Below are 72,089 nucleotides of genomic sequence, written 5' to 3'. Positions count from 1 at the left end.
ATCAAGCAAATTAAGAGCTAAGCAAAAGATGCGTTTATGTGAAAGAGAGGTAACCATAAAAAACACAAGGGACAGCCATACTTTAATCATTTTTAACACGAGTCCTACAGCAACAAGTCTCATTCAAAGATCTGTTAGGCATACTGAATGCATTAGAATATTGTGGTAATAAAGCCACTATTCTGCTAACTCTGTGTGACTTGGATACAAGATCACATTTAAGCCTCCAAAAGATGTACCTGGGAGCTCACCATGGACAGGAAAAGTTGGGTCCTTTGAACAGACCCAATGATTAAGCGAGCTGCTGGAAGTGGTTGAGTATTTGACATCTTTTTATATAAACCTAAGACTATGATGTAAGCCAGGCATCATTTGAAAACAGACAATTTTTGATTCTTCGTCATCCAGCTTGGACTGTGATTATTATATTACTTTTAAGTCTCCTAGATAGTGTTGGCTTGTTATTGTAGTTTTTAAAATCCTACTGGGTCAGGCAACTATTGAGGAAATATCTTAAAAGTTGATAATCAAAGTATCAGCTTTGTACTGTTGCTTCAGCCTCTAAGGTCTTCATTAGGATTGGGAAACATTTTTAGGTTGGTGGTAAGTGGATGTGCATCTTGGCATGAATTAGCATTGTATGTGCACTTGCAACAGACTGTAAAAATACATGACCAGAGGGTGGTATAAGGCAATGTCCCATAGAACACTGTTTGATTACCAGCCTACGTGTGATTTGCAAGAAATTGGTCTCGCAGCTCTTCTGATTAGCTGCCAGCAACAAATCAGAATTGGCCTAACACAGCACCCTGTTGGGTGTGATTAAACGTTTCGACAATTAAATTGAGGAAACAACAGCAAACCCCATTGCCCCCTTTTCAACCAATCAGGACAGATGTTTTTTATAAGACCATTCTGATGGACACTTGACAACTATTCAGAATAGTTGTGAGTAACCAATGTATCACAGAACCACGTTTTGAGGTTCAGGGGTGTGCACGCAGCACAGCCGTGGGTGGATTTCTGTATTTGGGCTTTTAATTTTTCCTTTGCTGTATTTTGCCTGGCAGTTTTTTTTAACCAAGTTCTGCTCTACATAGACAGTAAAAAATGGGCGAGACTTGTAATTTTCACTCACATCAAACTGGTTTCTATGTGCACATTACTGGCATGTTGAAGCACAAAATAGAAATGAGATACTCTTACCCCCTTTTATCCCATAAGTGCATCTATTTAGTAAACTCTTATGAGGTAAAGCAGATTTAAGCTGATTGATTCTGGAAAGCTGCTAGTGGCCTTATTGTTCCTCTGCTCTGCTAACCTACTCTTTGCATAATGGTTGTCTGCTCTATGCCTCTCCGCAAACTGTCCCACTTTCAGTCAAGCAGGGTGCTAAGGATCCTATGGAAGTGAAACAGTATTGGATGTGTAACTCGGACAACTTACACAAAGTTCACAGGTTTCTTATAAAGAAGATTTGTCCAGTATCCAAATTTAAATACGTTTTCTATTCTACATTATTGATTGTAGTCGACATTTTTTAGTTTTGTATGCACATGGAAAATTAACATTTGCATGTGGTTATTTTGCAAAAAGGTTTAGCAGGGGCATTAGATTTCCCTGGTTTTTCACAAGTGTTTTGACTGTGTTGTTGGATTAGTTACATTTGGATGACCCTTTTGTTATCTGAAGTTGTACACTGGAATGCCTCATGGAGTATATACTGACAACCCATGGAGCCTTACGTTTATGCACTCTACAGCTCAACATAATGTTGACTTGGGAAACGTCTATTACAATGCAGGCATTACAACACAGTGCCTTTACAACGCAGTCAGTACCACGGCTGTGACGTTACCATGAGTTCCATTATAATGCAAGTCATTACAATGACTTGCTTTAGGGAATGCTGTGTTGGACTGTTGTTGAATTTTAAGTCCAACACCTTACCTGCGAATGCACTGACTGCAGTTGAAATAGTAATTTAAACTATTCCAAAGTCCAGCGCTTCCCTAAAGTAAGTTGTTGTAATGGAACTCGTGGTAACGACACAGCTGTGGTATTGACTGCGTTGTTAAGTCACACGTGGTATTTGCATGAGTGGTAACAAATGCTATTCTGCTGACTTTCTAGATTTAAAAATAAAAGTCATTAACCAGAGTCATTCAGTATCCTTGTATCAGAAGGAACCTGCTTCCAGCTCAGAAATTGATACTAACAATTAACATGTATAAAGCCCCTTTCCTTGTGTTGAGTTAGTTAGAGAAAACATGGAATTACACGGATGAGGCTCAATATTCGGAATTGGCTGATGAGATGATGGTGAGGTTTTAAGACCAGAAATAAAATGGTAGAAGCTAGAATGAAAGCACATTAGAATGATAGATCAACCTTAGGTCCAATAGTAAAGACTTGAGAGCTGAATGTTAGGTCTGGTACCAAGGTCAGATTGCTTGCAAGATATTCACATCAAAAGTGGGAACTTGTGCAATATTATAAATAAGCACTGTCATCTATTACAAGCTGACAAAACATTAAAAGACTGTACCTTTGAAGCTTGATATTACATTTTTGAGAGTGGAAGATATCAGGATATAGTGACTAATAGCCTTTCGATATCGAATGCATCCGGCAAAATATATTGGTTGACCAATTTTGGTTTCTATTGTAGCGATTGTGAGTTATCAATGGGCAAATGTAAAAATGGTAATGGTAACAATGGGAAAGAATTACGTATGAAATATTTTATTAAATGTATGACCACTTATGTGTATTTGATTGGTTGCCATTGTGGCATGCAATATGTAGGTAGCACGACCATCTAAGCAGTGAACAATGGAATATGTTTTGGCCATTAGGGAGAATGATGACAATTATGCTTTAGCTACACACTTTAAGGCACAACATAATCACAATGCTAAATACCATAAATATGTGAGTATATAACATCAGAATAAACACCTGGGGCTGGGCTTCGTGAGTTAAAACTATGCCAAATGGAATCAAGAAACACACCAAACTTTACTCTGAAAGTGTCCTTTTTATCATTTGGTGTAAATCTGTGCAGCCGTTTTTGAGAAATCAATTTAAAGAGAGGTTCGGGTTTGGCAATCTTCCTTTCTCAAGCAGCGGGGCAGCCCTTCTTGCAGCAGGGTAGTCCTTCCAGTAGCAGGGCAGCAAAGCAGACCTTCTTCTGAGCCTTCCACAGGTCCAGAAGAAGTGGCATAGCAAGGGGGGCGGGAAGCCCCCCTGCTTTTACATGTGCTCACCACGGGCGGCAAACACAGGGACTGCCACGAGCGGCCAAAGGTCTAGCTGTGCTGCTGTCCAGAAGTGATCTAATGAGTGGTCCAGGAGGTCCAATATGTATACCTGGTACCAGCTTTTGATGTGAAGGAACTCCCTATACTACCCCCATCTCTGGTTTGGAACATTTCTTCCTTCACCTGTTGAGGCTCCTAATAGTCTAAGGTGACAAAATACTGATGTCAAGTTCCTTTGTGTGTGTCCATGAAACAGCCCTTTGAAATGTAAGTGGGGTAGAGAACAATTCCCAGTCCCCCTTTGTCTCACTATTTGAGAGGAATAAAAAAGGCCTCCAGCTTAGCTAATCACATTCATATGACCCAGGTTACCGGGAGAAGGCACAAAGGGTTAGGAAATGAAAATGCCAACTTTGTAAAACTGGTTTTAAATTACAATTAATTTGAGTATAAACATAATTTTCCTATCTACTCCCAAACTTAAGTGATGACTTATTAAGTGTAATAAGGTAAGGCAATCTTACATATAAAATGAAATGTGCAAAATAGGTGTAGGCCAATAATACCATATTTTAGGGAGCGCTCACATGCACTTTAGCACTAGTTAACAGTGGTAAAAAGTAAACAAAAACAAATTCAGCAAAACAGGAGGGGTGAAGACAAAACTCAGCCATGGTTAGGTCCAACATTTTGGTATCCTGTTCCCTTCTTTTCAAGTGTTCCCCAAGTGTTATATGTAAAACCCCGAGACAAACATCTGGTAGGACAAAGTGGGGTCCTTGGGCAACCAGATAGTGGATAAAAATGTATCATCTTTGTATCCTATTATCTCCCTTTTAATGGTTACATGTGGCTAGGCAGACCTGCCAAGCAGTATTTGACAGTGTAATGTCAAAAAGGATGCTTCCAGCTCCCACCCTGCATATTCTGTAAGAGTCATCTCTGCCCATTCAGGTCAGCCTTTTATTTGCTTCTGGGAGGCATTTCACACCTTTTTCACACCTATTCAAATGCTAACTATTGGCTAGGAGAAGTTGGAGTGCAAATGCAAATGAGCTTCCAGGAACTTCAGGCAGGAAAAATGTAACCTACTAAAAGTTATTTTTCTTTAATATTTATTCAAAATTGAACCCCTTCATTGAATTGGATTTGTAATAACTATTGAAAACAGTTGTTTATTTTTTTTTTCTCCCCATTTCCATTCGTTATTAGTATTTTAATCTGCACTCTGGATTTCTCTATGGGTCAGCCTACCTACAGTGAAAATAGCTTTTGGGTGCTAGTCACTGTAAATACATGTTAACTTTAACACAAGGCCTACAGAGGTATGACTTATTATTATTTAAAATTATCGTTTTGATCTGTCACAGGGTTTATTTTGACAAATTGAGTTACAGTTTTTAGACTGCTATAGTCAGGGTACAATGGTAGGCCTGAAGCCATGTTTGCTTTGCCACTGTGGTGGATGGCACAGTGGGTGCTTCAGACCACCAGTGACATTCAATATACAGACCCTGGGTACACCTAGTACTATATACTAGGGGTCTAGAGGCAAGCTAAATATGTCAATTAGAAGTGTACAAATTCATCATGTTGAAAGGAGCAGCACAGGCTCTTTACTGAGCACAGAGTTATTCAACCAGCAAAAAATGGGTAAGGCAAAAAGTGGGGGTACTCCACACACAACATGGTAATTTCCTACACTGCCCATCTTTGAGGAAATCTTCTCAATTGCATAAGGGAATTTTTTTAATTTTTTTTTATTTCTTTTATTTGAGCAAGTTCAATTATATACAACAATAAAAAAAACATAGTTCAATTCATATGTATCAGACAACTTAAACAGTTAATAATACAGAATATATCTGAGTTTCTTAAATCATGATCTCCGATTATGAAGAAAAATAAGGCCTAGAAAAAATGAAGAAAAAGAAATAATAACAATGATCATATGCACAGTTATAATACATTTAGGAAAAATGATAATGATACAAATTAAGTGTTTCTTGTCCTAAGATTCCCTTTCATTCTCATACCAGAGGGTAATGGGTGCCTATATCTGGGCCCCGAGCAATCTAGATTTCTTCCCTCTTGTTTTATATATAACTGTTTCTTGTTTATAAGTCCCCAAAAACCGGCTTAGCCACATTTGAAAGGTAGGTGCCTCTAGATCTTTCCAGCGGGCAGCAAGTATGATTCGAAGGACAGCCATACCTAGAAATACGGACATTACTTCCTCCTTTTTATATCCCAAAAAATCGTCATAGCCAAATATGTATAGGGTCAATGAAGTTCTTAGGTTATGTCCAAAGATTTCTGCCCAATAATCAGAAATCATTTTTTTAATTAGATCTAATTTGGGACAGTCGGCAAACATGTGTACAAGGTTCGCTGGAGACAGTCCACACCTTGGACATTGATCGTTAAGTCTTTGGCCCCAAGTAAATAATTTGGCAGGTGTATAATAAAGGTCATATACAGTTCGATAGTGTTGTGCTTTTAAATTAGATGCCAAAAATAATTTAGAGGATAGCATCAATGACATATCCACATCTATGTTAGGATTATCTAGTTTTATTGCCCATCCTCTCTCAACTCGCTCTAAATCATCACGATGACTCTTAATTAAAAGATCATAGATATTGCCTATCCTAGTGGCCCGCCTAGCTATGATTTCAAAGAAAGGGATGGTCTCTGATTGTATATTGGGTAAGAGTTGTCGAATGATAGTGTGTACTTGTATATATTTTAGATAGTCAGTGGGAGGGATCGAGAATTTCTGTTGTATATCCCCAAATGATGCTATAGAGCCTTGTTTAAGAAAATCGCCCACCGTAGCAATCCCTAAATTCTCCCATTTTCGAGAAGTGGGATCAATAAGCCAAGATGGTAAGATCGAGCTATGCCAGAGAGGAGTATAATTGGTATATTTTGAGATTACTAGATGCTTCGATGCAGGTTTCCAGATCCTCCATGAGTCAGTAATAATTTTAAATTAAATTTTCTTAAAATATGAAGGCTCTATTTGCCTTAACAGCAGCCCTCTGGCTCTGTCCCCTAATGCCAATTCATATATTGATGGTATATTATGTTCTAATAGAGCAGCTGCTGTTGGCTTGATGTTAAATAGAGGGACCATTTGCTGAAGGAGAGTCGCCCATAGGTATAGAGTGAGAGTTGGTATGGCTAGCCCTCCCCTACATTGTGGTAAAGTCGGATATGGCATTGCCCTCCTGATTTTCCCATAGCTCCATACAAATTTAGACATACAAGAGTCCATGATTTTAATCATTTTGTCATCGACCATCAACGGGATTGCCCGAAATAGATATAATATTTTCGGAAAAACGTTCATTTTGAGGTAGTTCCCTCTACCTACGATTGAAAGATGGAGGTTGTTCACTCTTGAAAGATCTTTTTTAATTTTCTTTATCAGTGGGTCGTAGTTAAGTTGGTTAATATCTTTTACCTTAGGAGAAATACAAACACCGAGATAGGTGGCCTGATTCACTCTATATGGACTTTCAAAAGAGGTTTTATCTGTGCATAGAACCATTGTCTTGTCCCTATTGAGGGAGTATCCTGAGTAGGAGCCGAAAATCTGAGTAATTTGTTCTATCTCTTGGATTGCCTCAGTAGGGTTTGGTGTTAATACCGCCACATCATCGGCATAAGCCAGAATTTTGGTATGAAATATACCAACTGTAATGGGTTGAATTAGATTGGAGATAATGAGTTATGAAATTAGTGGGTTGATGTAAAGGGCGAATAGTATTGGGGAGCACGGACATCCCTGTCTCGTGTCTCTTTCAATATTAATAAACTCCGATTCGACGCCCTTTATGGCAAGCCTAGCCTTTGGATCAACATATAAAGCTTTGATGGATTTAATGAAGCATGGTCCAAAGTTGTTTGATTCCAAAACTTGCCATAGAAATTGGCAAGAGACTCGATCGAAAGCCTTCTCGGCGTCAAGCAGGATCATCGACATCTGGCCCCCCGATACTCCTATGATGTCAAAAAGGGAGATGGCTCTACGGGTGTGATCTGTGGTGCCTTTTCCAGGGACAAAGCCATGTTGCCACGGGGAGACCAGATGTTCGATAATCCTGCTGAGCCGGTTAGCGAGAATCTTGGCATAGAGTTTCGAATTGGAGTTTATAAGAGAAATAGGCCGATATGAGGATGGCAACTCAGGGGGTTTTCCTTTTTTTGGGAATATGGCTATATTTGTAAATTTCCATGATTCAGGTGGGTTGCCGTGCCATTGTACACCAAGAAACAAGTCTAGTAAATATGGCAGTATTTGCTTTCCAAGTATTTTATATAGGTCCAGGGGAATTCTATCTGGACCGGCGGCTTTGCCGTTAGCGAGCTCGGAGAGTGCTAATTCGAGCTCAGTAGATGAGATTTCTTTATCCAGATATTCCTTGGTTGATTCATCAATCATCTTTAGTGAGTCGGGATCACCTAGCCAGTCCCTTAGGAAATCTTTAATGGCTACTACTGCAGTTTGGTCCTCATTCTGATAAAGCCTTTGATAATAACATTAGAAAGCACCTGTAATATCTACAGGTGACGTATGTTTCTGCCCCTCGAAGTCAATAGACTGTATAGTACTATAAGATTGTTTTTGGCGTGTACGGAGGACCACCAGTCTAGGGGCACTGTATTGATTGTAGTCAAAAAATTCCTGTGCCCAAAGTGTTATGTATGTTGTGTACTCTTGATTTACCAAAAGCTTCCGGTCAAATGACCATTGAGAGTAGGGCCTCTTGTAATTGGTAATGTCAAGGGTAAGAGTAAGTGCGTTATGGTCTGACAGTGTTTTGGGGGATTTAGTTATGGCCGCAGTTATAGAGTTCCCTATAGATGTCATTATATAATCGATCCGGACATATTTATTATGGGGAAAGGAAAAGTAAGTATATCCGGGATCATATTTATTTTTCAAGTTCCAAAGATCGATTAGATTGTGACTATCCATAAGTTGCATTAATGCCCTATAGACTTTAGTCTTACGGCCCTTATAGGTCTGCTGTAAGGATGTATTCTGTGTTAGCCCAAGAGCTATATTAAAATCGCCACAAACCACTAATGATCCTGGCCAAGACGCGAGTTCTAACTCAAGATCATGGAATATCTGAGGATCGTCTTGGTTTGACCCATACAGTGAGCAGATGGTAATGCCCAGTTCCAATTGGGCTATTGCCGTGGGGATCAGCCAGTCTACGTCTGGGTTGACCCAAAGCGGTTTTTGCTAAGATAGCCACCCCTCGTGTCTTAGATGTTTGTGTTGTTAGAGTAAGAACGTTATAACCAGGTGTCTTCAACAGTTCTTTATCTCCTACAGAGATGTGGGTTTCCTGTAAACAAAGCACGTCATATGACCCTTGTTGAATTATCGATTGAATTGTGCTCTTTTACCCTTATCATTGAGGCCTGCAACGTTCCAACAATAAAGTTTTATCTTCCCCATCTTACATATTGAACAATAAGCCTATCAACTGCATCATATATTCTTATTTGTTTAAATAGAAAAAACATCGAACTCGACTTTTTATCATTCCTTAGGCAAAATTTTATGTTTTTTTTCAACGGTTTTAGTATGGTCTTTATGCATTTGAACTTGCTCTCTTTTTTATTTTTCTGTTGCATAAGGGAATTTCTGGTGAGTGAGCTATGGGTCTCAAATATATGTTTCCAAATTGACGTGTTGAGAATATGAGGCTTCTCTAACTTGCACTTCACTGACATTTTACTAACGTTATAGCCAAATCTATATGATTTAAGCCTTGAAGAAGTTAATGGTACTGTCAAGTGAAACGGGTTGCCCGAAATTTCTGTTTAACATTAGGAAAAAAAACATGAATCTCATGTATGACTTCTTGTTTTTGAAATATGCTCAATGAAAGACATACCAATATAGAGAAGTATAAAACTTCTTTTTCACCAAGTTGTTCACTAATTACTGGTGGGAATGTCTCTCCCATTGAGGTGCCGAGAATTCATGGCCACTGCTGATACTAATAAGGTGAGCAGTTCTAGAAACATGGCTGAATAAAGACCCACTTCTACCTATCAGTCAGCAAATGTTTGTAGCCTCCTTGCATGAAGTAGTGTAGGGGAAGTGGTCCAAGAGGCTTCTGGTGAGATCCAGATTCTTGTAAGAACGTTAGCTCAAGAGGCCCTTAATGAATGCCATGGGGCTTGGACTCCATTTCCCCACAAAGGCCCCCCATTAGCTTATTTATTTCAAACATCAGGCGGGAAAAAGATAAAAGAGATATTGGCTCAGACCAAATGTCAGTAACCAATAAGAAAGAAAGAAATACTAAATCCAACGCAGAAATTGCTTTTTAGCTTGCCTTTGGTGCCAAGCTCATTTACTCATCCTCAGGTGTAGTTGGTGTAGTTGGATGCCAACTGGTACATTATGCATACCCTCAGGGTAAAGGAAGGCAGGAAGACTGTTAAACTGCAGGGTCCCAGTGAGAAATGTCCCAAGACATATAACACCTAAAAAAGTATCAAACTTGACTTCAAATATGGTTTGTTTGTGATTGATCATAGCTTTCCTTTACAAAACCAGGTTTTTCTCACCAAATCATATCCCGTTGGCACATTAGTTAAATACATCCACCCTTACAGGCTCAGAACCCAAATGTTGAATACTACCACTCTGTTGCCCGGCTATAAGACCACATCATCCGTGGGGTCTTCAGATACCAATTTGCTGGGAAAGAGCTGGCAATGTAGTCTGGTTTTCTATCAACAATGTAGTTATGCCAAGTGGTCGCAAGCTAGTGCAATAAAAAACTTAGACATAAGGAAAAGTAAACTTAGGACCTTAAGCTTAAACAAACATTGAGAAAGCCAATAAATCTGGAATTGGCTGCCAGCCTTTTAGCTTGTTTTGTTTTGTCATAGGTTTTTAACATTTTATTGTTGAATAAGCTGGCAGGCTCTCTATAAATATAAAAATTGTATAAAAGCAAAACATTTTTTTGTCTCAAAAAGAACACTTTGTGTGTAGATTTGCTCCTTATGAAAGAGCAGAATGTTGTTGATCATAGTGAATTTAGCCAATGGTTGAAGTGGGCTTATCATTTGCCCCAAGCTATGTGCTGTAATGAGTGGAAAACAAATGTGAATGACACAACAACAGACCAGTGGATGAAAAGGGCTGGCTGAAATTCCTGGTAATTATATGTAATTTTAGTAAAATCGAAAACGTCTTAGCTAATGCCTGAACATGGAATATATGTGTGGGGTGTAGAGAAGTAGTGTGAAAAAATGGTGCTGAGGAAGTTTTCATTTATTAGAGCATATATGAAGTTTGATCTGACCAGCGTTTGCATAAATCAGTACCTCCTATGCAAAACAGCAGGTGCTTGACGAACCTTATTTGAGAATGGGCTGCGGAATCCAGAATCGCTCTTAGAAAAGAGATGCTGTGTAATAAACTGAGGGTGCAATCAATCAATCAATCAACTCAGATCTGTAGCACGCAGCTACTCATCTGCAAGGGTATCCAAGCGCTTGGTACATGCTGGAATCAATCGATAGCCAGGTCTTGAGTCCCTTTCTGAATTCCGGGAGCGAGGATGATATTTGGAGGTGGAGGAGACTTGTAGGAGAAGGAACGTCCTCCACTGTGGTTTTGTCGTATGCAAGAATTGTGTGCGAGGGCGAGGGAGGCAGAGCATGTGTCTGAGGGTTGGTGGAAATTCAGGCGGTGGTTGATGTATGCTGGTCCTTGGATGTAGAGGGCCTTGTAGGCGTGTGTCAGCATCTTGAATTGGCATCTTTTCTGGATGGGGAGCCAGTGGAGGTTTGTGAGTTGGGGACTGATGTGAGTCCATTTAGGTAGGTTGAGGATGAGTCTGGCAGCTGAGTTCTGTATAGTCAGGAGCAGGGTGGTGATTCATGTGTAATGTGCATTGCAGTAGTCCAGTCTACTGGTGACTAGGACTTGAGTGACGGTTTTTCTGGTGTTTATGGGGAGCCCTCTGAAGATCTTTAGGAGCATGCAGAGAATGTGGAAGCAGGCTGCGGAGACTGCATTTATTTGGCACTTAATGGCCAGTTTGATGTCCAAGATGATGCCGAGGTTTTGGGCACGGTCTGTGGGTCCGAGTTCGGAGGGCCACCAGATGTCGTTCCATGGGGAGGTGTTCCCAAAAATCTACACTTCCGTCTGTCTGTGTTTAGTTTCAGGCAGTTGGTCCTTAACCAGTTGGTGATGCTCGTCATGCAGTTGTGGAAGTTGATCTGGCAGTGGTGGGGTCTTCTGAGAGCAAGAGGAGGAGCTGGGTGTCGTCTGCGTAGGATATGACTTTGAGGTCGTGGGTTCTGATGATGTTGGTCTTGAGTGTCATGTAAGTGTTGAACAGAATGCGGCTGAGGGATGAACCTTGAGGTATACCACAGGTGATGCTCTTGGCTTCCGAGGTGAATGGTGGTAGGCGGATTCTCTGGGAACATCCTGAGAGGAAGGGGATGATGCATTTGAGGGTGTCTCTCTGGATCGCGATGTGGTGAAGTCTCTTGATAGGTGTGTGGTGGGAGACGGTGTCGAACTCTGCTGAGCGGTCGAGGAGGATTAGGGACGCTGTTTCCTCCTGGTCGAGGAGGGTTCTAATGTCATTGGTGTCAACAATCAGGTCGGTCTTGGTGCTGTGGTTGGCCCGGAACTCAGATTGGGATGTGTCCCACACATTGTTTCTCTCCAGGTGTTCAGTGAGTTAGCGGTTGATGGTCTTCTCGAGGACCTTGACTGGTGGGTGAGGGGCGGGGGCGGGGTTGTGAGGCCCGGCAGTTACAGGGATAATAAGCGTTGTTTGCAGGGATTCTTAAAATTATCAACATGTGGTATAATGACATATAGAAAGTGAGATCATCTTTAGATTACTCTTATGGTTTATTAATCTCTAAGGAGTGTACCTTGGATATTTCTCGTGCTTCATTTATGGACCATAAACCTGCTATATGGGATGCCATGTGAAGAAGTATAATACGGTTTTCTAACACTAGATCAGGGTCATTAATATTGACTTACCGTAATATCACATCCACTTTATGGACCTAAATCTACAGTGTAAGGTAAAGTACACATATACTATTCTAACACCACTCGTACTTAACTTGGCCATACATGCCAACCCTCCTGATTAAGGTGAGAGACTACCGATTTCAAGTCTTGTCTTCTGCCGCCCGATTCCTCCATGCAAAAATCTGATTCCTCTGGCTTCAGTCGACAGGGACTGGTTTGTATGACTCAAAGTATGCACTGCCAGTAACCTGCTCTAGCTCCCCAGTGCACAACATTTTTGTCATACTCTCGCCTCCTGTCATAGTGCTTTTTCCATGCTTGTGATAGGTAAGGAAAAAAACTTATATTCGCATTTTTGATATTCAATCCTGCAGCAGCACACTTGCAAGTCCCATACATGTCAATAGCCCTGATGCAGGCCTCAATAGAAGTCAATGGGAGAAATACATTCTCTCGATTATTTTTTTTTAATCTCCCGCTTCTCTCTGCTAAAATGTTGGCATGTATTCTTGACAGCTAAGTGTAAATGGAATTAAAAGTAGTGATTATATGCTTATCTTACAAAGTAGAGGTTGATCGATGAAGTGGATACGATATTATAGTCAGTGCATCCATAACGTGATATATATAATGACCTTCTCAGCCTACATCTGCTCGGCAGGCATAGGCGCCAAAAAAGTTACTGTAACACCACACTGCAGTGTTAAATAAGCACGTGTCGGACCTGCTTCTGAAGGTGTGTAGACAAACGTGGTGGCCATTTTTCAAAGATGTCCGACTCATTTATTTATGTCCAGTGTCGTTTGAAATCCAATTTCTCCCTTTCCTCAGGTCCAACATCGAAGCTGTATAGTGCAGTGATGCGCCTGTTGTCATCTCTGAGTCTTTCCCATTTATTTAATATCTAAAACAAATTGCTGCTGGTCCTGTCATACAGACAAATTGGGTCATGTCCCCGTTCTCAAACAGACAGTATTACATCAGCTGTTATACACGGTTTCATTCCTGGCCCGATGCTGCCTTTAATCCCCCGATTCAGGCACGAATGTATCTGACAATTACAGCATCAAAGCCGACTGAATTATTTTTTTATAGGATTTTCTTGAGGATCAGAGGAGCTTGCTGCCACAAGCAAAGGATTTGTAGATGAAATACCTGCTGGGGTGGTAAATATTTTTTTCTAATAGTTTTTTATTTTTGTCACAGCTGATGCCTTGGGGAGACTCGGCAGCAAATTGCATTTTCAGATTGGGTAAAAGTGTCGCATCTGCACCGTGGGGACTCAAAATGTGCGACGCCGCTCTCCTGGACTCATTGTGTATCGGGCTTCCTTTGATGCACAGCCTAAAGGAAATCACACCCCAACTCCTTTCGGATAGAGATACATCTGCAAGGGACACATCATGGGGGCGCACAACATGGACTTTCTTCGATTGTACCTTCAGAGGCGAGTTTGTGGAAAGGACACCTCCTTCTGGGCTAAGAAGAATTGTTAGGTTTTCTTCCAAAGCTGAGAAGGCTGAAAAACCTATAGACGAGAAGAGAAATCGGTAGGCGATGTGGAAGTTGGATCACAGGGAACCAACATCCTACAATTCTGGGCAAGTCATCTAATTCTCCCGTACCTAAAATTAAAAAAAACTAGGTAATGTGATCTGATTCTCACTCTACCGTCCTTGTGCAAAGTTCGTGCTATGCAAAACTGGAAAATAAAAAAAGATGAACCAAAAACTGAAGGGTAGGAAACTGTAATTAGAACTTGGATCAACTTCTTTAAAAAAATCAGCAACCTAGATACTGGTCCAAATCTAGGGCCGTACTTAGCTACATTTCACGCAACGCAGCGAGACAACTTGCTGCGCTGCTGCATGACAGGGAGAGAGGGCAGGAATGAGCCTTATTTAGCAATATATGGTGCATTCCTGCTCTCTGCCTGCACTGGCTCACAATCTGTTGCCTAACGCCCATGCAGGCACCCTTGCGTCACGGTGCAAGCGGCTGCCTGTGTTGCAGGCAGGATTGTTTTTGTCAAGGAAGGGACACCTTCCTACACAATACAACCCTTAAAGGCATTTTCCTATTTCTAAGTGTGCTGGATGAATGCAGTACACGTAGAGAGTGGAAACAATGAGGAAAAATAAAGATATTCCGCCTCGTTGAGCCTCCCCTGGAAAGACCAGCATTTTGAGGCATTCCCGGGTTTACGAGTCATGGTAAATATAGGATGTGCCGAAATCTATCCCCCAGTGTATTAAGTGGTCAGGTTTGCACTGTGCACTGTTCTTTAATAAAGCCAGATGTGTTACTTTTACCATTTACCATTACCCTATCTTTTTTGTGTAATCAGTTTTATTAGACTTACTAGCCCAGCTCAATTTGTTTAGTAGTCCTAGGCTAATCAATGGGATGCTGGTTTTGGTCCATGGCTACTATCTATTACTAGGATTAGCAGTGAAATCGGAATGTGCAGCTGAAGCATGCTAATATGCTATGATGCAGTCCCTCTCACACCTGTCACCCCCCACCATCCAAGATGAGATTTCATTAAACAACACTGCACGTCTGACTTCCTGTGTTGAGCTTTTTTTTTGTTATCAGTAAGATTGGGATAAACTACAATCATTTCCTTCGCGGAAATTACATGAAATCCCCAAAAATTAGACAAAATGATTCGCTTTCACATAGCCTCTGCCTGTACAGGTAAGAACGGTGGGGCTGGGTGGGGGTGGGGGTGTGGGTGGGGGGATTTCAACAGACAATGACGAGGGAAAATGTATTATTTATTACATTTTTCCACCTCATCGTTCGAAATCCCCCCCCCCCCCCCCCCTTCCAGACCCACCGCTCTTACCTGCGCAGGCCGCGGCTGCTTTTACATGAAATGTTGATCCGGCACCTCACATCTAAGATGGACGTCAAGAGGCATTTTACATAAAAAAATAGCAGTAAATTACACGTGAAGCAAATAAAAGCCACTCATGTGTGATTTATGCACTTTGTTCGCGTGCTCCAAAATAGAATTTCTACCCAAATGAAATTGTGTTTATATGATGTGGTGCAATAGTGCGATCTCCGGCATTATGCCTAAAAATTGTGACTTAAATGCCAGAAACCACACAAAATTATGCTGGTGTAAACGGAATTTCACCCAGGCTTAGCTATTAGGGTTTACTGTAGAAAGTCATAACTTTAAATCCCTTCTAGTGCGTTGCATTGATGAAGACTGATAGTGTATAAGGATATGGTAGTTATGGTGGTTCAGAGGGTATCTTCCAAATACGGTTTGCAAAAAAAAGAATGACACATTGCAATTTTAATGCAGCCCTGGCCTAAGTTATTACTTGTCAAAATAAGGAAACACAGGCATGTATTAATGTGCACTGACTATTTGTGCCATGCTGTTCTGCAGCTGGGCTCTTTTTGTGCCATATGTGTGCTGCATGGTGCCAGTATTACAAGCTCAGGGAATGCTATGCTATGATATGGTATTTCGTTTTGTAGAGCGTGGCTAATCACCTGTGAGGGTATCCAGATGCTTAACAGGATGGCAGGCCTTATGAGACTCCTAATCGAACAGCCAAGTCTTTAGCTTCCTCTGAAAGTCAATAAAGGATGGGGACGTCCTTATGTGTTGAGGAGGTCGTTCCTGGACTTAGCTGCGATGTAGAAGAAAGACCGTCCACCAGAACAACTTTTGTGGTTGCGGGTAACTCGTGCAAGGGAGAGAGATGCTGAGTGTAGTGGTCTGAAAGGCTGGTAGAAGTGAAGACGGTTGTTGAAGTATGCAGGTCCGGTATTTTTTAGGACCTTGTAGGCATGGACGACCAGCTTGAAATAGCATTGTTTCTGTGTGGGTAGCCGGTGGAGCTGTCTGGGGTGTGGGGTGATGTGAGCACTGTGGACGATGTCCAGGATGAGTCTGGAAGTGGCTTTCTAGGTTTTTTGGAGCCTTTGAATGAGTTGGTTGAAGATGCTGGTTTAGCGTGAGTTGCCGTAGTCTGCTGGTTATGAGGGATTGGGTGACTGTTTATCTTGTGTGCATGGTGAGCAACTTGAAGATCTTGCGAAGCATTCTTAGTATGATGAAATAGGTTGAGGACACAGCATTCACCTGGTTGGTCATTTCAAGGTGGTTGTCTAGGATGATTCCACAGTTTTTAGTCTGCAGGTGTTGGTCCTAGTTCTGCTCGCCACCAGGAGGAATCCCATGGGGAGCTCTTGTTTCAGCATATCAGAATTTCTGTCTTGTCCATGGCAAGTTTCAGGCAGGTCTCCTTCCTCCTGTTGGCCACGTTGATCACACCGGTTGTTGGAATTGGTCCTGGTGGTGTGTTATTTTTGGTGGTGAGGGAGAGGATAGGCTGAGTGTTGTCAGTGTAGGAGACCATGCTGATCTTGTGGGTTCTGATGATGTGTGCCAAAGGCATCATGTAGATGATGAAGAGGCTTGGGCTGAGGGAAGACCCTTTGGGATGAGCTGCTTGGTTTCGGAGGTGTATGGGGGAGTCTGACCCATTGGGTTATGTTGGAGAGGAAGGAAACGATCAGTCTGAGTGCAGGGGTCTTGGATTCCAGAGTCATGGAGTCTTGAGATGAAGGTGGCATCAGTAATGGTGTTGAATGGTGTTGAGAGGTCGAGGAGGATGAGGGCAGCTGTTTTCCCTCTGCCCATGTTACTCCTGATGCCGTCAGTAGTAGCAACTATTGAGGTGTAGTATGTTGGATTCTAGTTGTAAGGTAGTGGGATGCAAGATGAGCAGAACTAGGATTCTGTAAGTGTAATAAAGTCAGGGTCAACATCTTGAAGGAGGAAAGATATGGAAGTTGCCTTAGAGACCGTAGGCCTACAGTTAAGGAGGTGATTCTTATGAAGTTGTTGGACAGATTGATCTTTGTTTGTGTTTCCTTAATCTAGCTCTGGAGATTGTGCTAAAGAGATGTCTTCTGGGATCTGTGACCACAATAATCAGTGTGTGGGGGCTTTAGAGGAACATGCTCCAAAGAAGTGTTGTTGTGCATGTTGGGCTCATCAGGAGTAGGAGTGTCAAGTAAACTGTATCGGGGCAGTGGATTAATTAGGAGAGCAGTCCCTGTTAAGAGAATGATTGTGGCAAATTGACGGACAGTGTGATTTGTGGATTTATATCATCTCATACAAGAGATCCAGTTCCATTTGATGCCAAAACAGGGTTTGGGCAATGTGATCCACTTGTCCCTTCGCCTCTCATAAGCTATGATCCCACTCCACACTCAGCTGTGGCAGCAAATATCATAGAAATAGGCCAAGAAAAAGGGGGCTCACAAAACACCTTTTCCCCATGCAATTTTCCATAGGAAAATTAGACACAGCTACAGCCAAAACCACTGACCGAAATACCCCAAAATTTTGCTGAGAGCTAAATCTTGGTCCAGCAAGCGTTCTTTTTGTAATTTGTTGTAAATCTGTTCTGTACGTTTTGAGATATTAAGGCTCAAAATTTATAGCTGTATCACGATGTGGAGGATCCACAGAGCCAACAGACCTTGCGATAAAATTAGAGTAGCTGCCACCACATCAACAAAGATGTGGGGGCCCCTATTTTAGGACTTGGGAACTCAGTCCTCTATTCTAGAATTATTTTTTTTAAAAAGCATATAAAGGGGCAGGATAAGGCAAACCGCGCCCCCTAAACCTGGGTTTAAATCTGTGGCACCAATTTTTTTTTTTTAAAGTTAAAAGAAACAGCAGCATCCCACCTTTATTAAAAAAAAATCCCAGGGTAGGCCAGGCCTGGGGTGGGGGGGAGATTTGAGGGGGGCGTCAAACAGCTCCGGCATACAGAAAGCTCGGTTTTCATCTGCTTCCCTGCATGCAAATATGTGTGCAATGAAACACATTAAAACATTGCTCTGACAGACAGGGAAGCTGCCTTGCAGCAGCCCCTGTCTGTCAGAGCTGTGCCAGCTCAAATCTGCCCAGGGTGGGTGGTGCACAGTCCCCTCCCCATAATATAATGACCAGGACCCGGGGGATTTTGTCCATGGGGCTGAAACTGGCACAGGGAGGCAAGCCATGCAGCCCCCAGAAACATTCAGAAAGAGGCAAAATAAAGGCCAGCAGTGGGCAGAAAGAGGCAAAAAAAGGCCAGCAGAAAGAGGCAAAATAATGGCCAGCAGCGAGCAGAAAGAGACAAAATAGAGATCAGAAATTAGCAGAAACTGGCAAAATAAAGGTTAGGTATGAGCAGAAAGAGGCAAGATAAAGGTCAGCAAAAAGCAGAAAGAGGCAAAATAAAGGTGAGAAATTACCATAAGAGGCAAAATAGAGAACTATAACGAGCAGAAAGAGGCAAAATAAATATCAGAAATGAGCAGAAAGGGGCAAAATAGAGATCAGAAACTAGCACAAAGAGACAAAATAAAGACCAACAGCAAGTACAAAGAGGCAAAATAGATATCAGAAATGAGCAGAAACACTAAATAAAAGTCAGCAACAAGCAGAAAGAGGCAAAATAAAAGTCAGAAACGAGCAGAAAGAGACAAAATAACGATCAAAAGTGAGCAGAAAATTAGCAGCACCCACTCAGGCACTCATGCACCCACTCACAGACCAATTTGCTCATGCATGCATTCACAGATAAACCCAGACATATACACCTACTCACAGACCCTCATGCACCCACTTACAGAATCACTCATACTCTCTCTCACCCACTCACAGATATACTCAGAGACTTACACACCCACTCACAGTCCCACTCAGGCACTCACATACCCACTTGCAGCCCCACTCATACTCTCTCACACCCACTTACAGACCAACTCAGACACTCATGCACTCACTGAGACACTCATGCACTCACTCACATACTTGATGTCAAAGGTTAGTGATTACAGCTCGGAAATAAAGTTACAAAAACTTACAAATTCACTTAAAAAACCAAAGGGTACAGGGACATTATAGTTAGGAAATAGAATTTAAAAAAATGCAGAAATGTATTGAAAAAAACAGAGGTTACAGGGACGTTATAGTTATAAATAAATAAAGACTTAGAAATGCACTGAAAAATACAAAGGTTACAGGGACGTTATAGTTAGGCTCAGATTTCATTCATACAAAACCAGTGAAGGTAAGCAGTTATAGTTTGCTGAGGTAACTATATCTTAAGCCATTGCAATGCACTGCTTATGACATGGTGAGTGACATCACTGATGACATCCCAAATGACATCAACGATGACATCACCCATAGAACCACTCACACACCCTCTCATACTTCATACAACCTCTCATACACCAACTCACATACCCATTCACATACACATACAAGTACTTACACAACCACTCACTTATCCATAGAGTCGCTCAGACACCCACTCACTCACTCATAGAGCCTGATCATACAACCACTCACTCATCCATACAGCCACTCACTCTGTGAGGAGGGGGGCCCGCTTCAGTCCCAAACCCGCCAATCCCACCTCAGGACCAGCCCGGAGAATTTACTTGAGCGGGCTTCACTGGGCCGGGGGAGCATAGGCCCACTCCAGCCTCAGGCAATTACTTCAGCTCTAGGCCCTGACTCATGGCCTCTCACAGCCAGGGACGCACCACTTGCTCCACACATTGCCGGGGGAACGGGCCAATCAACACCCGCCCCCAGATGCAATATTCGGCACCATTGCTGCTCCTTCGTCCCGCGGCGCCTCCCAGTCCAGGGAGCTGTAACCCACCTCAACACCAGACCCAGAGTGGCAGCTCCAGGCCCCCGCCCTCATCCGGGGTATCAGGCACTCATGGTTCATTGCAGGGAGAGAGGGACTCGCCATCGCCTCTCCCGGGTCTCAAGTCACGGTGCCCCCAACCCCGGGGCACAACTCTCAGCCGTGGCCACTCTGAAGGCCTGCACTGCAGTCCCTTCGGATCGCTCTGTAAGGGCCCAACGCTATTTCCACTGCTCCTGACTGGGACCGGCTCACCACCGACCTCGGGCAGCTAGGCAGACGTGCCTCTCGCGTCGCTTCTGGACTCCTTGGCCTGCACACCCAGCGAAGCTCCGATGGCTGCATCCTACTCCGCCAACATCTTGGACACGCCCCCCGCATGCTGCTTTTTTTGTTCGAAGAAGACCCTTCGAGACTGCCAGGCCCTTCGACTCGAGATATCACTCAGGAGCGGCTAAGATACTCCAGACCTCTTCAGTACCCAGGACCTCAAGGGAGAACATCATCCTGGGCCATCGACCGCTACGGAGGATGCTTTCTTGCCACACGAGAGTTCCAGCTCTGACCTTGAGATCGACGTCCTCCCACCAGCTCAACTGGTCGTAAGTACACCTCCCCCACCCCCTCAACACCGCTCTGAGCTTCTATCCCACATGGGGCATTCCGCCTCTGTAGAGTCACAGAAACAGGTTTCTGGGCCACCACTGCCTTCGGGTCATGGTCGGTATGACTATCAACTTCAGACACCACGCCCAGCTTAGGCACAACTTTGAAGAAAGTTCTTAAACCAACATCCTCGGCGCTGACCGCTCCTGGATCAGCACCAATGTGCCCTTTGGGTCCAAATCCGATGGCCTCAAAGCAAAAGTCGCTGCAGGTGCCACAACATTTGGTTCCGTCTGGAAAACAAGCTCACAAACCAGTCAAACCGACCCTTCAGAAGCTGCAGGAGCAGCATGATTCCCTCCAGAAATAAATTGTCATTTACCCCCAAGTAGATTGGATGCCAACACAGCCTCCTGTGCTAGATCCTCGGCCTCCCAAGTGGCAGCTCAGCTTTGAAGAAGCTCCGGAGTCCCCTCTTCATCCAAAGCATTAAAAAAAGCATCCCTCTCCTTGAACCCAGTACTGCCTTTACCCCTTTCCACTCCAATCTGACCCCACCATCACTTTACCCACCCCCCTCTTTGCCTGACCTACTATCTTGCACTCCACAGTGGTCACCACATTCTGCTATGGGTGAACACCCTAGGGGGAACACTTATGATGTACCACCACAGGGAGACCCTTGGGACTCAAATGGTGTAGATCCTCCTGCAGGTACTGAACCCAACCTCTACCCTACCCGACCTTCCCCGCCAGATGGCACTTCTTCTTACCATGTCAAGGAGGTGTGCGGTGGACTCCTCTATTTTTCTTTCCATCCCGGAAAGAGTCGGATCTTTATTCCAGCCAAGGAGTGGTGGGGAATGGATCACCCCCAGATGTGGTGTGGGGGTTGTGAACGTGTTTCTCCAAAGGAAAACACCTCTTTGTTTCTAGAAAAAAAACGTATGTTTGTTCAGTGGATACTCCCTCAAACTCAATAACCCCCCACCAGTTTGTGGAGTTCTCAGCTATGTAATAGGATCCTGCAGGAAATGTCACATGACCTTCCAAAGGGTATACATGCAACCCTGTGCCTGATGCATCTTTCCTTACATTATTACTTGATATTTTGTGAATTCCATAAAGTAGTAAAGCTACACTGTCACTGAAGTGTAAGTCTAGGAGTGCTAATTTACTACTTTTTCTGTGAATCAGGGCTGCATGTGCTTATGCTAAGACCTCTGTGTTTCCTGCCAGTACCACCACACTCACACCTCATCACAAAGTCCATGTTTGTACATGCATTGATTTTTTTGCTTAAATGGACAGGAAAGGCAGGTGAGGGTGCACTCCTGCTTCCTGCCTATATGTCCCAACACCAGCCTCTTCACTCCAGGCCTAGCCTGCCAGTGCCTTAAAAGGAGCTGCTTCAAATAAGAGTTGTGTGGGCAGAATACAGGCGACAGGCGGTCTGTGGCCTGGGGGTCAGTAAAGAAACGGTCTTTTAAAGAACAGGTTACCTTTTAACATTTCTTTTCTAACTTTCAGATCCGAGTACGGCATAGTCCTGAACTGTTGACAAATTACCACTCGATTGTACCTCGGGTTCTCAGACGAAAAATGTGGCAGTCCTAACATAGATGTCTCCAAAGCCACATTCCGTCTTAGTCTAACCTGAACCCCTCTAAAAGGGCACCAAGAAAAGGGAGAAATCCAGCTCTGTCTACTCTGCCCTGCATCTGTAACATCCACCTATAGGGCTGCAGGAATCATGCTTTACTTGATGACTTCGGCTTCAGTTTTGACGTGTATTGTGACGTCAGTCACTCTATGGCCCCTTTTGGCAAGTGTTGAAGCCACACTTTTTCTAACTCCAGATTGTCGCAAACACCTGGCACCACTACTAGACAGGTGTGCTTACTCAGGCATTGCACACCACAAAACTTGTCACCTTGATTAGTCAGTTGCTGCTTGAACAGGTGCAAAGCAAAGTCCACGGCATCATGGCTGCGCTGGGTGGTGGGTGAAACCTGTCGGGATGCCATGGGACATGCTTGGAAGGTTGTGGCACATGGTGATACCACAGTTGTGTCCTAGAGTGCCCATTTTTTCCTCTTCTATTCCGCCACTATCCTTCTCAATCCAAATAACTGACTAATATCCACTACTCAAATTACTTTCATATTTCATTATACTAATTTAACACTAATCTTTTATGGGTTCTGAAGTAGCATGCTACTTGCCAAAAAAGCCCTTTGAAGCCTCGTCAGGGATAGTAAGTGCTATATAAATGCAATTACAATACAATACAATACAATATTAAAGGTGTGGACATGTAAGTGCAAGCTTATATTTCCCTTTAGTGGTTCTTGACATTAAAGGCTACTATAAGTGATAGGTGGACAATAGGATAACATGGACTGGGACACAGGCAAACCCAAGATTGGTAGCTCCATTATGGTAGAGCTGAAATATGTCATATTTGGTATCAAACAACATGTCTCCTCATCACTGACACAAATCTTGTGTCGAGGACGATGTTCATGCACCCAGGTGGCTTCCTTAGAGTTGCCCACCTGGTTTCCCCAGCCTTTCCTATGCTCTGGCTGCCAGCATGCAGCTGCTGCCACCAAGATAAGAATCTAACCCCCTGTCAGGAGCTGTGAACTCTCACAGGCATCAGAAACAAAGGCCTGGGCAGGAAGGAGGTCACACCTCCCTCCCTGTCAGGAGGGCTAGTGAAGTGGCACATAATGTGGTGAGCTTCAAAGGATTCACTGCCTGTGATATGCAACAAAGCTGTTTCCCAAAGGATGAAACTGCCTTCCCTCTGCCCCCAGTGGGTGGGTATTCAGGATGTGTACACCCCCAGAAGGCTAGCCACACCTCTGGGAGTGAGGGGTACCTGGTCTGTACAGCTAAGGAAGACTTTTGCCATTTTTTAAAAGTGGTAGAATAGACGGTTTTGGGTAGAAAAGGTGACCCGGACCCCGCTGCCGCTGGGTCTAATAGCCCTTGGCCACTTGCACCCATACCCCGAATTGAGGATTTAACCTAAGTTCTGGTCTGACTTGCAACAAAGGAAGAAGAGGTGACCCGTGTCTGCGACAAAAGGATCTGCACAAAGCAAAGGCGTGAGACTCTGCACCTGTGGCAACTCTTCTGGAACTGCATGACTGCAACTCATCCTGGACCAAAGCTCAGTTCCCCAGACAAAGGGACTCCTTTGAGAGGCAACTCCAGACTCCCCTGGACTATTGGCACTGGTCCCCTGCACACCACAGCTTACAACAATTTACCAGAGCAAAGAAAAGCTGGCCATCGAGCCATCCGAGGGATCACCCAAAAGTAGATGGTCCAATACATTGTGGTAAACATAGTTCTGACCTGCAGCAAGTTTCTGATAGCTACCGTTTTCCCTTGGACCTCTGGATGTCGAAATAACTTTCTGCTGACCTTGCAGCTGCCAAGGCTTGTTGGTCGCAAGTCCAGCAACCACCACCTTTACTCAACGCTGCACCTCAAGAGAACTAGGAAAAACCTTCATCTGAGGTCAGCAGTGACTTGGTTGTCGACTTTTTGCATCCGGTTCCCCACCAGCACTGCGTATCCGGTAAAAGCAGCTCTCCCGCGGCTCCCGCTTCAGCACCAAAGACAGCCAGGACAACTCTGCACACGAGCTTCTTGAGCCAGGTACAATCTAACTGACTGCTGAGGCTTGGTCCTGGGACCCGCATCACCTTTACCCTCCTTGGGTTGCACGTAACTCAACCTGCAAGTGACCTACCGTCACTAGTGCCTTTTTACCATTGCCCACAGCGATAAAGTTTTGCAGTACTGGGTTGCACTGATTTGATATTTATTCTAAAATCCATAGCTCTGGTTATGTTTATCTGATTTACTTTGTTTTGGTGTTTACATTTATGTAAAAATCTGCTTTATTTTGATAAATTGTTGTCTGATTTTTTAAAAGTTGTGTAAATGACTTATCGTCCATTTTGGTACTCTGAAATGCTTAACAAGTTCCTCTAGTAAATATTCCTTTAGTAAAGCCTGACTGCTCTTTGCCACTCTACCAGGAATGAGCTACGGATTTATTATTGTGAATCCAATGACCATCCTTGGGGAATTTTGAGAGTTTTGAATGGTGAAGCCTAACCAACATCACCACATAATACTCCTCCTTCACAAACACTCATGTGTGTGTGTGTGTGTGGTTGTGTGCTATAAAGCATTGGTAAACAGTGGCTGTTTGGGTGGATTCTAGTTGTTGTGTTGGTGTATGATAGGCTGCGTGTTGTAATATTATGGTTGTTGTAAATCTACTATTTTGTCTGTTTGAATGTATAAAGTTAGGTCTCTTGGAATATAATGGGCATGTGTGTGTATTAGGTTGGTGGCAAATTGTGTAGATCCACATACTTCACCTCACTAAGCTATCAGGAATCCTTCTCTGCATGCACTCCTTGCTTCATGGAAGCACTTTAAGCATATGAGTTCTTCTAGAGGAGACACAATAATTTGCTCACTCAAGGTGAAGTATCCAATGAAACCTTTGGATATTTGAAAATGTTAAAACAGGTAATGATAATGTAATATTAGAAACAGAGCTGAATTTGAGGGCATATATGCAACTGCAAACTTTCCTATGACACACTGGACTCAAGCTTTGAGCCCTGAAGAAGCAGTTGTAAACCACGAAACACCTGTTGGCGGCTTGTATTTGTTTAGGACTGATCCGTAGCAACAAGCACGCCACTGCGTATTTTGATGGAGCTGAACAGACAAAGAATTATCTTATCTGAATTTTCAAACAGAAAATGCAAAAAGTGTATATGATATAGGAACAATATGGCTTTAAACCTATGAATTCCAATTAAAATATATATATATTTAGTCATTCTTTTGATATTCGTCCTCTGCAGCCCTCTGTGTCCCTTGTTGTACTTTGATACTCTCCCCATCCTCCTCTATGTGCCACAGGCCCCCCACATCCACTCTGTATCCCTGCCACTCACACCAGAAGGGGAGTTATATTAGATGCCCGTCCCACATTACAAACTTTTTTAATCTCTCCTGAAGTTCATGCACATGGGGAGAGGTTTAAAAATAAAGCAAGGTGAGTGGAGGAGGGTTTACATTAAATCCTCCAGAGGGGCACTGCAGGTATTTAACCCTCTGGCCTTGCTGAAGTGGGGAGGGCTATGCTTAAAATTCTACATGAGCTTTTCCACGGGTGGGCTATTATTGCCAACCTTCTAATCTTGCCCATGGCTGAGGGGGACTTAAAAAAAGTATAAGACTGGCTTGAGCTGTCCTCCTACTCTGTGCCCTTTTCACGCTTGAGGAACAGGTCAAGTGGGTGCATACATGTGCCCTGCTCATCTGTAGCCTGCAGAATGCAGCGCGCCAGAGAGCAGTGGGCCTCCTGTTACGCAGGAGACAGTGGCAGGTGATGTTTTCCTCCCTGGCCCACAAAATACAGTAAATTACAGAGGAGTAGATGAAATTACACCTGCTCCTTCTTAATTTTCAATTAGGCGCAGGAACTGATACTCCCTCCTCGTTTTTTAGGTTTTGCTGGCAATGCGTACGAAGTACGCATGCGCTAGCAAAATCCTTATGTTTCTCTGTTTGGGTCGGGTATCCCGCCCCCTCCTCCCATTGGCTAGCTCCATAAATGGAGGCTAGCCATTGGGAGCCGGATCTGTCCGTCAAAGGTCGGACCAGATTCGGGGGCGTTCCCGCTATTTTTTCCCTCTCCGCCCCTCTGTGCGCTCATCTCGGCGGTGGGCGTGTTCTTTTTTTTTTTTTGGTTGTCAGGGCGTGTTCTCTCATTCCGCCGAAGATGGCGCCGGGGGCCCGTCGACTTCTCTTTGCTCCACGAAGTCCAGGTCAGTGCTCTGCATTTTTATTTGATATCCCGCCCCCCTCCCGCTGCCCGTGTGTGCCCCGTTCCTGCCCCTCCCCCCCCGTGTTTCCGGCCGTAAATGCTTCCGCTGCCCGTGGCCAGGTCCCGCTGTATGCACTCGTCACTCCTCTACCCGTTTTTGTTGCTTTTTACCGCTGCCTCGGCTCCCGTTCCCGCCCCCTACCACTGCCTCGCTCTCCGTGTCTCCCCGGCCCCGTTCCCGCCCCCCTACCGCTGCCTCGGCTCCCGTTCCCGCCCCCCTACCGCTGCCTCGCTCTCTTTGTCTCCCCGGCCCCGTTCCCGCCCCCCTACCGCTGCCTCGGCTCCCGTTCCCGCCCCCCTACCGCTGCCTCGCTCTCTGTGTCTCCCCGGCCCCGTTCCCGCCCCCCTACCGTCTTAATAATATTAATGTGAATAACGTGATTTACATACTGCGCTACAAAGCACTTCTACAGTTTCCAAGCACTGTACGTAGTTACACATTTAATAATACTTTAAATCCACAATATTAGTAGGCACCCTTTGAAACTTTGGAAGCGCTCGAAGGTAGACAGGGGACAGCCCGTTTCCGGAATTGCAAGTTGAAGGAAGTTTAGATGTTTTTTTTATATATTGACGAAATCCGGGTAAGCTCTTTCACTATATATCACGCGTTTCATGTAATAACACACACACCACGTTTGACAACACGTCTAGGTAAACACTCAGAAGTTGTATTTTTGTTGTTGTTTTGGTGCCTTCACCAGCAAGAGTACTTTCTTTTGTTCACGTTGCGCTGTTTTCTAGTAGAGTGTGCCAGGCTCCGGGTGGCACAGAGCCTGCCAGCGTTGGAGTCCTGGGTCTAGAACGTGCCCCGTAAAGCGCTGCCCACCTTAAAGAGTGTGACTGCCCTTGCGCTACATACCGCGTTTAAGAATGTTGTAACCGTGTGTGCCCCTCTTGCATACGCCATATTTAACTATTTGTGGCCAGGTACACAACTCTCACACTCCTCTTCTGGAGTTCTCTAAATATGTTACTCTCCTCATAGGCAGTGTCTGGCCGCGGGCGCCGCCAGGGTGCGCAACTCTGGAAGTTATCTGGTGTGCACTGGGGGAGGGGTGTTTAGTGTGCACTGGTGGAGTGCACCGTCCTCAAATTGTGGCGGAGTGCGAGCGTGTCTGTCTAACAGTGCCCTCCTCGGGGTGTGATAGACTGTACTGAGAGGGTATAGTGAGAGGCCGTACTGAAAGGGTGTACTGAGGAGAGGGTGTACTGAGAGGACGTTCTGAGAGGGTTTACTGAGAGGTTGTGAGAGGTTGTAGTGAGAGGGTGTACTGAGGGTGTAGTAAGAGGCCCTACTGAGAAGGCGTCCTGGGTGTGTGTACTGAGGAGAGGGTGTACTGAGAGGACGCACTGAGAGTGTGTACTGAGAAGGTGTACTGAGAGGGTGTACCCACTTCCGGTTCTGGACTCCTCTGGAAGAGGGCTCTACTTTCCTGGTCTTCTGGTGTGTGCTGCGACAGGCTGTGCTCTCTCCTCAGAACATTCTAGATCATTCTGGAAGGTTTATCCTGCTTGTTTGTTCTGGGTGTGTATGCGGGGCATTCCACTGTAGTAGAGCCGTAAGGTGTGCTGGAAGTAGGGTCTGCCCAGGGGCAGCAGTGCCTTGAAACGCTACTTGTGTGTTGAGGTGCTGTGTTTATGGTATGTGTTGGTTTATGGGACTTTTGCTGCTGGAATTTACTTGGTCATAAGAGATCTCATGTGCATTTCGACTCGTAGGATTGGCCAACGCTTTTTTTAAATTATTTTTTTGTCATCATATATAATTAAATATGCTTTAAATTCAATGCCAATGCTTGTAGTTTGTAAAATGTGCTGTTGGGGGTTCTGCGTGTAGGATCGCATGCTGGCTGCAAAGGCAAAACCGTTGCATTGTAAATGCTTGTTTTTGTTTGTCTCGCTTGACCTTGGGCAAGGCAAAAAGGAGAGACAAATTTCCCAACTCATACTTGAGCAAGGTGGGGGGGTGAAAATACAGCCCGGCACTAAAGCAGTGACAGACAGATGAGGGGCCTTGAGCAAGATGAGGGTGGTGGAAGCAGGTGTCCCTTCTGCCCTAAGTCATTGGCAATTTTTTGCCTTTGCCCTGGATCAAGATTTACTCTTCTCACACTTCAGCAGTGCTGGAGAGTGGTGACATGACACACACTAAGGCACCTGATTAAATTTTGCATTGCCCTCCTGCTTGTGAGCAAGGTGAGAGGGCATGGGCGTCATCCTATTCCCCGGTCTTAAGGCAAGGCCATGGATGGAGTAAATTTGCTCCCTGTTCAACTGGGCAAGGCGTGAGTGGGAAGTGGGTAATGTGCCCTCCAAGTCCTGACCTGGATATGGGGATTGTAAGCACAGTCCTTCTTTCTGTCACCTCCTCGCCTCTCAAACAGGACGGGGGGTGCGAATGATGAGTGGGTGGCTTTACCTGCCCAGTTATGCATATGTCAGCATTGGTTCTTCCACTTTTTCCCCATTTTTTCATGTTTTCCTCCTATTGTTTGTAAACAGTATGAGGAAATTACTCTTGAAGGTCTAGTGTGCATGCACAGAGTTTGGGGCATGCATACTATTTGTGATCACTGAGCCCGCAGACAATTGTTAAAATATTCATACTTTGGCAATGGGTCTAAACAGTCAGATTTTGCTTTGTCTCCAAAGCAGCTGCTTTGATTTTCACCTAATCAAGAAAAGTCAGCAAGTGACTGAAAACATTTGGTGGCCATTCCTTCAGAGGTTTCTAAGTTGTGCAAGGAGAAATTTCTCCTATGGAAAGTTTCTTTTTGATGAGTGAAAATGATTCTGGGACCTCCTTAGACATTTTAAACCACTTCACCCTTGTCTGCTAAAATTTTCACACTGTAAGATAGCCTACTAAGCATGTTGTTCGCAAAGTGTGGTGCATGTTAGTCTTTGGGGGCAAAGCTTGTCAGATCATAAAAATCAGATTTTGCATCAAGTGAGCCGTCAACCTTAACCAGGTAAGCGCAACTGTTCCTTTGCGCATATGTGTCAATGCAGGTTAGTAACATTGTTGAGTGTGGTCTACAGTTTAGTACCACGGTTGAGAGGGCATGATTCATAATGCTCCTCCATTCCCTCAGCAATTTTAATAAATAGCATATTACACTCAGTGGATCTGCATGTATGGTTTATGCCATGCTTTTTTTAAATGTGAAGTAGTTATAAATAAATGTGTTTAATGATAACCCGAACAGCTAGCAAGGCCATAACAAAATATTGACACTGCTTGTTGCTAAATCATTGGCATACGGTAACTATGCTTTGTGAGAAAAACATTTCCACTTAAAGGGTTGGGAATCTTAAAGGAGTTGCAAACAATAAGTGAAAAAGCCTGTTTAATTTGGACTTGTGAAAATCTTGGTGGTTTGGCCACTGAGACCTGAGGTCAGAAATTCGCTGCTTCCCTGTGCCTCCATCCAACATCCCTTTCGTTTATTTTCAGAGCAGGCAGTTAAATCAAAATGCATGTTGAGTGCTCTTTATTCTAAATGGATTGGTAACCAATCAGAACAACATTTTAAGGCAGACCCGACATCTTACATCTTTTATTTTTTACTGTGTGAGGAATGGGCCGGGTGTCGGAGAGGGTGGGGCTTCTTGCAAAGAGCTACCTAAGGCACATGCTGCCCCTCACCAAGCAGCCTCCCCCACTGCCTCTAAAAAACAAAGGCTCACCGATGATGGTGCTGCCAATGTTTGCTGTGTTTTCACACCACTCAATGGACATCGGCTGCTCAGAGCTTCCAAATATGAGCTGGAAAATCACTTTGTGTAGTGGTTTCCAGTATGTTTTCTCTGCCACTGTGTGATTTTGGCTCCTCACCTGGTGACCGTACGAAGGTGGCTGAAATTGTGTGGCACACCGTGGTGCCGTTTGAGGTGGGAGGTCTGTTAGGGCCTGGTTCTGGTGGTGGCTGCAGAAAGAAGCCTTTGGACAGGTTGAGCAATGGAGACAGATACATCATGCTGTCTTCTTCCTCTAGATACTTTAATGTAAGTCTGAAACGTCATATGCTGCAATCTGTCGCCATATTGTGCGTGGAAATAAACACTGTACTAAGCACAAAGTTACAATTGTAATCACAGAGGCAGCTCCTGCGTTATGGCGAGGAGCGTCGACTCTCTACCAGCACAGATGCAACACTTGTAAAATAAAATGATAATAACACAGGTTTATTATCATTTTACTTTACTTCATAGGACCGAGTCTAGGGTGCAGGCCATCATGATGACGGCATAGGAGATGGGGTGGGCACTGGTGCTCAGTGCACATGCGGGTTTGGTTGGCCTTCCTAGGACAGCCAAACCGTCATGCGCACCAAGATGTCTCCAACCCGAGCTGCGTTGCCGGGTTGGAGACAGCAGACACAGGCTCCCAGTCCCCGTAAGAGAGAGGTCTTCAAACTTTTGTAGTTTAAGCCCCCCCAGCAGATTTCTTTTAGATGTTGGGCCCCCCCCACCACCTGACAGAAATTTCTGGACTCGACCGCCACGCGCACATTCCGGGCATATTCAGCGAATAACATTCAATACAATAAGATTGTTTAGTAAACTGCAATTTGCAAGCTGTTTAAACACATGGCTGGCTAGCATTTTGCGCGCCTTCCTGTGTAATTTTAAAAGAAACTTTCAGGGACGTTTTAAGGATTTTGTGGCCTGTGGGCCAAATGTATTTTCGGGGTCCCAGTTCAGACCAGCTTTGATTTTATGATCTAGTCTCAGCTCTTTCATGCCTTCTTTTGTCAAATACTAAATGTGTGTACATCGGATATTCAGAGATAGTGATGTGTGTTTTCAGTATGTAACACAACAGCAGTTCACTAATATTACTGCAAATAATCTGTCACACCCTTCTATTTCTCATATGTGAGGTCATGCATTGATCTAAAATACACTTTTTATATGGATGTCACATGACACATAAACACATTTTGTCTGCAAAATGTCTGTAATAGACTTATATACATTGAAAATGAATAATTGAAAAACGCTATTTACAACATTGTGTTTTAAAATGATTCAAGGTCATGAGGGCAAGACTGTAGAATAGTGCTGGCTCTTTCACCCCCCCGCCCCCCTTTCCCCACACACACACTCTCCCACCCCCTTTGAAAGGCTGGGGCCCTGGGCCAGAGCCCACTTTTTTTTTTTTAACTGAGTTTTATATAGCGCAAACTTGACCTGAATCAGGTATCAGAGTGCTTTACATAGCACAAGTTGCATTACATGAGGACATATTCATTTTCTTTGTTAGGCACTGGGAGATTAAGTGATTTGCCCAGAATCACAGGATGTTCAGCTTCAATGCCGAGACTCGAACTCTGAAAACTTTGTCTCCCTTCTGGGAAGAGCTAACTCTCCCAGGAGGCGGTTAATTCACAGTGCTGAAATGCTTCAGCTGCAGTGGGAGGCAAGGGGTCTCCTCTGCTAAAACCGAAAGCGTGTCTGTTTGTTTGCTTTCGTTTTTAGCAGAGGAGGCTCCTTGCCTCGCACTGCAGTTGAAGCTGTCACCTCCGTGAATTAACCCCCTCCTGGGAGATTTGCACGGAGGACTGAACAAAGGTCAGATTGTAGTGGAGTGCGCGCCCCCCCTGGGAAGGTGTCGCGCCCCCCCAGGGGGGGCGCGCCCCACAGATTGAAGAACACTGCGCGTAAGAGCTCAAATACAGAGCTCTCAAGCAAATCCCGGCACTTCTCTCATGCTACCAGCAACATGAGAGCAATGTCTGGATTGGCCATAGGGGTTTCTGGGAGCCTCAGCCTGTGATGCAGATGAGCAAAAGAGTGGCAATGCAGCAAGCACGTTTTTTTTCCATGTGCTGTTGGTGTCGTCCATACCCCCGCCCGTGCTACTCCACCCTGCCACCAGCTGCTTCTGTGTAATCACTGTGCCAGGCAGAACATATCATATCATCACACTGTTTATTTTTTCTTAAACTTTTGTTTTCCCAAATCCTTCTGTAAAGGGAATAGGAAGGCTGTTTGACAATGCCTAACTTACTTATCCACTAATTTATTTATTTTTATATTGTTATCAAATTGTACTTAACTCTAAAGGAATATGTGTGCTGTATTAAAAAACAATGGGAAATATCAGGCATCACTTACAGTGATAACAGTGTACAGAGAAAAGAAATTGTCTGTGTGTGTGTGTGTGTGTATGTGTGTACACGTGTGTGCACAGTTGCAGGTCAAGGTTGCATCTAATCTCCTTTGCCAGGTGTGGGGGGGTAAAAGTATTCTACTCCTTTCTTAATACATTGATTAGAGAACTGTTTTTGTTAGTCTCGATTTAACATTGCCCAACGTCAGTGTATGTCACAATTCATGCGCAAACAGATGTTATCTTTTTACAATAATTTGTGATTATGTATCTTTTGTGTCTAGGTGTGATTTTACTTACGGATTCTTGAGGCTCTTTACTGAAAATCGTACAGAGGTGCCGGTTGAGAAGCTCCAGGTGACAGCTGTGCCAGCCCAAAAAGAGCTTGAAGTCAACTGCTGCCCCAGGTAAAATTATTTTCACGGCACAATGTCCCAACTCGTGTCGCTGATACCTTTGATTCTACTATCACTAAAATTCTCCTATACCCTAAAACTCTGTTACCAAATACTTCACTCTTTATCTTTTTAGTAGTATCACTAATCATGTGTAAGAAAAGATTGTCAAAGGCTAAGACTACACAATCATGAGGGGAGTTCACAGTATTACAAGTTTCTTGCTATCAACAAAAATTATACCCATGGCCTCCACTAGCATGTTTGTACGTACGCATTTCTCTATTAGGAATACAGGTAAGGAAAAAGCAGAGCGAATAAAAAACGTTAAAAATGAGTAGGTATTAACTGGGTGAAGAAAAGTGATTACTTTATCTGTTTTCTACTGAAACCTGAATAAAAATTGAGAAAAGACAGAAATTGTGCCACAGTCTTTGAACCAGGACAGATCCTTGGGCATGAAAACAAAACATAGACAACAGATGAAAAAGCTGAGTGAAGAACGCTATAGAATGAAAAAGAGTGATTTTTTTCTGAAGGAATTTACTGCATTGGACCCTACAAAGTCTAGTAGGCCATGTAAAAAACTTTTAATTGAATTTGCTCCTGCGTGCTTAAAGCTAAATGTATTCCTTGTGTCTCCTTTCTGTGAAAGAAATGGCTTTGAAGAAATATGTTAATGTACCCGGCACTCATTTACATGTCAATTGTCTAACGTATATCGGAATCAATTAGGTGACACATATACAGCCATATTGGCTGAGGCAAAAGGGGCCAACAAGGCTCCAGCAAACCCTAATATTTTGGCTAGCGGATCTGATAAAAGTCTCCCTAACTATATCTCACATTTATCTCAGGGTAGCAAAGATACCTAATCCAAAGAATGCATTGTATGGCTGTAAGCATAACTATTTTACACTCAAAGAGAAAATACTGTAATAATGACATGTTCCAATGGCATTACAGCAAATATTTTGAGAGTTTTCAGATAGTAAAAAGGTTGCCAGTCTCTACAGCAGAGAAATGGAGATCTGCAGCGCCAATAATTCTACAGAGCTCATCATCTGTTGGGTACAGAATTGGTCCATTGGAAAAGAATAAGTCAACTTTCTACATGATCAGCTCTTGACTACTCTGGTAGACATGATAGCAGGGTAATTGAGGGTTCATACATTAAAACCCCTACATTTGAGCATTTTTAATTTCTCAGATTGCAACTTTCAACTGTTTCTCTCATGTATTATGGTTTACTTAGAATTTCTTTCCAAATTCAGCTTAGGTCTCATTACAAGTGGGCTATAAAATGGCCAGGTATTACTGATAGAAACTCTAAGAAGGAGAGCCTGGTGAGTACCTTGAGATCCTGAGTTTTAGCCTGAGTGTACACTTAGAACTGAGGAATTACCAAGGGACTCAGGATCTTAAACCTGATTGGCCAGGTATTACTGATAGAAACTCTAAGAAGGAGAGCCTGGTGAGTACCTTGAGATCCTGAGTTTTAGCCTGAGTGTACATTTAGAACTGAGGAATTACCAAGGGACTCAGGATCTTAAATCTGGCAGAGTGAACATTCTAGATCAGTACCCTTTTTCCAGTTTTGCTGCTGACGAGATTGAATAAACCTAGTGAAACATTCTTACTCTGACAATGTACCTCTCCCCTCTTTTTAGGACATTTTAACCAGTGTCAGATGCTCGCTGATTATTTGATAGCTAAATTAAAACAAACAAAAGATATATATAAATAAATATATATATATATATATGTATAAATAAATATATATATATATATATATATATATATATATATATATATATATATATATATATATATATATATATATATATAAAGAAGAAGGAGAGAACTCTGGGTAGGTCTCAGTTTAGGTGGAAAGCAGCTCCTGTTAGAGCACTCTCAACACCAGCGACACTCTAGATCTGCTCACCTCAAATGTCTGTTTTTCTATCAAAGTTTTTAAGCATAGGATTAGACAGTGCTATCCATGCCGAGATAGAAAATGACAAAGTCTTTCGCCAATAAAACAGCAAAGTCTTTAAGCATAGGACTAGTACAGTGCAGTCCTTGCCGAGCTGTCAAATAACAAAAGCCATTTATCACTCCAGGCACAATATTACAGCTTTGAATTGGTAAAATACCAACTCAAGCCAACCTGAAATGAATAAAAGCAACCCCTGATACAGTGTTTCGCTCTAATTAGAGCTCTTCAGAGAGGAATAGCTTTGTCCAGACACAAGGGAGCACCCAGTATTAAGTCAAAACAAAACCCTTTCAGGCATAGAGTGACGCATAAATTATGCAAAAAAGAAGGAGAGAACTCTGGGTAGGTCTCAGTTTAGGTGGAAAGCAGCTCCTGTTAGAGCACTCTCAACACCAGCGACACTCTAGATCTGCTCACCTCAAATGTCTGTTTTTCTATCAAAGTTTTTAAGCATAGGATTAGACAGTGCTATCCATGCCGAGATTGAAAATGACAAAGTCTTTCGCCAATAAAACAGCAAAGTCTTTAAGCATAGGACTAGTACAGTGCAGTCCTTGCCGAGCTGTCAAATAACAAAAGCCATTTATCACTCCAGGCACAATATTACAGCTTTGAATTGGTAAAATACCAACTCAAGCCAACCTGAAATGAATAAAAGCAACCCCTGACACAGTGTTTCGCTCTAATTAGAGCTCTTCAGAGAGGTATAGCTTTGTCCAGACACAAGGGAGCACCCAGTATTAAGTCAAAACAAAACCCTTTCAGGCATAGAGTGACGCATAAATTATGCAAAAAAGAAGGAGAGAACTCTGGGTAGGTCTCAGTTTAGGTGGAAAGCAGCTCCTGTTAGAGCACTCTCAACACCAGCGACACTCTAGATCTGCTCACCTCAAATGTCTGTTTTTCTATCAAAGTTTTTAAGCATAGGATTAGACAGTGCTATCCATGCCGAGATAGAAAATGACAAAGTCTTTCGCCAATAAAACAGCAAAGTATTTAAGCATAGGACTAGTACAGTGCAGTCCTTGCCGAGTTGTCAAATAACAAAAGCCATTTATCACTCCAGGCACAATATTACAGCTTTGAATTGGTAAAATACCAACTCAAGCCAACCTGAAATGAATAAAAGCAACCCCTGACACAGTGTTTCGCTCTAATTAGAGCTCTTCAGAGAGGTATAGCTTTGTCCAGACACAAGGGAGCACCCAGTATTAAGTTAAAACAAAACCCTTTCAGGCATAGAGTGACGCATAAATTATGCAAAAAAGAAGGAGAGAACTCTGGGTAGGTCTCAGTTTAGGTGGAAAGCAGCTCCTGTTAGAGCACTCTCAACACCAGCGACACTCTAGATCTGCTCACCTCAAATGTCTGTTTTTCTATCAAAGTTTTTAAGCATAGGATTAGACAGTGCTATCCATGCCGAGATAGAAAATGACAAAGTTTTTCGCCAATAAAACAGCAAAGTCTTTAAGCATAGGACTAGTACAGTGCAGTCCTTGCCGAGCTGTCAAATAACAAAAGCCATTTATCACTCCAGGCACAATATTACAGCTTTGAATTGGTAAAATACCAACTCAAGCCAACCTGAAATGAATAAAAGCAACCCCTGACACAGTGTTTCGCTCTAATTAGAGCTCTTCAGAGAGGTATAGCTTTGTCCAGACACAAGGGAGCACCCAGTATTAAGTCAAAACAAAACCCTTTCAGGCATAGAGTGACGGATAAATTATGCAAAAAAGAAGGAGAGAACTCTGGGTAGGTCTCAGTTTAGGTGGAAAGCAGCTCCTGTTAGAGCACTCTCAACACCAGCGACACTCTAGATCTGCTCACCTCAAATGTCTGTTTTTCTATCAAAGTTTTTAAGCATAGGATTAGACAGTGGTATCCATGCCAAGATAGAAAATGACAAAGTCTTTCGCCAATAAAACAGCAAAGTCTTTAAGCATAGGACTAGTACAGTGCAGTCCTTGCCGAGCTGTCAAATAACAAAAGCCATTTATCACTCCAGGCACAATATTACAGCTTTGAATTGGTAAAATACCAACTCAAGCCAACCTGAAATGAATAAAAGCAACCCCTGACACAGTGTTTCGCTCTAATTAGAGCTCTTCAGAGAGGAATAGCTTTGTCCAGACACAAGGGAGCACCCAGTATTAAGTCAAAACAAAACCCTTTCAGGCATAGAGTGACGCATAAATTATGCAAAAAAGAAGGAGCGAACTCTGGGTAGGTCTCAGTTTAGGTGGAAAGCAGCTCCTGTTAGAGCACTCTCAACACCAGCGACACTCTAGATCTGCTCACCTCAAATGTCTGTTTTTCTATCAAAGTTTTTAAGCATAGGATTAGACAGTGCTATCCATGCCGAGATTGAAAATGACAAAGTCTTTCGCCAATAAAACAGCAAAGTCTTTAAGCATAGGACTAGTACAGTGCAGTCCTTGCCGAGCTGTCAAATAACAAAAGCCATTTATCACTCCAGGCACAATATTACAGCTTTGAATTGGTAAAATACCAACTCAAGCCAACCTGAAATGAATAAAAGCAACCCCTGACACAGTGTTTCGCTCTAATTAGAGCTCTTCAGAGAGGTATAGCTTTGTCCAGACACAAGGGAGCACCCAGTATTAAGTCAAAACAAAACCCTTTCAGGCATAGAGTGATGCATAAATTATGCAAAAAAGAAGGAGAGAACTCTGGGTAGGTCTCAGTTTAGGTGGAAAGCAGCTCCTGTTAGAGCACTCTCAACACCAGCGACACTCTAGATCTGCTCACCTCAAATGTCTGTTTTTCTATCAAAGTTTTTAAGCATAGGATTAGACAGTGCTATCCATGCCGAGATAGAAAATGACAAAGTCTTTCGCCAATAAAACAGCAAAGTCTTTAAGCATAGGACTAGTACAGTGCAGTCCTTGCCGAGCTGTCAAATAACAAAAGCCATTTATCACTCCAGGCACAATATTACAGCTTTGAATTGGTAAAATACCAACTCAAGCCAACCTGAAATGAATAAAAGCAACCCCTGACACAGTGTTTCGCTCTAATTAGAGCTCTTCAGAGAGGTATAGCTTCGTCCAGACACAAGGGAGCACCCAGTATTAAGTCAAAACAAAACCCTTTCAGGCATAGAGTGACGCATAAATTATGCAAAAAAGAAGGAGAGAACTCTGGGTAGGTCTCAGTTTAGGTGGAAAGCAGCTCCTGTTAGAGCACTCTCAACACCAGCGACACTCTAGATCTGCTCACCTCAAATGTCTGTTTTTCTATCAAAGTTTTTAAGCATAGGATTAGACAGTGCTATCCATGCCGAGATAGAAAATGACAAAGTTTTTCGCCAATAAAACAGCAAAGTCTTTAAGCATAGGACTAGTACATTGCAGTCCTTGCCGAGCTGTCAAATAACAAAAGCCATTTATCACTCCAGGCACAATATTACAGCTTTGAATTGGTAAAATACCAACTCAAGCCAACCTGAAATGAATAAAAGCAACCCCTGACACAGTGTTTCGCTCTAATTAGAGCTCTTCAGAGAGGTATAGCTTTGTCCAGACACAAGGGAGCACCCAGTATTAAGTCAAAACAAAACCCTTTCAGGCATAGAGTGACGCATAAATTATGCAAAAAAGAAGGAGAGAACTCTGGGTAGGTCTCAGTTTAGGTGGAAAGCAGCTCCTGTTAGAGCACTCTCAACACCAGCGACACTCTAGATCTGCTCACCTCAAATGTCTGTTTTTCTATCAAAGTTTTTAAGCATAGGATTAGACAGTGCTATCCATGCCAAGATAGAAAATGACAAAGTCTTTCGCCAATAAAACAGCAAAGTCTTTAAGCATAGGACTAGTACAGTGCAGTCCTTGCCGAGCTGTCAAATAACAAAAGCCATTTATCACTCCAGGCACAATATTACAGCTTTGAATTGGTAAAATACCAACTCAAGCCAACCTGAAATGAATAAAAGCAACCCCTGACACAGTGTTTCGCTCTAATTAGAGCTCTTCAGAGAGGAATAGCTTTGTCCAGACACAAGGGAGCACCCAGTATTAAGTCAAAACAAAACCCTTTCAGGCATAGAGTGACGCATAAATTATGCAAAAAAAAAGGAGAGAACTCTGGGTAGGTCTCAGTTTAGGTGGAAAGCAGCTCCTGTTAGAGCACTCTCAACACCAGCGACACTCTAGATCTGCTCACCTCAAATGTCTGTTTTTCTATTAAAGTTTTTAAGCATAGGATTAGACAGTGCTATCCATGCCGAGATTGAAAATGACAAAGTCTTTCGCCAATAAAACAGCAAAGTCTTTAAGCATAGGACTAGTACAGTGCAGTCCTTGCCGAGCTGTCAAATAACAAAAGCCATTTATCACTCCAGGCACAATATTACAGCTTTGAATTGGTAAAATACCAACTCAAGCCAACCTGAAATGAATAAAAGCAACCCCTGACACAGTGTTTCGCTCTAATTAGAGCTCTTCAGAGAGGTATAGCTTTGTCCAGACACAAGGGAGCACCCAGTATTAATTCAAAACAAAACCCTTTCAGGCATAGAGTGACGCATAAATTATGCAAAAAAGAAGGAGAGAACTCTGGGTAGGTCTCAGTTTAGGTGGAAAGCAGCTCCTGTTAGAGCACTCTCAACACCAGCGACACTCTAGATCTGCTCACCTCAAATGTCTGTTTTTCTATCAAAGTTTTTAAGCATAGGATTAGACAGTGCTATCCATGCCGAGATAGAAAATGACAAAGTCTTTCGCCAATAAAACAGCAAAGTCTTTAAGCATAGGACTAGTACAGTGCAGTCCTTGCCGAGCTGTCAAATAACAAAAGCCATTTATCACTCCAGGCACAATATTACAGCTTTGAATTGGTAAAATACCAACTCAAGCCAACCTGAAATGAATAAAAGCAACCCCTGACACAGTGTTTCGCTCTAATTAGAGCTCTTCAGAGAGGTATAGCTTTGTCCAGACACAAGGGAGCACCCAGTATTAAGTCAAAACAAAACCCTTTCAGGCATAGAGTGACGCATAAATTATGCAAAAAAGAAGGAGAGAACACTGGGTAGGTCTCAGTTTAGGTGGAAAGCAGCTCCTGTTAGAGCACTCTCAACACCAGCGACACTCTAGATCTGCTCACCTCAAATGTCTGTTTTTCTATCAAAGTTTTTAAGCATAGGATTAGACAGTGCTATCCATGCCGAGATAGAAAATGACAAAGTTTTTCGCCAATAAAACAGCAAAGTCTTTAAGCATAGGACTAGTACAGTGCAGTCCTTGCCGAGCTGTCAAATAACAAAAGCCATTTATCACTCCAGGCACAATATTACAGCTTTGAATTGGTAAAATACCAACTCAAGCCAACCTGAAATGAATAAAAGCAACCCCTGACACAGTGTTTCGCTCTAATTAGAGCTCTTCAGAGAGGTATAGCTTTGTCCAGACACAAGGGAGCACCCAGTATTAAGTCAAAACAAAACCCTTTCAGGCATAGAGTGACGCATAAATTATGCAAAAAAGAAGGAGAGAACTCTGGGTAGGTCTCAGTTTAGGTGGAAAGCAGCTCCTGTTAGAGCACTCTCAACACCAGCGACACTCTAGATCTGCTCACCTCAAATGTCTGTTTTTCTATCAAAGTTTTTAAGCATAGGATTAGACAGTGCTATCCATGCCAAGATAGAAAATGACAAAGTCTTTCGCCAATAAAACAGCAAAGTCTTTAAGCATAGGACTAGTACAGTGCAGTCCTTGCCGAGCTGTCAAATAACAAAAGCCATTTATCACTCCAGGCACAATATTACAGCTTTGAATTGGTAAAATACCAACTCAAGCCAACCTGAAATGAATAAAAGCAACCCCTGACACAGTGTTTCGCCCTAATTAGAGCTCTTCAGAGAGGTATAGCTTTGTCCAGACACAAGGGAGCACCCAGTATTAAGTCAAAACAAAACCCTTTCGGCATAGAGTGACGCATAAATTATGCAAAAAAGAAGGAGAGAACTCTGGGTAGGTCTCAGTTTAGGTGGAAAGCAGCTCCTGTTAGAGCACTCTCAACAGCAGCGAAACTCTAGATCTGCTCACCTCAAATGTCTGTTTTTCTATCAAAGTTTTTAAGCATAGGATTAGACAGTGCTATCCATGCCGAGATAGAAAATGACATAGTCTTTCGCCAATAAAACAGCAAAGTCTTTAAGCATAGGACTAGTACAGTGCAGTCCTTGCCGAGCTGTCAAATAACAAAAGCCATTTATCACTCCAGGCACAATATTACAGCTTTGAATTGGTAAAATACCAACTCAAGCCAACCTGAAATGAATAAAAGCAACCCCTGACACAGTGTTTCGCTCTAATTAGAGCTCTTCAGAGAGGTATAGCTTTGTCCAGACACAAGGGAGCTCGGCAAGGACTGCACTGTACTAGTCCTATGCTTAAAGACTTTGCTGTTTTATTGGCGAAAGACTTTGCCGGAGCTGCTTTCCACCTAAACTGAGACCTACCCAGAGTTCTCTCCTTCTTTTTTGCATAATTTATGCGTCACTCTATGCCTGAAAGGGTTTTGTTTTGACTTAATACTGGGTGCTCCCTTGTGTCTGGACAAAGCTATACCTCTCTGAAGAGCTCTAATTAGAGCGAAACACTGTGTCAGGGGTTGCTTTTATTCATTTCAGGTTGGCTTGAGTTGGTATTTTACCAATTCAAAGCTGTAATATTGTGCCTGGAGTGATAAATGGCTTTTGTTATTTGACAGCTCGGCAAGGACTGCACTGTACTAGTCCTATGCTTAAAGACTTTGCTGTTTTATTGGCGAAAGACTTTGTCATTTTCTATCTCGGCATGGATAGCACTGTCTAATCCTATGCTTAAAAACTTTGATAGAAAAACAGACATTTGAGGTGAGCAGATCTAGAGTGTCGCTGGTGTTGAGAGTGCTCTAACAGGAGCTGCTTTCCACCTAAACTGAGACCTACCCAGAGTTCTCTCCTTCTTTTTTGCATAATTTATGCGTCACTCTATGCCTGAAAGGGTTTTGTTTTGACTTAATACTGGGTGCTCCCTTGTGTCTGGACAAAGCTATACCTCTCTGAAGAGCTCTAATTAGAGCGAAACACTGTGTCAGGGGTTGCTTTTATTCATTTCAGGTTGGCTTGAGTTGGTATTTTACCAATTCAAAGCTGTAATATTGTGCCTGGAGTGATAAATGGCTTTTGTTATTTGACAGCTCGGCAAGGACTGCACTGTACTAGTCCTATGCTTAAAGACTTTGCTGTTTTATTGGCGAAAGACTTTGTCATTTTCTATCTCGGCATGGATAGCACTGTCTAATCCTATGCTTAAAAACTTTGATAGAAAAACAGACATTTGAGGTGAGCAGATCTAGAGTGTCGCTGGTGTTGAGAGTGCTCTAACAGGAGCTGCTTTCCACCTAAACTGAGACCTACCCAGAGTTCTCTCCTTCTTTTTTGCATAATTTATGCGTCACTCTATGCCTGAAAGGGTTTTGTTTTGATATATATATATATATATATATATATATATATATATATATATATATATATATATATATATATATATATATATATATATATATTTCCAAAGTTGCCCCGTTCTTTGAGGATGCACACCACAGCAGGTAAGTTTCACAACCATTTATGTACAGGAAGGCAGACTTTTTCAACACGATTTCTTTTCTCCTGCGCCTAATGCGTTTCAAAGCTTCTTGCTTCTTTATCAAAGGCAGCGTGAGGAATACCCAGAACATTTGCTCAACCAAAGTCCTTTGCGCATTTATTAATTAATTGGCCTCCGGTGTGCCCTCTCAGTAGATTACAGGCAAAAGCACGCTGGGACTTGTGGTTCATATTGTACATAATTTACCCCTCCAGTGGGTTTGGGTATTCACGCCATTTTCAGGACACTTTAAACAGCTCTCTAGTGTGCCTCGTAATGAAAAACTCACTTCCCTTAATGTTCACTGCTGTGCCTGTACATGATTAGGAATTGTTCCTTCCCTGCGGTCCCATTTTCATTTCCTGGGCAGTGCAATCACTCCACGGCCGGAACTGCCGTGATTACATATTTCCCAAGTTGCCCCGTTCTTTGAGGATGCACACCACAGCAGGTAAGTTTCACAACCATTTATTTACAGGAAGGCAGCATTTTCAACATGATTTCTTTTCTCCTGTGCCTAACGCGTTTCAAAGCTTCTTACTTCTTTATCAAAGGCAGCGTGAGAAATCCCCAGAATGTTTGCTCAACCGAAGTCCTCTGCGCATTTATTAATTAACTGGCCTCCGGTGTGCGCTCTCAGTAGATTACAGTCACAAAGCACGCTGGGACTTGTGGTTCAAATTGTCCGTAATTTACCCCTCCGGTGGGTTTGGGTATTCACGCCATTTTCAGGACACTTTAAACAGCTCTCTAGTGTGCCTCGTAATGAAAAACTCACTTCCCTTAATGTTCACTGCTGTGCCTGCACATGATTAGGAATTGTTCCTTCTCTGCGGTCCCATTTTCATTTCCTGGGCAGTGCAATCACTCCACGGCCGGAACTGCCGTGGTTACATATTTCCAAAGTTGCCCCGTTCTTTGAGGATGCACACCACAGCAGGTAAGTTTCACAACCATTTATTTCCAGGAAGGCAGCATTTTCAACACGATTTCTTTTCTCCTGTGCCTAACGCGTATGGTCAGGGATGCCGGCCACCCCCTCCACCACCATACCACCAAGGCCAATAGTCTCACACCGAGTTCTTTGGAAGGCAAGGGGCCTTGCGAACCCCCGGACGTATTTATTAAAATATGAAAACAAATTAAAAATTGTAAAATAAACATTTTCATTTACAAATTTATACAAAATTCAGACATTAGATTACACATGATGTAGACAGGTATCCAAGGACTAACCTTAACAAATCTCTAATACAAAGAGTTTCCTAACCGAATCTAACATCGTACGTATGAATTTTGCATAACATTTTTGGGCCTACAGCAAGGTCTTAACCGGTGTCAGATCCCTGTTAACCAGCTACGCCCTCACGTGTGAGTGCGCATGTGCAGAGGGCCCGTTACCGGGAGAGTATTTCCCCTCCTCCCGGTTACCCACGTACGCTCCCTGAAACTCCATTGATCTAAAAAGGGGGCCCTTTCACTCTGCGCCGTTTAATGACGTCATAGTGTCCGTTCGGGATGACCTACGCAGCCGAAAGAAGAAAGCGTGACTCCCCCCTACCCCCGCACCCATCCAACCAAGCGGATATCCTGCCCCTGGAGTTCTAGGAGAGGCCAATGGCCCCTCCCCCTGGGCGAGCCCATTCGTAATGGTGCCGCTCCCCAATTACCTTCAATAAACTGCTCACTGAGCATGACCTTACCGCCTGACCGAAGACTTACAAATAAATATGACAATTGCTGATCTATGAGTGGGAGAAAAACCTGAGGACAAAAATTCTCAACATGCACTTCGGAAAAAGCATAAACAAAACACTCCACATCTATATATCCTGTAAAAAAAGGGGGGGAAAACGGCCTACGTAACAGCAGTAATTCAATTTAACGTGTACTCCAAGAACCCTTCACATCTTTGAATAATTATTAACTCTACACATTTCTGCATCAGGGGCTGGTGGGTGGGAAAAGACTTCACCGGCCAGGCGAGGGGCTCGGAACCGGTGCAGCCTGCTGAGGAGCGCGGGAGAAAGAGGATGCCTCCCGCGCTCTCCAGCCCTTTTAAATACACGCAAAGGGGGAGGCCGACCAGTTTGCACTGGTCCACCCTCCCCCCCTAGAGCCTCCCACCTATTCCCGGAAACAAACAACTGCTTCCGGGTCAAGGCGGTGTACTCCACCAATCGCTGGCGGGGCGCGCCCCACCACGTCATCAAGATGCGGCTCAGAGGCACGCCCCACCATCGAGAGGGCTACGGGAGGGGTCCGGCGCCCCGCCATACGTGCGGGGGGCCCGAGCGGCCCCCCCTTTCCATTTCAAAGCTTCTTTCTGCTTTATCAAAGGCAGCGCGAGAAATCCCCAGAATGTTTGCTCAACCAAAGTCCTCTGCATTTATTATTTAACTGGCCTCCGGTGTGCCCACTCAGTAGATTACAGTCACAAAGCACGCTGAGACTTGTGGTTCAAATTGTCCATAATTTACCCCTCCAGTGGGTTTGGGTATTCACGCCATTTTCAGGACACTTTAAACAGCTCTCTAGTGTGCCTCCTAATGAAAAACTCACTTCCCTTAATGTTCACTGCTGTGCCTGCACATGATTAGGATAGGATAATAATAATATTAATCCACATTTGTAAAGGGCAAACAATCACCCGTAAGGGTCTCTAGGTGCTGGGGGTCGTCAGGAAGATTAAGCAAGTTATTGCCCAGAGTCACATGGTGCTGGACTAATCTACCACCGGCGCCAGGGATCGAACCGTGATCCCCAGATTCCAGCGTCAGTCGCCCTGGCCCCACACATAGTGCCAATATCGGCCCAACCCCAGACCTTTCTTCATACAACACACCATTCCACCAATAACCGACACAACACAGGTTTGATGGAGAAAGTTGTTGCAGTTTTATTAGCATATACATTATGCCACCATGTTGGGTTATCTTACGGGTCGATCCAGAGCAGGCCGCCTCTCGCGACCCGCCCACCTGATGAGCCATAATCCCCCGGGGTGTTAACCGCGGGGGCGTTGTCAGTTTCAGGGGAAGGTCTAACCCTTCCCCTCGGCGGACCTCTATTCCGCCCCTTGCTCACGCCCCCCCCTCGGGGGGCAGAGCGTTGTGGCAACCCCCGGTTGCTCAGGTCTACAACCGCCCGAAGGACTAACGGGGCGCCGTTGGTCCTCCAGGATCCATCACAGAGTGGATCTCCCTGGGGGATAATTCTGCTCTCGCACCCACCGGTGCTCCTGTAGAGGGTACCCCTCTGTACCTTTCTGCATTGGATCGCCCTGTAACTCCGCCTGCAACACAAAAGACAGTAATATTAATAGCAAACCCCCCCACTTACTGCCCGAAAGCAGGTTAAGCGGATGGGAGGGAAAAAGCAACAGGCAGCACCCGCTCAGGGTCCATGCAGGGGAGGGCGAGGGTCAGCGCGAGCAGCATCCAACGAACAAAGAGGGCGCTTGACCCTCGCCCCCTGGGCTATATAGTCGCCCCTCCCCCAAGGCACAGGAAGTGACAACACGGGGGGACCACCAGTCCCCCAGCCACTAGACCGCTCAGGGTCTGTGCCATCCTATGGCACTAAGGGTGGCCGCCCTCGTAGGTGGCCACCTTTGGTGTCCCGGGGCAGCCAATCATAGTGCCAATATCGGCCCAACCCCAGACCTTTCTTCATACAACACACCATTCCACCAATAACCGACACAACACAGGTTTGATGGAGAAAGTAGTTGCAGTTTTATTAGCATATACATTATGCCACCATGTTGGGTTATCTTACGGGTCGATCCAGAGCAGGCCGCCTCTCGTGACCCGCCCACCTGATGAGCCATAATCCCCCGGGGTGTTAACCGCGGGGGCGGTGTCAGTTTCAGGGGAAGGTTTAACCCTTCCCCTCGGCGGACCTCTATTCCGCCCCTTGCTCACGCCCCCCCCCTCGGGGGCGGAGCGTTGTGGCAATCCCCGGTTGCTCAGGTCTACAACCGCCCGAAGGACTAACGGGGCGCCGTTGGTCCTCGAGGATCCATCACAGCGTGGATCTCCCTGGGGGATAATTCTGCTCTCGCACCCACCGGTGCTCCTGTAGAGGGTTCCCCTCTGTACCTTTCTGCATTGGATCGCCCTGTAACTCCGCCATGGCTCTGGGTGTGGCCGCCGCCGCCCCAGAGTCCCCCCACCTACTAGCTTCCTAATAGTACAACCTGCTGCTCCTAGTGCTTTCCGCTATATCAACCAAATCTCGTCATATCAACTTCGGTAGATGAACCCCGTCTACATCAAAGCACACAGTGCATTTGGCAAGTAGCAACCCAAGCCTGATGAAACAAGTTCTCCTATGCTTCAGGCTATTCACGAGTTGTCAGGCGACACTATCCACCTCTCCTTGATGCCAAGGACCTATTGCACTACAATTGCAAACACCGGCCTCCCTCGGCTCAGGCAAGAACAAGTCTGCTCTCTTTCTCCGCACCGCCCAGCTGGCACGCAACCAAACTTCCTTCACACTTCTGCCGCCCTCTGGACAGGGAACTGTGACAGTGATTTCCATGAGCTTCACAACTAACTGCCGACTGTGCTTTGCAGGTGTCCATCCCGTGCGCCATCCCCTCGTCTATTCCTCTTCTATACAGCTGGCTGACCAGCAACCAACAAGCCCCTATCAGGTAAACAACACCACTGCCACTGGCATGGTGTCCCCTGTCTAGCATGTGGCCTCACACCCTTACTTAGACCTACTGGGGACATATGGCGGCTCACTCCCATGACGCTGACCCTACTGTAGGCTACAAACTCATTGTATGTTTAGCCTCACTGGCAAGACACGTAACTTTCAAACCCATGGGAATCTAATTGTCAGACCATCACCTCTCAGCTATGCCTGCCAACTGCGTTCTGGTGTTGGCTTGAAAGACTGTGTCTAGGATCTCCTCATGTTTGACACTTATACAAGGCGTACCCCTGTGTCTGGCCTTCGATGGACCTTATGAAGCTTGTACAAGCCGCTTATACAACTGTATATCCAAGTTGTGCAACTAGGTGAACTACTCCCTCCTCGCTCTTACTCCCTGGCATGTGACCACTGCCAAAGGAATCCCTACTTAGTACCTGAAAACAACTAAGTGAATACTATCTAGGTGCTACCCGAGCACCTAGCCACGGGCCCTCCACTGCGTGTCGACCCCTGTTTTTTTAGCCGTAAAATTCGCCTGCCCGCTTCCGGACCCTTCACGTTAAACCAGCCAAACCAAACGCTTACATGGCCAAATATGTGCCAAATATGTGCCAACCTGTGTCCCACGAATTAACAAGGTAGAGGCTTAATGTATCAGCCTGATCCAAGTGGAGGCAGAGCTGACAGGTCTTAGTGGGATCAGACTGGATGAGGTATGTGAGTGGCTAATGCATGCCCAAAATTCTGTGCAACCTGATAATGCATCCCCATAGTGCCAATGGGCCAGAGTGGAAACTGGCAATGCTGTTGTACGACTAAGTGATTGTCTCAGCGTGGGCCCGGATGCAGCAGTAATGTGTGGCTTATGCCGACCCAACTAATCTGCCGGGCTATCCAGCTTGTTCAGGTAATGTGCTGAATATTGCCTGGTATATAGCCGCTATGCTAATTGCCTCCCTGTAATTTACAAAAGTAGCACTACACTTACACAGACGATGCTGCTTAGTAGCCCAAGATAAAGAAGCCACAGTTAAAGCTTTTATGCATAGCCAACCACGAACTAGCCACCCCCTTCAGAGCTACACGCGTAAAGCTGCTATGTGTGACATTTCCATTATTTCCGTGCGCGATGAGTGACTTAAAAGACTTAGAAAGACACTTTCTTGCTCCCATCTGACCCACAAGCATTCTAGGCAGACCAAGGATATCAGGCTGCTATTGTCAGACATTCCATAGCTTGGAGTGCGCATGTGTGAGGCAGTAACCTATGCCCGAAACTTGGAAGTAAAAGTGCCTGGTCTTGAATGAGACTGCGTAGCTCAGATGGAACAGAGTATCACAAAATTACCCAGTCAGACAGAACTGCCTGGCCCCGTGAGACCAGAGATTTTAGGAGAAGTCCTCCATGTACACCACAATGAGGACCCGCCCAGTTGTCTACCATTCTACCCATGAAGTTACTTGTCCAATCACCTAGGAGCTGTGGCCCGACAAGAAAATAAGACTTTGTTGCTGGTTGGTCATTGCCTAATGTTGTTAAACATTAACTGTGGGTATCAGGGAAGAAAACAAAATTCCCCCATTCTGAACTGATCAGCCTGTGCCAATGGAGTAGTCCCAACAAGTGTTTTTCCAATGTGCTACAGGTATCAGAGCACCCACCCGTCCATCAGTGGATGGGGCCTCAGTTGTTCAAATGCTAATAAAATTATTAGAGAACAAACGGCACAGCAATCCATTAATGCACATGAGATGCATGATATGCCTAAATCCACCTGTTGATGAGCTGAAAACACATTCCCCATATCTTTCGTATGAAATGCATGATTAGCCCCTGACCTGCCACTGCATCCAGTGCGGACACCCCAATTATTGCACCGTAAAACACATTGTCCAGACTCAAGTAAAAGAGAACATCCAATTCTGCACAGGGCTGCCAAATAAGTCCCAGCTCCCAGTTACTATCCATGTATTACTTCCATGAGTGAAACCGGCATGCATCCCAAACCCCGGATAGTAAAGACAACTGGGGAGAACATGGGAATCCCAGACCCTAACACACTGCCCCCAGTGTGCTATGATCCTTATACCTGTTGATAGTGCAGGTGGCCCCCCCATGTGGGTGGGGCGGTTCTCGTGCGCGGATCCTGCATTAGAGACAGAAAACATTCATTAAAGTGTCTCCCCCCCCCCGATCCACGATCTGCCTTCTCTGCAATGAGACATGGCCCTCAATGCCCCACACGCTACCCAGGCCAGTTGTGGTTACGAGCACCAATTAGTCAGCATTACCTGCACCCTTCCACAATTAAAGTTGTCCTCTCTTAATAATTGAAGAAAGTCCATTCATAAACGAAACACTCCTCTCCTTGGCTCTGAAGGCGTCTACCCAGGAGTTCTGATGCCTAGAAAGGCTGCCCATGCTTGCAGTATTAGCCCTCTAACTGAGTAGATCCTCTGTTGTCTCATGCGCCCGTCACTAACTTCTGGTAACACACAGCTTGCTACCTCTAACAGTCTGAAAAAGCAACGGGCAGCACCCGCTCAGGGTCCATGCAGGGGAGGGCGAGGGTCAGCGCGAGCAGCATCCAACGAACAAAGAGGGCGCTTGACCCTCGCCCCCTGGGCTATATAGTCGCCCCTCCCCCAAGGCACAGGAAGTGACAACACGGGGGGACCACCAGTCCCCCAGCCACTAGACCGCTCAGGGTCTGTGCCATCCTATGGCACTAAGGGTGGCCGCCCTCGTAGGTGGCCACCTTTGGTGTCCCGGGGCAGCCAATCATGTAAATAAATTAGCATTTTCTTTTTAAACACACCCTGTTGATTCAAGTGCATCTGCTATGGGCGTTTGCTTGCCTGTCCTTGGCTGATTTTCAGCCGTTCAGTGCGGTTTGGAGGGACCTCATGCTGCCCTGTTTGTTCGTCATTTGACATTTTAAAAAAAATTGCCAGGGTCACTGGGGAACAGAAAGAGTAACTCCTGTTTCCACCCACACCGGGATTAGCACGGGAATTCGCCTCAAGCGCTTTTCATGTAGCCGAGCGGTCATTCTGGGAAGAGTAACACTTTAAATGCCGGTTTAGCTCCCATTACTACTTCCTGCTTGATAAATGGCGGCAGAATGCACGTTTTTCCATGCCTCGTGCACGGCGGATGCGCAGTAATTTTCTTCAGTCAGCAAGAGCAGCAGACTGAGCTTCTGAGAGGCGTTTCATTCTGGCTATGGGGACTCAGGGCCAATGAACTGTAATAACCCGGCGAGGAGCAGGCAGCCAATGAAGGGAAGTGAAAGGAAAATAGGGAAGCAGGTGAACGAGCACAGAGGTCAAAGGTCAACATTTGCATTACCATTTTAGGCACATTGTTGAGATCAGAGCTTAAGAGGAACTATGTATGCCCTTTTGTTTTTTATACAGAAAGGAATCTCGTGTTTTTGGTCACTGTATAAATGCTCTAGCAAAAAACAATCTGTGCTATTTGGTGGCTTCACTGACACACTGAATGCTAACGAGTTCTGCTTGAACCCTAGACAATTGAACAGATTGTTCTGTCTAGTCCTGGCGCCCAAAGAGCTCTGGCAGGCCTCGCTAAATTCCTCGCCACATCAAGACCCACTCTCTGTAACAACCACATCGTAGGCGGTTTTGTTGTTTGTTATGCTTAAGGTTTTTTGTGACATTTTTAAACTTGGACATTCAGAACCAGCTGCTATGGGAAAGCCTTATGAGGCAAAAACGGTTTATATGGCAAGACATGCCTTTTGATTGGTTATGCAAGTGTATAGATCATGTTTTTGGGTCTATATATATTCAGTCACTGCTGGTGCAGGTAAGAGTGGTGAGACAGGGGAGGAGAGAGTCGACAGACGACAACTCTGGAAAATTTAAAAAAGAGAAAACCCCTTACCTTATGCTGGGTGATGCGGCGTGCGCAAGGTAAGTGATTTCCTTTTTATTTTACTTTATTTTCCCTCGTCTTCGTCTGTTGTCTCCCACACCTCGCCTCACAGCTCCTACCTACACCGGCCGCCACTGTATTTATTCTATGCCTGATGAGAGACCATATTAGATCGAATGGGTGTAGCCAGTTCATTATGAGATCGCTGATTGGATAGCATGGGCATAGTGAATGTACTAATGTGTTATAGAATTTTAAAGATTTATAGGATTTTTATGGAATATGTTGTAAGATGGATGAAAATATAATGTTCTTTTAACTGTTTATTGATGTTGTTATTCAAGGGTTTTCCACAAGCGAGACATGCTGCAGCTTGTTCACAGTTTCTGTGAGTAAATATTTCCTACTCACAGAAACTACTGACAGAAAAGGCCTTGTGCATCAGGCCTGGATATATTCAGTGTAACTTAAATCTAAAACAGGAGCAAGGCACACCTACTCTGAGAAAAATCTTAGCGAATCAGGACCTAAGTGTTTTATGAAGATGTGCTGTGTAGGGTGAGTTTAAGGTCAGTGCTAAATTTATGGAGCCTGGTAAGAAGAGGATTGTTTAGCTATGTGAACATATTTAACCGTGTTTGTGTGACAGAGTGTATCTATTATTTTAAGGGTGGCTGCTACCTACCGAGAGTGGTGTGCCGACAAATGGGTGGTGGGAGCATACACATGGCACAAAATTACGTTAAATTGCTGACATGCATTACATTTTCATTTTACATTTAAAACGTTATCTTTAAAACAGTAATGTAATGCATGTCGCGGTGATTTAATGCATATTACAAATAAAATGCACATTAAAAAAAGAAAATGAACGTACTTTGATTCACGTCCTCACTCTAGCACGTCCTAGCTCTGGTGTCCTTTTCCCCTGCAAGCGAGCCCCAGCCAGCTCCCTTATCCAATCCTGGTGCTGCTCTCATGCTGTAGACCAGCATGAGAAAAGCAGCAGGATTGGATAGAGTGGGCTCTCTCTGAGCTCCTAAGAGCACTGGAGACCTCCTCTTGCTCTCAACCTAGCTGTCTAGGACAGCTGGGTGGAGAGGTTTAAAATTGCATGTCCGGTTGGCCGTCGCATAGACATGTGCATTTTAACATGACCCATTCAGCCCATCACTCCTCCCTGCTGCTGCCACTCAGCTTGGGATTTGGTTATTGAAAAATAAAATGGTAATAAATTAACTTTATAATTTTAGTTTTCAATTGTGTGCCATGGGGGCATTTGAACCAGTGGGGTGATGCTACTTAGCTCAAACGGAGGAGCCGCCCCTGTACCATTTGCTGCATTCAGTCTAACATTTTCAAGAAAAAGTGCCTGGATCTGATTCTGAAGCGTACAGCATATTTACACTCGAGCCAAGAAACTGCCAAAAGCTGTTTTAGTTTTTCTAACTCCTGAGGGCCAACTCTCATGCGCTCAGCTAGGCATCTGGTTGTATTCATTATGAGAATTATACCAAGTAACAAAAACTAAAAACCTGTGTGTGTAGTAAACTATACATTTGAATCTGGCTGTACTTGGCGAGCTTGCCTCCCCTTATGTTTTTCAGGGGAACCCCTGGTTGGTTGATCCTGTGATCAGTGGCTGCTGGCACAGGGAAATGCTTTGGGGCAGTGGTGCGGGCAGGGGCAGGGCGGGAGTGGGAGGAAGCCGACAGACGACGGAATAGGTATAATTAGATAATACCTATTCTGTCGTTTGTCGGCTTCCCAGGCCCCACCCACCGTGCTTACCTGTGCCGGCCGCCGCTGTCTGTGATTTACAGACTCTACATTTTGTTTCAGTCAGTAAACACTTTTAGACTTTAACATGCACTTAAGGTGAATATTTCTTTGACAGCTGTGTCACTGGTTAAACAGATTGCTCACCTATTCTCGGACGTATAGCACATTATCAGATGTCGGATGTCAAATAACTGTTTGTAACACCACAATACTGACTACTAAAATACTTATGTGCACAAATATCAACTATCACTCTCGCAGCATGGTAAGTGAACGTAGTGAAGTGTAGCTTTACGATTCTAATTCCACATCTCGTACCTTGACGATATAGTACATCAATAATGTGGAATCCAGAGTTGTTTTCAAGGTGTGCTGAGTGAGGGTCTTAGTTGTCAGCTTGACAGATATTCAGGAATTCTCCGGAACTTCTTTTGGCTTTCTGCTGGAGTTATGGATGGAACTTTATATTTTTCGTGAAACTATGAGAGGAGCTTCAGTCTTCTGGAAAATTTCCATTTGATCTACAATGGCTTTTGAACTGTTGCGCATGGACGCGCTAGGATTTTAATACATGCACAACGTCTTGTGTAGATCCCAATTTATGACATATCCATTGCTCAAGGAGTTTTTCACTTTTATCACACCTGTTGTCTGGCATTGTTTTTCCCTGCACGCCAACAGTTTATCCTCATGAGTGCCTGTTTAAACTGAAAAATGATCTGCCATTTTCTTGTGAGTTAACTTTAAAGTCCTTTATTGTGTGACTGTAAAACTAGATGGATCTTGGCAATTTTTTTAAACAATCTAAAAGAGATGCAATAGTCCTGATTGTAAAAGAAAACCTGCATGCACACAATATTGCCAATTACAGGTAGTAACAAACAGTAATTGTTATTTAGGAAGAAAATGTCCTTCGCTTGGTAATGGACGTGCACCTCTGCCCTCAATGTCCCAACTGTAATGATATCTGGATCGCTGATTTTTTTTGTCATAGGGAAACAATGATCATGTGTGTGCACCATGACATTAGCCTGTCTCACTGATTACGATCTTGTTGGACCAGGTGGGGCGCCCAAAGCACTACACTCATTTTGGTGGAAGGCTGCAGCCTTCACTAGGAGTGGTGGCTGCAAACCATGTAGTTATCAGTAGGAGTGAACAGGTCCTTTTTAATCTGTGTCACTGGTGGGAGGCCTACAGGCTCATTCGTTTAAATTTACTCTGCTGTGTGCTTAACTCACTCTTGGTCCACATTGGTTTGGTGTGTGGTGCTGTGCAGCGCATGAGTGGTGTCTCTGCACTGGGGGACTGTGTGCCTGCGAAGGTTATAATTCAGGGATCATGCAGTAATATGCAGTGTGTGCATGTTTAGTGCCTGTCCTAAATGCATATCTGCATATGAATGGTATAATACATGAAGGATTTAGTGCTATGCAGTGTGTGGCATGTGCTGAACGTGTTTGTGCACTTATGAGTGGCACAGTGATGTGCAGTGCATGCATATTAAATGCATGTGCTAGATATCTAGTGTGTATTGCATATGAGTGGTACAGTGCAGGAAGGATAAAGTACTGTGCAGTGTGTGTATGCTGTATACATGTATTGTGTGTACGGTGACAGTGAATGGTACAATACATGGCAGTCTCTGGACTCCATTTTGGGAGACCCAGGCCTGCTTGATGAAACATGGGGAGAGGATTCCGAGTGATCCTACCAGACATATTTGTGTATTTCTCTGCTCCTGTAAACTGGAGCCAGGCTTCCTTCGTACGCGTAAAAGTGTGCCTTTTGATTCAGTGAAAGGTCACAAGGAAGGGCACATCTCAGAAAGGTAAGATAACAGAATAGTAATGAGTAGGACTGGGGCCCTTGGTTTACATTTTCATGCACATATCGATTGTGGCTAACATCCAGGTGTGAAATCCGGTCACTCCCATGCACTGTGTTGTGGGGCTCTTAGCTTTCTAGTTTCTCCTGCTTTGACAGGATGGCTTCAAGAGGGCAGAGAAGAGAGCACTTCAAAAGAATTAGATCCCCAACATACATGTCAAGGAGTCAGACTCTAAATCACATTTGGTGTCTGGAAATGGACTATAAGAAGGGGAGTTTGAGACTCCAATATAGGGTCATCTGCCAAGCAGCCAGGCGGACTGTGTGTGGAACGGAAGCTCTGCAAGACTTCTGCCTGTTACCAGGACCGAGGGCCAAGATCAGCTTTTCTCCTTGCTGGGTGAGGGGATATTATTACCCAGGGAATCCAAGATCACCTGTCATGGAGACTGGGGCACCAACGCCTGCCTGTTTCCAAGATGAGTGTACCCTGTGAGGAAGAGGAGAGCTTTGGAAGGAGCAAGGTCCAATGGGGAGCCCTGTGGAGTAGGTGTGAGATGATGGTTGTTGCTAGTATGACGAAGTTGGCGGCCCTCGTATGCTAGAGGTGGGTCACAGTGAATTAAGCTGTGTGAATGGCTGTGCAGCGACCCCATATGCCAGGAGGGGTCGCTGTGAGAAGACGGTGCAATGAGGGCCAAAACCCATGTGCAGTAGTGGGTGTGACCCTGTATGCCAGGAGGGACTGTGGCTGAGGACTTCACTGTTGCAATGGGGCCAGAGTGCATGTACTGTAAAGCATAGGGTCACCCCGTATGCCAGTGGGGGTCACTGAGATCAACCTGATTGAAATCATCGCCGGAGCAGTGAGGCCACTGTAGGACCTTGTGCACCTGCCTTGGACAGAGGATTTGCCCCTGGATCTTTGCACCCCCCCCCCATTCCCCTCCATATTTTGGGGGAACCACAGACTTAGCCTTTAAAGAGGAGCCACCGAGAACCTCCGTTTGCTGCCTAGGCAAGACCACTTGGGAGGACTCTGTGACCATTGAGTGCAATCCGTTTGAGCTATGTGCAGCAAACTCACCTGAATCAGCTATTGCCCCTCAAGTGCACATGGTGTGGGTGCACTCAGGAACGCTAGTCACTCCGATCCTGCAAGGTGCGGTTAAACCTGATTTTGGGTCATCCGGCCCATAGGGGAACTTGCTGCTAGTTTGCTCTGCGGCGCTGGAGCACTGTTGACTTTAAAATAAAGTCATAGTGGACTCTTGAGACTCGGGTTTCCAGCGTGCCTTACCCTGGATGTTGCCTGTAGTGAATGGGGAATAACCACTTCCGCTGGAAGAGAGGAGGTAATGGGAACGGGGAGCAACCTAACGAAACATTAGAGCTCTGTCGGACCTCAGGAGGGCTGTGTAGTTGTTTGTTAGTGGCATTTTTTTTCTTGGTGTTGGTAGTAGTAGAAATAAAATATTTCTCTTTTTTCATAAGTATTTGGCTAGACAATGATTTATTTCCAATATGCCTCTTGACCCCGTACCCCGTTACCCTGCATGTTGTTACAACGCTGTTGTTACAGCGACCGCATTGTAACAACTGATACCATTACCCCGCAAGTCGTTGTTACGACTTGCGGAGGGGGGCGCTGGATGTTGGAATAGTATAATTTACTATTTCAACTCCAGTCTGTGTGGACAGTAGGGAAGGTCTTGGATTTTAAATCGAACACCTTCTCCCCTCCTCCGCAAGTCGTTATTACCACTTGCGGGGTAATGGTATGCGCTGTTCCAACGTGGTCGTTGTAACAGCCGCGTTGTAACAACATGCGGGGTGATGGATATGGGGTCAAGGTTGTTTACCATTTATTTCTGCTGCTGCACCTCTGCACCCACACCTCTCCCCTCCCAGCCTTGGAATGCTCGGACCATGCAAACCCTAAAAGTCAAGTGCTGATGGGGTACTTGGTCCAGATGCTTCGAATCCATGGTGGGTCAGTCCCGGAACATCAGGAGTAAAAAGCCTCAATCCCCATAACTGGGCCCCATAACTCCTGCTTACTCCATGGTCCTCTGAAAGGGGTTCTGACAATGTTCATGAAAGTTAAACTTTGAAGTTCTGCCCATGTCAGACTTATTTTGTTTAAATAGTCCTGTTCACGAACCTTCACCAGAATAGATGTCATGCCTACAAGTGAAAATCACAAGCATTGGCAAGGCCTTCTAGCTTGGCCACTAGCCTCTTAGCATTGCCAGTGCTTGTTTATTTTGTCATTGTTTCTGTGAAGCTGTGGGGCCCTCATCAATTCGAAGAAAAAAATTGGCCAAAGGTAAAAATATATTTTGATCTCAAAAAACACATATTGCATTAGCAGTCCCTGCCACACAAGGGAACTACTTCGCGAGTGGATATCCTCCTTGTGAAAGAACAGAATGCTGACTGTGAGTGACAGCACTCTGTATATTTAATAACATCAAAAGGCCTTGGCTAATGCAAAAAACATACAAATGTGACGTCTGTAGGGAGCGTTCAGAGTTCATTGGTCGGTCTCAAGGAACATGCCCGTGGAGCCGAATCAGATGGCTAATAAAAGTTAAGTGTGAAATTGCCTTCACTGAGGCATGCTCTCTTGACTGTTCTTTTAAGGTGATTAACTGGAGAGCTTTCGCATACACTGCGACACAGCGACAGGGAAAGGCGGCGTTGACGCCATCAGTCTTTGCTTCAAACTCGTTTTCTTGTGCTGCCCATTAAAAACATTCAGAGGAGAAGCCAGGTCAGAGATGACTGTCGTAAACAAATTATGGGGATTCAGTTTGCCTCATTAATCTCTCGCTATGCCTCAATGTCACTCTGGGCGTGCTTATCATGACGCATCTGAACATTAACCCCGTGACACAAACACTAATGCTGAGCGTCCCACAGGCGCGCTTGGCCAGGTTTTCATCTGAGAGACAGAAAGATGAGCTCGGGCAGACGAGGCCACTGGGCAGGAAGTCGTTCCAGCGTTCTGTCTTTGCTGAAAATAATGGCTGGCCGCATATTTTGATGTTCTAATCATTGTTTCAGGCGTGTCTAAGCGTAGCAACGTCGAAGGAACGCGGGAACACATCTGGCGCTGGTGAGCTCAAAGTGCAGAGAGAGGGTCCTTTGCAGAAATGAACCCTAGGACATAGTTGTAATCACCGATCCCACGTAGCTAGCTACGCCTCATCAGGGGGAGTAAGCGCTATCTAAATAATATTACAATAGCTATTTATCTGCTTTCCTTTTATTCTACAGGCATTTTTCGCATGTACCGCATTTCATTGTCATTCTGTCGCACTCTCTATCACTCATTCTGTTAATGGTTCTTCAAACCCCCACCTGTAGGTGCTACAATAATGCGATCTTGAAGCGCGCAACATATTTTGTGGTTATTGGTATTATTCCAGCCCGATAAATATGTGGAAAATACTTAAAAAATTGAGCATTTTTAAGCCTTGTTGGAACTGCACAGATTTGTACACGGAATGGAATTATCTGCTGTTGGACATGGCCCTTCTTAGGGGATTTCCTTAAAACTTTTTGTTTTTTTTCCCTCCTTGGTTGCTTTCCCACTGTAATGCAGTGTGAAAACGTGCACGCCCTTCCTACACATGCTAGGAACTGGTGCTTACTTGATTGGTTTAGGTGTTGTGCCTGTGAGTGACTTGTAAAAAGGTATGCCACATACCCAAGGCAGGTACTGCACTGGCTAATAGTTAGACGCAGCACTGATTGTGCCACCTTCTGGAATAGCCTTTCAAACATGTATCAAGTCTGTTATGGCAGGCCTGTGGGGGCGCGGTTGCGCATATGCTCAGGTTGGCTTTTCTAGTTCATTAGTCAAACCGGAGTAGACCTTCCACTACCACTAGAGCACCCCTAGGATAAGCCCTGAGGGGCGGAGCGAGTGGTGGGCGAAAGGCAGTGCAGGTACACGTGGGTGTTCCCCGCCCAGGTAGTAAAGAAACCCCATGTGGGTTTTCCCTACCTAGAAGGTCGGCTCATCCCATGGGTCAACACTGGCATTTTGCTGATTCTCTTGTAGTGGCCTTAGGACTCTGGGCACTTTCACACTGTAAATGCATTGAATAAGTACGCGTATCATTCTTACACACGTTAGGAAGTGATGCTTACCTTTTAAACATGTGTCAAGCCTGTCATTGCAGGCCTTTGTGTGCGCACGTGCACTCAGGTTGGCCTCTCTAAACCACTGACCAATCCTGAAGGGACCTTTCACTACCACTAGAGCGCCCCTAGGATAAGTCTTGAAGGGTGAAGAAAGTGGTAGGTGAAAGGAAGACAGGTACACGTGTGATCTCTGCCCAGGTAGTGAAGAATACCCATGTGTTTTGTCACTAACCATGCGGTTTACTCTTCCCATACGTTGACATGGGGTAATGGTTGAAATTACTGTAAGCTTCAAAAGTGGCTTGCAGTGGAGCCGCCTCATAATATTTCCTATCATTGGATTAACAATGGTAAACCCTCTCCTGTAGTAAAGGTGGATTTGTCATTAATAGCTTAGAAATGCCCCTTCTAGAAAGTGGACATTTTTCAGCTCTAAAACTCTTTGTGTGCCTTTTAGTTTGACTGCAGTCCACACTGGAGGCTGGGGGAGCACATCTGTGCATTACCCAGTGATAGCTATAAACATTGGGCATGCAACTGGAACAACAGACTTCTGCCATTTGAGGGCGCGGATGGATAGATTGGAGGGAGAAGTTTTGACACGGCCTTTGGGAAGCCAGATCACAGCCTCACTAAAGATTAAGATCTGCATTCCACAGCCTCATGGCAGGCAAGAGTGAAATTTAGGGGAAACATCTGTGGTTCAAAGGGAAACCCTCTGAACCACCCCCAACTTCAAAGGCATATTACTGTAAACCTACTGGTGCCATACTTTAGCATGGTAGAGATACACTTGTGGGGACTCTCTGGTACCCAAATGATTTGCCAGCCTCCTCGAGGTATCTTTTATGTCTTCGTTACTAATTAACTGGTTGGTGCTCTTTACAATATGGGGAACTCCAAATGTGATTTATCCACAGAAAGCATAAACAAAAAAGTAAGTGCTAACACTAAGTTTATAGAAAACGACCTAGCTTCAGTAATGGGCGCAATTGATTCTGAAATGTGGTGGTGGAAGCCAGGTTTGATGCTACTTTGAGAGACTCATTCCCGACTTTGACGATGCAGCTGAATGTCACGTCTCTTCCCAAACAGCATCTTAATGGGGAGTCCTCTGCGAGCTTCTATTGCCCCCTTCTAGCCCAAAATGAAAGACAGTATCTCTCTTCAACTTGGTGCCACAAATCCATGAGTGATATGAGATCCAATGACTGATATATTCTCAGTGCCATATACTCCCCCAAGTAATCCATTCATGGAACAAATAAGGGAAAAGTTAGAGTCTAACAGGATAATGGTAACATAGAGACTCTGTACTGAATTCCTAATGTCTGCCTCCAAATCTCTACGTAAGAAGCCAAGTAATAGAAAATCCCCTCCTGGTACGACTGAGCTGGAAGACGGTCTAAAGGATCATTGTGGCAAATGCCTTGAGAAATTGGATAAGTTGGACGATCTGTTTAATACTTTCTGCTCCCAAATATTAATCCAAATAAAAGACCTAGACGATCGGTTCATCTTTTTTGTAGTGCCTTTGGTAATAACTTCCCTTTGGTACCTAGTGGACAGCCTGGGAATGCTGGAAACGCTCCTGCTCAGTCTTTGAAAGCAGAGAATGCAGCCCAAAGTAATGCTCTGACTGATAAAGAGAAACAAGAGGGTAATAGGATAAAGGGGGATTAGCCAGACTTTATACAACATGGCACACAGAGAGACACTTCACAACTTGAGCGCTGTATGACTACTCATCCTGAAAACCTACAATGCACATTGTCCAAGGATGTATGGCCTCAGGTCCATCGGGATTGTACACTGTATATTCCAGTGCTTGAGAATGTTCTCAAATTATTATTTTCTTTTCTCCCCATGAATTTGAACAAGGTACTCCCTGGCCTGAATTTCCGATGTAAAAAATCTAACAGCCCCTTTAACAATCGTTTTAAGCTATGCTGGAGCCAGTAGGTATGCCTCAAACCCTGCATCCTGAAACAGTTTAATTAGTTGCCGCAACCGCCACCTACGCTTCACGGTTATATAGCAGAAATCAGGGCGTACAAAAAAAGAAACATCTTTAAACTGCCTTCTAGCCTCGGGCGAGCTTTTTCAAAGATGGACTGCCTGTGCAAAATTGCCCAAAAAAACAGAATTGCCCTTGGCCGACTTGTATCCCTGTTTGACACCTTGTGACAAACAAAGGGGAACCTGTGGACCCTCTGGATTTCTCACTCCCAATCGTACCCATTGAGCTCAGGATAGGACTCCTTAAAAAGACCACGCATAAAGCCCTGAATGTCATCTCCTTCTATGCCTTCCTTAATTCCCAGGACTCAGAGATTCTTTCTTCATTGGCGATTTTCTATGTCCTCCAATTTCCACATTACAACCGATAGTTGGGCTTCATGAGTCTTTGTTCGCTCCCTTACCACATCCAGATTCTTCTCCACTGCCACAGTTCTAACTTCCATAGCATTCAATATTTCACAGATTCCCCCACAGGTGCGACCTACTTTCCGAATAGCTCCTTCCAATTTTTTTGTGCCCTGTCTTGTCTTTTTTCTATTGGCTCTAGTTTCTGTGCGATGTTTATTAATAGTCTCCAGGATAAGACCCGCCAGTGATTTTTCATTTGCGGCAGAATCGCCGAGATGTTCCGGCAAGGAAGGATCCACAAAAAGTGAAGCTGATTCCAAAGGGGCAATAATTCCAGTATCAGAGTAGTCCCACTTCAGGCCAGAAGCCCCACTATTTATCTTCCTCCGTGTCTCTTTAAGCCCTTTAGAGCCTTTTGAGGTCCTCTGAGTTTTTTTGTGTTGCCTTCGAGCCGTTTCCGGGGTTTCCAATGTGCTAGATCCCGAAGTAGTATTGATGTGGTCAGAGTCGCTATATTCAAGGTTGGAGTTCAAAGTCCCTGAGTGAGAGTCTTCTGTCAGAGAATAGAATTTATCTGGCCCATCTGAGATAGCCTCTGACATGATCTCTATAGAAGTTAGCTTATCTACATCCCTATCTCTTCCCTGATCTGGAGCTAAGCATGGTGCCTCAAGTGGAAGGATAGTCTATTCATTAGTTTGGGGCAGGGCATCCGGTTTTGCAGCCTGTAGTGGTGATTGCGCTGCAGCCCTGGCCTCGCAAGATGTAACCATATCAACCTCATTAACCACATGAATTCCTTGTATATCCTGTAAAGCCTGGGTCTCCTTATTAGCTTGAGGAATAGCCTCTAAACAATCATTAGCGACAATGTCCGTTTCCTTAGATGGTAGATTAGCCACCTCAACCTTCACATTCGCAGGTCCAGCCTCTGGTTTTGAAAAATGCAGTTATAGCCAGCTGGGGTGGTGTAGATGTGGTAACTGAATTATTTTCTTCATGAGCTGCCCCTGTTTCTTCCAAAGCTTTTGATACGCTACCCTTTTTGCTGGCTGATTGGTTTTTTTTCCTGCAGCAACCTCCGTTTAACTGTCCCTGTATCCTGTAGTTATTTCTGGGTGCTGCTCTCTTGGGGTTTGCCCAAACCAGTCTCCATACTTGCAGGTGATAGCTCTTGTCTACATTGAGCAGCATTAGACCCTGCTGTCTCATTCTGCTCCTTCTGCTTCCTCTGCAGTCTTGTAGATTTAGGTGGCATTTTCCTGACGGTGAATAATCAGCTACTGAGCACACTTCGTACTCTTTGAACACCTCCTCCCCTGGCAGCAGAAACTAAGCCAGTCCCCGAGCGTAGAGAGCAGAGCAAATATTCAATCCATTCCTTGGGCAGTGAAGCCCTAGCGATCGTCTTGTGTTGTGCTGTCTCTGCTTCCTGAGAACCGCTGTGTCTCCCTACCGCTGCTGCGCAGATCCGTGACTCCTGAACGAGCAAGCGGCGTGTATCGGGTGCGGGTGTCTCCGGAGAACTAATCACCTGGAAGGACACCAGCGCTGCGCAGTGCCCAAATCGGCTCCCCTTGAAGTTGTCAGGCTTCATCTGTGTTCAGACAGGTACGTCAAGCTATCAGAAACTTTCCAAGGCCCCCCAGCTACACTCTGTGTGGGGCTCGGGAGAAGCTATCGCCATCTTGCTTTCCCTCAGTCATTTCTCAGATCCCAACAGATTTTATATGTTTCCCTGTTCAGTAACATGTCCCAGCACGGCCGTAATGGCAACACAGACTGACCGACCCTGTATTAAGTTAATCACATGGAATGTCAGGAGACTTTGTAACCATCATAAACGGAGGCAAATACTAGCATATTTAGACAGGCACCACATTCAGATAGTCATGTTCCAAGAAACACACATGGACCCTCGACGCCCCCCCTGCTTCGGTAGTAAATGGGCCGCTATAAGGGTTTTCTCCTCCTATTCGACATACTCCAGTGGCACGCTTATACTGATTAAAAGAAATACACCGTTCATATTAGGCGGCAAGTACAGTGACTCTTCAGGCCGCAGCTGCATCCTTTTGGGTACATTGGACACACAATCGATCACTTTAGCCTGTAGCTATGGCCCTAACATAGACGACTCTGATTATTTTACTGTATTTTGGGGACGCATTCTTAAAATAGGCTCTGCACATGTCATTTGGGGTGGGGATTTTAACATTGCCATCTGTCCTTCAATGGACCGCTCCAACCCCCTTTCTCACCATTATATTTATACAGGGGAAACCCTGTGGGGACTGCTTACGGAGCATTGTCTTGTAGATGCATGGCGATACGTGCACCCCGCTGCCAAGGAAGGTACTTATTTACAGCAGGCCACTCCACCTGGTCACCACTAGATTACTGGATCTGCTCCCGCGGAGTGACCCCATGGATTCAAATTGCCAAACACCTGGCCCGTACATATTCAGATCATGCGCCAGTGTACCTGGAGCTGGCTCCCATAACACCATTGCCAGCCCACACTGCTGGAGACTGGTGCTGGAGGCATTACTCGACTCTGTCTTTCAGGCTGAACTTGGGGAAAAAATCACAGATTTTTTTACCCAAAATACAGGTTCTGTTGATCATGTGGGCACACTTTGGGAGGCGTCTAAAGTCACTGTCAGGAGTATATGCATGTCCAAAAGAATGGTGGTGCTCCGCGATATTCGGAGAAACTTGAGTCGGCTAGAGATTGAAAAAAACGCCTTGAAAAAGAAATGTGGAATACCAACTCTGGGGCCCAAAGAGCCACGCTCCACGACAAGCTAACAGACTACACCACAAATGTGGAATGGGAGGTGAAATTCATGTTTAGATATTACACCACTTGTCGATATGGTGAAGGCGAGAGGCCCGGTGGAGCACTAGCGAATACTATTCCACAACCGCGTTTCTCAAGCTATGTCCTAGATGTGATAGATAAAGACGGGTTACGCCACAGAGACAGTACCGACATACTGAACACATTCACTTCATACTATGCAGACCTCTATAGTTCACAACGCACTTCCCCACCAGACTTTGCTCCCTACCTGGAAGACACAGCCCTGGGGTGGTTAGGCGATGTTCAGCACAAATTTTTAGTGGCACCATTTGAAGATGAGGAGCTGCGGGCAGCCATCATGCAAATGAAGTCAGGGAAGGCACCGGGATCTGACGGTATTCCCATCGATTTTTAGAAAACCTATATCGACCAGTTGCTTCTGGTATTAAAAGCATCTTTTTAGAGGCTCAGGAGATGCAGATCCTGCCTGACTCGATGAGAGAGGCACTCATTACATCAGTCTTAAAATCGGGCAAGCCGTCGGACCCGTGCGACTCTCTCTCTCATAAATCCGGATACAAAAATCCTTGCTAAAGTAATGGCAAACTGTCTAAGCTTGGTGATGGACAAACTGGTGCTCCCTGACCAGTCTGGTTTCATCCCTGGACGTGCCACCTCCCACAACCTTAGGACGCTTTTTTCTATTCTGCAGACTGTGGACCCACAGGTAGCGCTTGTGGCTGTGTTCCTAGATGCCTCTAAGGCTTTTGATTCAGTGGAGTGGGACTATCTCTTCACTATCCTGCAGTGTATGGGTCTCCCCGTGGGCTTCCTAACATGGGTTCAGCTACTGTACACCTCACCTACGGCGAAAGTCTTGATCAATGGTCACATTTCATCTTCCATAACTCTCTCTCGGGGCACTTTACAGGGGTGTCCACTCTCCCCTTACTTTTTGCTTTAGTTATGGAATCCCTGGCAGCCAAAATCAGGCAACATTATAGTCATGTGGGTCTTCTATGTTTCCTCCGCCCAATACTAATTTCGCTCTACGCGGATGATGTCACCCTATACAGTAAAGAATCTCAAAACAATGTTAGTCCGCTACTTCGCGAATTTGTGAGATTCGAGGGCCTATCAGGCATTCATATTAACTGGTCTAAATCGCAGATTTTCCCATTGACAAGTTCCGTCACTCCTTTTAAAACAGACTATCCCATTACATGGTGTGATGGCGATGCTAAATATCTGGGAATCCGAGTTGCGACTGATCGAAATGAACTAATGAGACTTAATTATGGGTGTGCAATGGAACATGTCACAGGCTGTATTAATCGATGGATTACTCTCCCCTTAACCATGGCTGGCCGTATATCCCTTATTAAAATGATAATTCTTCCCAAATTTTTATATTTGTTCCTCAATATTCCCTATGACCCTGGGTGACATTTTTTCCCTACCCTTCCCTGGTAGGTCCTCTCACGGGCTACCCGCATCTTATCGATATGCACTGTACACTGTTGTTCCAAACTTGTTGTATTCTACGCTGTTGCCTGGATATCTTTTTGCTCCATGGCTGCTACAGTGACCTGTATAAGTGTTCTCATTCCCCAGCTATACTGGACTGTGCTGATGTGTATGTGATTAGAGATATGATGATTACTGCTGACTCGTGCTATTGCTGTATGCCCACCAAATAAGATGAAACTCTGATTGTATGCTTTTGATGAAAATTTCAATAAATAAAGTAAAAAATAAAAAAACAAAATAGCAGAAAGCCTGATGAAGTTGCACATATAAAATGAACATTAATAATGAGCACATCTAAATTAACACGTTACATAAGCACATCAATTATGTGAATACTTGTCAGCGACATGTACGAATTCTATGGCAGGACCGGAGGCTTCGGATTATGCCTTCTTTCTTACGCTTTATTTTCCACAGCAGCAAGAAAAACATAAACAAACTACTTTTCCCATGAACACTTGGGAAAAAAGCAAAGTCAAACACGAGTCCTTCAACAATGTCTATTCACTGGCAGCTCCCATCATGCCCTGCTGCCGCTTCCTCTTTCTTCGCTGCTCAGCAGCAAGTTAAGTCGTTTTTCTTCTCTCTTCTGGGTTTGTGGGGGTCTGTGAGTTTAGCGTTTTGTCTCTGTGCCAGGCGCTGGTTTGTTTTTCCCTAACACAGATTCCCTTACGATCGCGGGACGCTTTTGCGCTCCTCACGCGATTCTGTAGCCCAGTAGTGCACGGTGTGGTGATCGCGCCGCTAGGGGGCAGTGTTCCTCCTGCTGCCGGCGCGCTTTGGGACGCTTTTTTTTAGCGTTTTTTCGGCGCGTTTGCTCAGGCTGTATCCTGTGCCCTGGCCACCCGGTTGGACACCCTCAGGGGTCGCAATTTAGGTCTCCATTTGTAAAATAAGACGCCCTGTGTGGGTTGTATTTTGGCATTTGACACCCTGCGGGGTCACAATTGCGCCGGTGTTTTGGCGCAGGGGGGGGGGCGCTTTACCAGGTGGCGCCCCAGAATCTTGAGGGCTGCAGCGTCCCCAGGGGTTACCCCCTTAATAGTGTGCCTTGAGCCACCCATACCCCTGGGACCTTCCCAGACCACACAGTGCCCGTTAGGGTTCAGTTTATCCCCTGTGCCGTACCTCTCTAGCCTGTAGAGCCTAATTTAACTCGCTATGCAGAGGGAGTCAGGCCAGTATACTGAGGAGGACCCTCTAAACTACGTCCCTTGGGATGATGACTTCTATCAGGCGGTTGACGACTCTATCTATAGGGCAGTAGACCAAGCAATGGTTCCCCTAGAACAGCGTCTTTCGGCGCGTTTGGATGAGGCGTACACGAAGCTTGAGGACCCTTATCCCCGTGCCTCCCCTGGCCTCGGGCCCTGCTCCTGATCCTTCACCGCCTCCCCCTCCCCCTAAGAAGCCTTGTACGGAGGGGGTTGACCCTACGGCTTTTGCGAAGGTGAAGAGTGCGTTCATGGCGATGGAGGGGTCCCATCCACTCCCAGCCCTCCCCGCGGAGGTGCCGCCACCTACTCCTCGTACTATGTCCCCGGAGCCGCAACAGGATGATGATTCTCCGGACTCGGAGGAGGAAGCTTGTTCGTCTAGGTCTTGGCTTCCGTCTCAACCTTCCTCCTTCGCGGGCCCCTCAGACATGTTGGACCTGGCCGACATTGTCCATCCCAGGTCCTCAGAATGGGTTCCAGGCGATAAGGTGGCCCAGTATGTGGCGAATCGCCTCAGGATAAGGATGCCCGTAGCCGCCTTAGGGCGGAGTGCCCCCGGCCTTCCTTAGAAGGCAAGGTAGCCATGACGCCGGATATTGATCCCAAGATGGCGACCTTCCTGGCCAAAATTGTCAAGGACTCCCGTAAGGGTATAGACAGGTCCTGGCGTACGTGCCAGGAAACTGCTCGACGCAGTGGGCTCCATGACAAAAATTCTAGACATGGCAGAGGAGGCCAAGGTGTCGGGGGACTTGATTTCCCCGGAAGTTCTATCAAATTGGGCACAGCGCGCCATCATTTTTCTTGGCAATGCGAACTGTGCCCTCTATACCGAGAGGAGGCGGTCTCTTTTAATTAAAGTTGACCCTAAGTTAGGTGATCTCACCTCGTCTGAGGCTGGCGCGGTGGCACAGGGTGGTCTGTTCGGAGACCCATTTATTAAGGAGCTCGGTAAATTTGTAGCCACTTTTACCTCCTTGGACCGGGCTCAGTCCAATATCAAAAAGGTTTTCGCCCCTCGTGTTTTTGACAAGGCCGGACGAGGCAGGGGCCGCTCGTTCGGTCGGGGCAACAGCTCAGACAGAGGACAAGGCTCCGGACGCGGGCAGTTTCAAGACAATGCCCGTTTCAACAATTTCTATCCCACCAGAGGACAGAAGTTCCGAGGACGTGCTGGTCAGAGAGGCCAGCAACAAGGCGGTGGACGAGGTGAGTGTGTTACCCGCTGCAAGCTTGCGAGTAGGGGGGTGCCTAGCGGAGTTTCTCCCTTACCAGCGACGCCTGGGTGCTGCAGACGGTTCAGGGCTTCCAGTTGGAGTTCCATGGCCGTCCGTGTCAGCTTCAGCGTGTTCGCCCCATTACCTTTTCGCAGCGCGATGCAGCTTTGGTGTGCGAAGAGGTCGCTGCCCTCCTCCACAAAGGGGTGATTTGTTGCGCATGCGAACACCCGGGCGGGTTCCTAAGCAACCTCTTCTAGGTCGACGGGGGCAGTCGCCTCGGTGATCAATTTAAAGGATTTCAACGAATGGCTGGTGTACCGCCATTTCAAAATGGAGGGAATTCACCTGCGGGATGTGTTGTGCCCGTCCGATTGGATGGTCAGGCTCGACTTAAAAGACGCTTACTTAGCGGTCCCGATTTTCCCTTCTCACCGTCGTTTCCTCCAGTTCAGGTGGGACGGTCAGGTTTACGAGTTCACCACGCTGCCTTTCGGGCTATCCTCAGCGCCATGGTGCTTCACAAAGGTGTTGCGTCCGGTGGTGGAGGCCTTACGGGCTCGGGGTGTCAGAATGATAGTGTATTTGGACGACATGCTGTTCATGGATCAGTGTCCGAGACGTCTGCTGTCTCAATTGCAGTCCGCGATCGACCTGCTTCAAGGTTTGGGCTTCGTTATCAACGAGAAGAAGTCTCTTCTGGTTCCCGTCCAGTGTGCGACTTTTCTCGGCTTCAACATAGACTCTGTGTCTTCAACCTTGAGTCTTCCCGCCAGGAAGATGGCGAAGATCAGGCACGAGTTGCGCCAGACCCTGGCAAAGCTGTTGATATCATTACGGCACCTGGCGAGGTTGGTGGGCCTGTTGTCATCTTCGATTCAGGCCATCTTTCCCGGCCCCCTCCACTATCGGGCCATGCAACGCTTGAAGGCGTATCATCTCCGAAAAGGGGTGACGTACTCTCAACTGATTCAGTTGTTGGACGACGTGCAGGACGAAATGAGTTGGTGGCTCACGCACATGGAGGCCTGGAATGGCTGTGCGATTTTTGGATCCGCCCCGGACATCGTGATAGAGTCGGACGCCAGTCTGTCAGGCTGGGGAGCCAGGTGCAGAGATTTCTCTACAGGAGGCGCCTGGTCCGCTTTCGAGCAATCTTTACATATCAACTATTTGGAGTTACTGGCGGGCTCCTTTGCGGTTCAGTGTTGGACCAAGGACAGGGTGCAGTCCTGCGTCCTTCTCAGGATGGACAACATGTCGGCGGTCCGATATATCAACCATCTGGGGGGCACCAGATCCAAGATGCTTGCGGACCTCGCGAGGGATTTTTGGCACTTTTGCTTGGACCATCAGGTGTCGGTCACGGCAGAGTATCTGCTGGGGCGACAGAACGAGGTTGCCGATTGGCACTCCCGGCACCTCTCGGATGCAAGCGTGTGGAAACTGGATCCTCTTCTGTTCGCCAGGCTGTCGGACCGGTGGGGTCCTTTCTCAGTGGACCTTTTTGCGAGTGAAATGACCGGTACTTGGGCTTCGCGCGAAGAAAGAGGAAGAGGAAGCGGCAGCAGGGCATGATGGGAGCTGCCAGTGCATGGACATTGTTGAAGGACTCGTGTTTGACTTTGCTTATTTCCCAAGTGTTCATGGGAAAAGTAGTTTGTTTATATTTTTCTTGCTGCTGTGGAAAATAAAGCGTAAGAACGAAGGCATAATCCTCGCCTCCGAGTCCTTAATAGAATTGGAACTTACCAGCACGAAGGCTAGGCAAATTCTCATTCTGCATGTTAATGTTTTCGACTAACCACACATAGTTGCAATGCTAATTTCTTCGTGTTTACATTTAAAATATCCCTATCACATGACTTTTCATGTCATTACGGTTCACGTTCTAATGGCCTAAGGTAATATAATAAAGCATTATGTGTAGGTGCAGACTACCCATGATTATATTGCACCCCTACAAATGAAAGGACAACATTTGCGCTCTAACAGCTTCCTCTGGGCTGAAAATCACCCTTACTAAATCTTTTGTAATGAAATGCTGGGCAAAGTCTTCCAAATCCAAGCTATGTATTTTATTGGGAGAAACGGTGGCCAAGGTCCAAAATTTCCCATTTTTGGGTGTTTTGTTAGATAGATCAAGTAATAGGAACTTTTTGTCAAAAATCAGGTTTCTCCAATTTCATAGGTCGGTAGACTACATTTTTTTTGCTTTGCTAAAGGCCAGGTCACAAGTCAGTGAAGGAATTAGTTCATATTTTTAAGAGTAAGTGCCTTTCAATTAGTACATATAGCCCTGGAGTGTCTTGGAATATAGATGTTGATTGTATACAGAAGGTCGAAACATTTTTTTAAACAGACTCCTGGTATTGCCACATTCTAAACCTACCAATTTCTGTTATGCAGAGGTTGGCTTGGATTTTGTGGAAGACTGCATCAAATTGCAACCTCTGTTGTTGTGGCTAAGAGCGTGGAAAAGCCCAGAAGCTCATTTTACTATAGCTGTATTATCTGACTGTCTTGCATGGATCGTGGAAATACTATTCCATGGCTGGCATATAGTAAGAAAATCTCTAAGGATTTGGGGAGCCCTGAACTACACACAAATCCAGATAATGCTCTGTATCACTCCTTGGACCTGATAAAAGGTCTTTTTAGGTTGAGTCTGGGCAGCGCATGCGCTGTTCTGGTAGGCATGCTGTTTTCAGGGAGGGACTTGAAGCGACACCCACTCTCCGCCCATATTTTTAATTGGCTTGTGTCATTGTCTACTGTAAACTGTGGCTGTTCATTGGTTCATCGGTTTAGTTGACCCTCCTTAATATTGCCTTGTGTCATTTTGTAACCCCCTTGGCGACACCCCCTGTTACGAGTGTTGTTACTCAATAGGCTTTAATTACAGCCTCCAAGCACTATTTTCTCACTTAGCTTTGTCCTGCTTGCTGTTTCAGGCAGGACAAGTTCCCTCTTAATGCTTTATTTTTATAGCACAGACGCGGAACACATTTGGAATGCGATAAGTCTCGCATTTGCAATAGTTTAATCTATTAGCATTGTAAATGACAATGCCTTTTATTTATTTGTTTTAAAAGCAACACATACATAAAATTCATTGTCATTTACAATGCCAATAGCTCAAACTCTCCTAAATGCGAGACCTATTACGTTGCAAATGCTTGTTTTAGTTGGTGTCATATGGAGATGATATATAGTTCAAATAGTGCAATGAGAATCAGTCCTGAAGCCTACTTATCATTTATTTGAAATGTATGGTATAGATTTTTGCTTACCAGTCTACGTTTTAATCTTGTTCATTTTTTGCTGGCCTTTCCCACCCAATGTTCTTAGTTTAAAAATCTTCTCATGTGTCCTTGTGATGGCCGCTCTATTCAAAGCACATTGCACTTTATGTTATTTTGTACCCTATGTACTACTTATCGGAAGCGTTTTCTGATTCCAGTGTTACAAAGGGCAAATATCAGAGAGTACAAGAATGCTTTTTAGGTTGAAAGTAGGCATCGCATGAGTTGTCTCGAGAGACATGGAGTATCTGCTCTGGGGGCTTTCAGCATGCCCATCACTTCTCATTGGTTCGTTCCTGTGCCTTTCAAAATGCCTTCTTTTTCAGAGGTCAATCCTTTCCATTTGTCCCTCCTTCTTCTCAGTTGTTCCCTTCCATGCTACAGGCCCTCTTTTACATCTGGGCATTTACTTCAGTTTCAGGCACTATTTTTTGGATTGGTTTCTGGGCGTAGCACCAGCGCATGTGCCTTCACTCGCTCTGTTCCTATGTACCGACACATTTGCATGCTTAGGAGTGCCTTCAGTTTTTTTTCTGATTGCTCACAAATCTTTCCTAAGACCCGCGAGTCTGA

This window comes from Lissotriton helveticus, chromosome 6, assembly GCF_964261635.1.
Source record: "Lissotriton helveticus chromosome 6, aLisHel1.1, whole genome shotgun sequence".
Taxonomy (NCBI): Eukaryota; Metazoa; Chordata; class Amphibia; order Caudata; family Salamandridae; genus Lissotriton; species Lissotriton helveticus.
This window is presented reverse-complemented; position numbering follows the sequence as displayed.